This window comes from Peromyscus maniculatus, chromosome 1 (genome assembly GCF_049852395.1).
Source record: "Peromyscus maniculatus bairdii isolate BWxNUB_F1_BW_parent chromosome 1, HU_Pman_BW_mat_3.1, whole genome shotgun sequence".
NCBI classification, from domain to species: domain Eukaryota; kingdom Metazoa; phylum Chordata; class Mammalia; order Rodentia; family Cricetidae; genus Peromyscus; species Peromyscus maniculatus.
The window spans coordinates 191662046-191734134 of NC_134852.1; the positions used below are offsets into that span (position 1 = coordinate 191662046).

The window sequence follows — 72089 nt, forward strand, 5'->3', positions numbered from 1 at the left end:
TAACTTTCATTGTGGCAAATGTTAGCCACTGGACAACAAAGTATCCTCGAATCAATTGTTGACAAACAGGACAGACAGGACATGAAACAAAGGACTACTGATTGTTGCCCAAACAAGTGTGGTTATGGCTTTATCAAAAGGCATCTTCTGAGGCCAGGACAATATGTCACCATCCCTGAAGTGTGGCCTTAGCAATCTGGAAATAGTATAGTGCCCTTATCTTTGAAGGCAGATGAACAGGCAGTGGGCTGATGGCTTCTGATGTGCAGTGGAACGACAGCTAAAACAGTTATTCTTGAAAAGTAACTAAACTCACACCTCTCAATAGTAGACTGGCATTTAATAGAGATTTGTGGAGAAGAACAGGATGCTGAGATGAAGCCACACACACACATAGCCAAGAAGAATGGACAGGTGAATTAAAAAAAAAACCATCAACAATTTCCAGAATTTAAAATCCTGAATCATGACAGGACACTAGTGGAATTCAGGTGTTTCTGGTACATGGACTGCTCTTACCCAATGTGAGGTTGAACTATTGACCTTGTGTACATCCTACTTCACAAATGAGTCTGTCAGATACGCTAAGCCTATAGGCTGAAGATGATGCCCCAACACTGCAGAGAAACCTCAGGTGACTGTCCAGGCAGCTGGCTGTTTCTGTCAACTCACATTTTTTTTTGGAGGCTGCTTGCATGCACTTCCTGTTTTTATTTTTTATTAGATAATATTATTTTCCTTCTTGGATCTCTGAGGGAGTTGAAGATTAGTTAGTTATAGTTGAAGATTAGTTAGGATAGAAAGTGAATTAGGTACATTTTGGACTTACCAAAATAGAATAGAATTTGTCAAATACAATCGAACTAGACATTGCTTAGGTACTTATTACTTGTATATATGGTATATAGTTATTGTACTTTTGTATATAGTTTTTCTTATGTTAGTTATAACCTTTTTCCTTTTTTCTTTTTATTAAAATAAAAAAGGGGAAATATGGTGATATTTTATTTGTACTGAAATGTGATTTTATTTGTATGTTAATAAAGTTGCCCGGGGGTCAGAGCTATTAGAGCCATAGCAAAAGCTGGGTGGTGGTGGTGCATGCCTTTAATCCCAGCACTTGGTAGGCAGAGCTAGGTAGATCTCCGTGTGTTCAAGGATACAGCCAGCATTGGAGACACATGCCTTTAATCTCAATACCAACCATAGAAGACCTGGAGGTCTGTACAGACAGGCAGTGACAAGGCAGTCATGTGGTTGAGTTTACAACCAATGAGAAGGCAGAACAGAAAGTCTATATAATGACAAAAACACAGGAAGTAGATCTCTTGGCTGAAGAGGCTAGCTGCAGCAGGAAGGGTAAGGCTCTTAGCTCTGACCTCTTGGGCTTTCATCTTTACGTTGGCTCTGTGTTTCTTATTTAATAAGACGGTTACTTCTATAGGCACCCGAGTCTCCCCATTAGCTTAGCCGGGCTAAGCTGGAACCCCATTGAGTTGGGTAAGGACCCTTGGAATGGTTTGGTCCCTGGCCAGTCCTACCTGAGTTAGGGGATGCCTGTGACTACAGGCTGCAGTGACTATTTCCCTCCCCTCTCATACATAGGAACCCTGCACTCGATACCGTCCCATACCTGCTTGGGATGCCTCCTAGAAAATCTCAAGCCTTTATACCTGGAACCTGATTTGAAAGGCCCTAAACTTGTTCATTTGTCCAATAAAGTTTGGCCTCATTATCCTTTAGATAATCAGTCTAAATGGCCATATAACAGCACACTAGATCCCAATATTATACAGGACATTTACAACTACTGTGAGTGATTGGGGAAATGGAAAGAGACCCTATGTGTAAAAGCCTTCTCTTACCTTTGTTTCAAGCCTTCTTTCTGTGCCTCCTGTTTCCCCACCCAGCTATTGCTAGCTATGAAGTCAGAACAGGATAAAATAATTTCTTTTGATCCACCTAATGAGCCTCCATCATATAAACCAAAGTCAAAGTCCACAGCTTCCTTTCTTCCAGTCCCTTCAGTTTCCCTTTCTTCCTCCTCAGAAACAGGTTATCCACCAGATCAACTCTCCCTGGCACCCATTTTCAATTCATCAACAGCCCCTAGTCCTCCTGCTATTCATTCCTGCTCTACCTTGGGACCTCTTATACGTTCCCGATCTAAACCAGCCCCAGTTCTCCCTTTGGGAGAGGTTGCTGGGTTGGATGGTTTAGTCAGAGTAAATGTCTCCTTCTCATGATCCAAGCTCTTCCAAATAGAAAGAAGGTTAGGGTCCTATATTGCCAATTCTTCCACTTTTTATTAAAGAATTCCAGTACATTACCCAATCCTATGACCTTACCTTTCATGATGTCTATATGATCCTTACCAACAATCTCCTCCCAGAAGAATGTAGTTGAATATGGGATCAGGCTAGGGTCCATGCAGACGAACTCCATTAAACAGATAACCCCTCCCAGTGGGGGCTAGGGCAGTCCCAGACCAGGAGCCTGAATGGGATTACAATAACCCAGGAGACATCCTACCTAGGAATAGGTTTGTAACCTGTTTCCTAGCTGGTCTACACAAGGTTGCCCTTAAGGCAGCAAATTATGAAAAAGTCCAAGAGGTCATACGGGAGAAAAATGAAAATCCATCTCAATTCCTAAAATGCCTTACAAAGGCCCTCTTACAATATACCAACTTGGATCCTGAGACCCCTGATGGAAAACAACTTCCAATGACTTATTTATTCTCTCAGAGTTTCCCAGATATTAAGGCAAAACTTAAACATCTAGAGAAAGGACCTCTGACTCCACAAGCAGAATCCTTAGCAGTTGCCTTTAAGGTATATCATGGAAGGGATGAAAAGACCCGTAAACAAAAATACCTGATGATGGCTAAAGCCTCTCAGTGGGCAAAAGCAGAAACCCAAGCTCCCTGGCCTCTAAAATCCCACCAATCTTCACGTTTTTGTTACAGATGTGGCCAGAAAGGCCACTGGGCATGGGCCTGTCCAAACCTTCATAAACCATCAGGACCATGTCCAAGGTGCCATCAAGAAAGACATTGGAGTGTAGACTTCCTCTATACTAGGGACACACGTATATGAAGCCCAGACTGCCCTCCAGCCAGCCTCCTGGGTCTGGCAATGGATGACTGATGGGGCCTGGTGTCCCTTGGCCAGACCACTGCCATTTCTGATAGGGAGTCTTGGGTATTCATCACAGTATCAGGGAGATCTATCTCCTTCCTCCTGGATACCAGGGCCACCTTTTCAGTCCTGACAAAATTTTGGGGGCCCACTTTACCCTCTTGTTTCTCTATTGTTGGAGTAGGGGGACAACCTTACCAAGTTCAGCAAACCCCACCACTTAGCTATATTTTTAGGGGTATTCCCCTCACCCATTCTTTCCTAGTGATACCAACCTGTCCTGTCCTCTTGCTAGGAAGGGACTTTCTCACCAAAATGGGAGTCTCTATTTTTTTTTTTTGCTCCCACGATCAAACAGCCCAGGTGCATCAGGCATTCCTCTCCCTCTTCTTCTTCAAACCACATCTGATACCCCTTTTCCTCCACCATCCTCACAGGTAGATCCCAAAGTGTGGGACACCCAAAACCCTTCTATAGCCAAACATCAATCCCCTGTCATCATCCAACTGCAAAGTCCAACCAAATATATATCGAGGGCCTAATACTCACTCTCTCTCCAAAGCCATAGGGGACTTAAGCCCCTTATTTCTGACCTGCTAAGAAAAACCTTTTGTGTCCCATCTCCTCTCATTTTAACACTCGTATGCTGGCAGTAAAAATACCCAATGGATCCTACTGCTTGGTTCAGGACCTCCAACATATTAACTCAGCAGTAGTTCCCTTTCACTCTATAGTACCCAATCCCTATACTCTCCTCTCCACTATCCCCTCAGAAACCTCCCATTTCTCAGCTCTAGACCTCAAGGATGCCTTTTTTCTATTCCCCTGTACCCCAAGTCACAAAATATCTTTGCCTTCACATGGACTGACCCAGATACCTACATCTTTACCCAAATCGCTTGAACTGTTCTGCCCCAAGGATTCTGTGACAGCCCACATTTATTTGGCCAGGCTTTATCTTCTGACTTACTCTTCTTGTCTCTTCCTAAATCAAAAATCATACAATATGTAGATGATCTTCTCCTTTGTAGTTCATCCCTGCAGATCAGCCAGGCAGACACCTCTACCTTATTAAACTTTTTGCCCAGTCGAGGATACAGGTTTTCACCCTCTAAAGTTCAGCTGTCCACTCCTCAGGTTACATATCTAGGATTAGCCATTACTCCAACTCATAAGGCCATAACCCTAGATAGAAAGCACTTACTCCATTCACTCACAGTCCCTATGACAAAGGACAAAATTCTATCTTTTCTAGGAATGGCAGGTTTCCTATGCTCTTGGATTCCTTCCTTCTCTCTTCTTGCTCATCCCTTATATAAAGCATCCCTTGCCCCCTCACATGAACCTCTTCTAGCCCCTGTTACCAAGCCATTTCATAAGCTTCAACAAGCCCTTCTCCAGGCTCCAGCCCTTCACCTTCCAGACTTAACCCGCCCCTTCTCCCTCTATGTTATGGAGAAAGAAGGATATGCCATTGGGGTCCTGGGTCATCACCTGGGAACTTCCTTTGCACCTGCTGCATACCTGTCAAAAAAAAACTTCTTATATGCGAGTCAAAGAAGTTAACATGTGGGTCACCCATTACTGTCCTTTCTCCTCATCACCTGTCACACCTTTTCTCATACAAGGGCCTTAAAACATTACCTCCCTTCTGAGTTCTCTCTCTTCAAGTAGCATTGGTAGAGAACACAACACTGACTTTTCAACCAATGTTCACCTCTTCACATTTCAAATCTTCTTCCCCAACCAGTCCTGGAATACTCCCCATCACACTCATGCATTGAAACTCTAGAAGAGTTACTACATTATCCAATACATATATAGGAAGGAGCATTACCTCAAGCCACCTATACATAGTATACATATGGCAGTTCCTTCCTATATGAAGGAGTACATAAAGCAGGATGTGAAATCATTTCAGACACTATAGTTATTGAAGCACAGCCTCTTCCAGCTCACACCACAAATCAGTAGGCTGAATTAATAGCTCTAACCCATGCTTGTCAATTAGCAAAGGGACAATCCCTAATTATATACAGATTCCAAATAATGCTTTCCATATTCTCTTGTCACATGCAGCTATTCGAAAGAGCAGGGGCTATTAATGACAAAAGGAGGTTCCATAACCAGTTCAGACAAAATCATGGCCATATTAGAGGCTTCTCATTTTCCCACAGCCATAGGAATTGTCCACTGTTGATCACACCAAACAAACAATCCCATTATTTCCAAGGGAAATAACCGAGCTGATGAGGCAGCTAGAGCAACAGCTCTTGGAAGCTTGGATTCCTCTCACCCACCACAATATACTCTCATCTTACAACCCACCTCTTCATTAACATCCCCAGATACTTAACAAATTTTGTCCTATATCCACCAGATCTTTCACCCCAATACCCAGGCTCTGTCTCACTTTATCAAAACTTATCTACAACTTACTTCTGAGGATCTGTCCTTTATAAAGAATATCACAGCTTCATGTAAAAATTGTCAAACCTCTAATCCTACCTCTGGGCATTGGAGTTCCCCTTTCCCCACTCACCAAGCCAGAGGATCCTTCCCTGGATCAGACTGGCAGCTCGATTTTACTCATATGCCCACAATTAGATGGTTCAGATACCTTTTAGTCCTAGTAGACTCATTCTCAAGATGGATAGAAGCTTTTACTACCACTAATAAAAGGTTACAGACAGTTTCAGATCTCCTTTTCAAGGAAATTATTCCTCACTTTGGAGGTCCTACCTCCCTTCAATCAGATAATGGCCCTGCATTCACTTCTCAAGTCTCTCAAACTCTAGCCAAAGCCCTGAATATCCCATGGCATTTCCATATCCCTTACCATCCCCAGTCTTCAGGGAAAGTTGAATGAACTAATTGTTCCCTCAAAAACATTTTTACCAAACTCTCCCAAGAGCTTCATACTGATTGGATAAAGCTCCTACCATTGACTCTCTTGCAATTAAAGGTCCTTCCAAAAAAAAAAAACCTCTCTTCATCTCCCCCTTTGAGCTCATGTATGGATGGCCAGTTATGTCACCTGGTCTCATGTTTCAACCATCACCTTTCCCTGATCATTTCCTTACTCCTTTGTTTTACTATCTCTGCACCTTTCTTTGGAATTTCACCCAGCATCATTTGCCTCAGTCTCTCCCTCTTCCCTCTCCAATTAACATTAGGGACCTAGTTCTCCTCTCTCCTTTGGGACACAATTCCCTTGCTCTTGCTCCAAAATGGACAGGCCCCTTCAAGGTAATCCTTACTACCCCAATTGCTGCTAAGATTAAGAGTATCCCTCATTGGATTCACCTTTCCCATCTCAAGCCATTTATACCACCAACTCAAGATGATCTTTTGATCCCAACAGGACCTAGCCCTCTTAAGTTTCAGGGGATATCAAATTCGAACAGCCTGTCTCTGATCTTAGAAGAATGAAGCCACATTCATCTGTGAAGATTCAAGCCCAATTCTATCAGGTCATGCCCCACCTCTTATTATTCTATTTCTTTCTACCCACCCCTACCACTAGTGAACTCTACATTTGGAGATTTGAGGCTCAGGAAAATATGCCCAGACGTTTAACCAGACCACTCATGTGGTAGGGTTTGGGGACTGCTCACCTGCAGGTTGTCAAAAAGAGGTATTTGTCCCTATAACACCAAAATCGATTGCTGGAACTCCTGTCCCCTGTGCTTGTTCCCTCGATGATCAAACTAGAGAGTACTGTAAACACTGGTCAGGAAACTATGGAAGTTGCCCTTATTGGTCTTGTAAAAGACATTATGCACATTCAAGAAAACACCCCTCTTCTTATGAAGAATGGGGAATCTTTTACATCTGGATTAAGGACCCATGGCACCACAGTTGGGACATGGGAGTCTTAGGTAATTCTCTTTGGCAAATAGTTTTATAGGACTGGTGGATTTTGTAGAGGAAATACTGCCTTTATCTTTCATATTGTTTGCATTTTTGCAGTATGATCTGAGCATGTTGATTTCTTTTGTTAGTTCTATGTCTGATATGGACAGAACAGGTTTGGATTGAACACAGGACATGTTGGGTAGGGTGGGCCTAAAGGTTGGAAATGACTTAGATGCTATAAAGTAAGATGGAAACATAAAGATCAGCTGATGTAAGCCTGGCAATGGTGGTACATGCCTTTAATCCCAGCACTTGGGAGGCAGAGACAGGCAGATCTCTGTGAGTTCGAGGCCAGGCTGGACTAAAGAGTGAGTTCCAGGAAAGGCACCAAAGCTATACAGAGAAATCCTGTCTCAAAAAAACAAAAAACAAAATAAACAAACAAAAAAAGATCAGCTGATATGAAGAAAATCTGTCCTTGTCCAAGTTCAGTGTTAAGGTGTAGATCCGGGGTTCTAGAGTGTGTATGCAGAAGATGATCAGGCTGAAGTACCCTGTTCAACACTGGAGCAAGATATGCAGGATATGGTTGAACATGGAGCCTGGAAAGGCTCAAGGGGCCTCTAGGTTGAGGGCAGGTGAAGAGTGTGTTTTGGCCAGTGCCTGAAAGTTTGGATTCACACATAAGGAGTGTCTATACTAAATCAGGATACATGGTTTCAGACATGCCCAGCTTTCATGTGGATGCTGGGAATCTGAACTCAGGTCTTCATTCTTGTGCAATAAGTGCTTTCAGTGAATTGTCTTCCTAGTTCAGTAATAAAATATCAAAGAATTCATAAAAGTTAAGAATATAATGATATATGAAAATGGGTATATTAACCAAAGACACATTATAACTATGACAAAATTTATGATTTTTTATATGCATATATACATAAATATACATGTGATATAAAAGGAATAGAAAGGGTAAACAATGTGAAAGCCAGTCAAGAAGTACCACATATGCATAATAAAACACAGATATAAAGATCAGAGACAAAATGGGGAATAATAGTTGAGGCCTACAAAACGTTCAGGCATGATTGTTTTATATATTTTTTAATTTTAAAAATTTATTTTATAATTTAATTTAATTTTACATATTAGCCACAGATTCCCCTGTCCTCCCTCCTCCAGCTTCCCCCCCCAACCTCTCCCTAGCTCACCCCTCCTTGTTCCCATCTCCTCCAGGGCAAGGACTCCCCTGGGGATTCAGCTCAGCCTGATAGATTCAGTCGAGGCAGGTCCAGTACCTTCCTCCCTGGAACCCCAGGTTCCAAAAAGCCAACTCATATACTAAGGACAAGTCCCAGTCCCATTGCCTGGGGGCCTCCCAAACCATTCAAGTTAATCAACTGTCTCACTTATCCAGAGGGCCTGATCCAGTTGGGGGCTCCTTAGCTATTGGCTCATAGTTCATGTGTTTCCACTAGTTTGGCTATTTGTCCCTGTGCTTTTTCCAATCATGGTCTCAACAATTCTCACTCATACAATCCCTCCTCTTTCTCGCCAATTGGACTCCTGGAGCTCCACCTGTGGCATGGCCGTGGATCTCTGTATCTACTTCCATCAGTCACTGGATGAGAGTTCTAGCACGACAGTTAGGGTGTTTGGCCATCGGATCACCAGAGTAGTTTAGTTCGGGCTTTTTCTCAACCATTACCAGTAGTCAATTGTGGAGGTATATTTGTGAATTTCTGGGGACCTCTCTAGCACTTTGCTTCTTCCTATTCCCATGGGGTCTTCATTTATCATGGTCTCTTTTTCCTTGTTCTTGATCCAGCTGGGAACTCCCTCTCCAGGACCTCTTGAAACTGAGAAGCTTTGGTAGAGCAAATGACATGGTCAACAAGACAAAGAAACAGCCTACAGAATGGGAAAAGATCTTTACCAACCCCACATATGACAGAGGGCTGATATCCAGAATATATAAAGAACTCAAGAAACTAGACATCAAAATGCCCAACACTCCAATTAAGAACTATAGAACTAAACAGAGAATACTCAACAGAGGAAGTTCAAATGGCTGAAAGACATTTAAAGAATTACTCAACATCCCTAATCATCACAGAAATGCAAAGCAAAATGACTCTGAGATGATACGTTACACGTGTCAGAATAGCTAAGATAAAAAACACTGAAGGAACCTTATGCTGGAGGGGATGTGGAGCAAGGGGAACTCTCCTCCACTGCTGGTGGAAATGCAAGCCTGTACAACCACTTTGAAAATCAATATGGCACTTTCTTAGGAAATTGGGAATCAATCTCCCCCAAGACCCACCTAAACCACTCTTGGGCATATTCCCAAGGAATGCTCAATCATACCACAAGGGCACATGCTCAGCTATTTTCATAGCAGCATTATTTGTAATAGCCAGAACCTGGAAACAACCTAGATGCCCTTCAACTGAAGAATGGATAAAGAAAATGTGGTGCATATACACAATGGAGTACTACTCAGCACAGAAAAACAATGACATCAGGAGGTTTGCTGGCAAATGGATGGAACTAGAAAATATCATCCTGGGTGAGGTAACCCAGACTTAGAAGGACAAATATGGTATGTACTCACTCATAAGTGAATAACAGATATAAAGCAAAGGATAATGAGACAACAACCTACAACTCCAGAGAAGCTAACTAATAGGGAAGACCCAAAGAAGGATACATGGATCACCCTGGGAAGGGGAAATAGATGATATCTCCATGAGTAAAGTGGGGATGAGGGGTTGGCAATGGAGTATAGGGGACAGGGGATGAGAACATAAAAGAATGGGATTGAACTGGAACAGGGATGGAGGGGGAAAGCAATGAAAGAGATAACATTATAGAGGGAGACATCACGGGAATAGAGAGAAACCCAGGGCTAGGGAAATTGTCAGGAATCCCCAAGCATGATACTAGCTTGGGCTACTAGAAATAGTGGAGAGTTTGCCTGAACTGAACTGGCTTACCACAGTGATCAGACTGGTGAATACCCTAACTGTCATCACAGAGTTTTTCTCCCAAGACTGATGGAGGCAGATACAGAGATCCATAGCCAAACACTAGACAGAGCTCTAGGAGTCAAGTCAAAGAGAGAGAAGAGGGATTCTATGAGCAAGTGCATCAGGATCATGATGGGGAAACCTGCAGAGACGACCAAACCAACCAAACTAGAGAGCACTCATGAAAGTTGGATCAATGGCTGTGGAGCCTACATGGGACTGGACTAGGCCCTCTGCATGGTGAGACAGTTGTGTAGCTTGATCTGCTTGGGCCCTCCCTGGCAGTAGGATCAGAATCCATCACTGGTGCATGAGGGGGCTTTTTGGAGTCCACTACCTATGATAGGACACCTCGTGCAGCCTTCAGGCAGGGGGAAGGCTTGGACTTGCCTCTACTAGATGTGCCTCCCCATGGGAGGCCTTGCCTTCTTGTGGGTGGAAGTGGAGGGTGGTTTGGGAGGGGGAGGCAGAGGGAGTAGCAGGAGGGAAGAGGGGGATCTTTGATTGGTGTGTAAAATAAATGAAAAATTTTACTAAATAAAAAAATTAAAAATGCCTAAAAATAGCAAAATAAATTATTTGCACTCTAGAAAGATATGCTCAGCAAACTTCCAGATAAATAATAAAAACAATGTCAAGAAAATCACTTCTTTAATTGCTAATTTTCTTAAGAGACAGAACTAATATGATAGATAGGTAGAAGCATAGGTTGATAGACAGGCGTAGGAAAGAGAGACAATTACATAGATATATAAGAGAGAGATAATAGATAGATGTATAAATGATAGATAGATGAGAGATAATTTATCAAAGCAATTGTTTCACATGTTCTTAGAACTAAGAATTTCCTCTGTAATCTGACTGCAATAAGAATACTCAGGAAAGGGGCTGAAGAGATGGTTCAGTGGCTAAGAGCACTGACTGCTCTTCCAGAGGACCTGAGTTCAATTCCCAGTACCCACATGGCAGCTCACAACTGTCTGTAATTCCAGTTCCAGAGGACCCAATATCCATGGCAAAACACCAATGTACATAAAATAAAAATAAATAAATTAAAAAAAAGAATACTCAGGAAAATATGTAGCAAGTTTGAATCCAAGTTTAGAGGCCTGAGAATAATGGAGTAAAGTGTGTAGCATATCTTTACTAGAAAATATATAACTTTATAGAGTATTAGTATTTTTGCTCATTTTAAAGAGCCACATTTTGTATACCACATGAATCTGTATATAGATTGAATAGCATGTCTGAATGTATTCTTATGCACTAATGCATGTGCAAACATATCTCTGCAGTAGGCCCCAAGGTAAGAACTTAGCAATGCCAAAGTAGCTCCTTTGAGACTAAGATAGACAGAGATAATCAGTAATGTCATTTCTCAGTTGATTATTTGTAATGCAGTGGGAAGGGAATGTAGCATCTAGAAATTATAGAAATGTGATTCTTCCTGGCACCATTATTCTTTTGGGAAGAGAAAAGACACATATAGAGCATATGGTTAGCAATAGAAAATCAAAATGCATGCTCAGGTCTAACCTGGAAACATCAAGTCAAAAGCATGTTTAAAATTTTATCTTTTATTTACAATAGCCGCAAAGCAGGGCTTGACCTGACCCTGCACGTGTATTTGTCCCTGTGACTTGTCCTCTACAGGGTGGAACTATTCCTAAACACTGTTTATTTGTTTCAAATACAAATACTTCCAGTGACTTTAAGTGATGCTCAGCCAAAGAGCTTTGGTACCACCTTCCTCTTCACCTTCTGTTATACATATATGAATGTGGGTGTGTAAATGTATGTGCATAATCAGATGCATAGATGTGAGAGAATGTATATACATATACATACACATATGTGGAAGTCAGATGTGAACCTTGGGTATTATTTCTCAGGAGATGACAAGCTTGTTTCCTGAAATAGTGTATCCCACCAGGACACAAGTCTCACTATGTAGGCTAGGCTGGCTGTCCACTAAGCTCCTAGGATCTCTTGTTCTGTCTTTCCAGTGTTGGGATAAAAAGCGGACACCATAATGCCTGGTCATTATATATATGCCACAGACTGGATTTAGATCTTCAGGTTTGTGTGGCAAGTACTTTATCAAATGAAGTATCTCTCTAGCACCCTAGTTTGAATTCTCTATGCTTCACTATATGTGTACCAGTGTGATGTGTTGGGAACTCTGTTTTCTTTCATTTTTTTTTACCTGAATTGTAAGCAAGTCTAATAACAGGTATGTGAATCAAATATATTTATTATTGAAAACATTTAGAAGAAAAATGACCATGAATTATCTTACTATATTAGTTATTTTACAGGGAAGTTCCTTTTTAACTCAAGACCAGATACACATTAGCACAAGGGATAATAACACTGTTGCAGAGAAGAGAAAATAGGAATATATTTGTGCAGTGACTCCAGAAATTGCAAAGTGATTGACAGGTGTATCTTATGTCTTGACAGAATGGGAATACATGAAAGGGAAGGAAAGACTCCTTGTCCCTGATCAGAAGGAGGTGGATGAAGGTCTAGAGGTGATTGCAGATGGCCTGGACCAGAAAATATGATCTTATTTATACAGGAATGAAGCAGATCTTGTAAGGGGGTGGCAGAGAGGTTAATCCATTGGCCACTGGGGTTGTATCAATGTCTTTAGGGTGAACCAGTGATTTCAGCTTAAAGTTCTGTAAAATGGTGGTCAGGAATAGAAACAGCTCCATGCGTGCCAGGCCCTCTCCTGCACAAATCCGTTTTCCTAGGGGGAAAAAAAGTCAAAGAAGATTACTATTCTCATTCATAAATGTGAGAATCATTGTACTTGTACCTTACACAGGAGACTATGAATGAAGGATAAGTTATTGGATGGGTGTGTAGATGGATGGCTGCATGAATGGACAACTAATTAGGCAAAAATTAGTTGTGGTTATTCACATCTGTAATCAGACTGCCTAGGAGACTGAGGAAGAGGGATTCTGTGTTCATTATCATGAATAACAAAGCCAAAGACAGAAACTGCATATCCAAAAGCAGCATACATACTGCAGGTGTGAACTCAATATCCATTGTTCTCATCATGAATAAGAAGAAACAGGGTTCCCGATAATCTTTGCAGAATGTCCTGCCACATAAACATTGTCTTTATAATCTCATGATGATCTTGAAGTTCCTAGAATTCTGAACTGAGTAAAAATGCTCTGATCTAATGGTTCATTAACTTCTTTTAAGGGTATATGATTTCTTCTAATTCTTCATTACTAATGCCTTTTGAGGTAGCTAGGAAGCCATTTATTAGAATGTTGCTCCATTTTTGCCTTAATATATATGGTTTGAGAGATATATTTCCTGATTTATCCCCAAAACCCAGAGATCTGGGGGTCTTTCTCATTGCCCTAGTTCAACTGAAATATAAGTATTGTTCATTCATGTGTTTACCAAATACACTTGAGGCTCTTTGGTAATTTTCTATATTTTTTGAGACTTGTAATTGCATCCTTGAGCATGGAGGTGAGTGACACAGCAAAAAAAAGAGACATGTTTAAAAATTTAAAATGATATAAATTATGATGTCTTCATTTTCATGGTGAGTGAAGTGTAAATGAAGTTTGCTTTCTTTGGTATTTCTGTAATGTAGGTAAAGGAAGATTAAACACACTCTACCCTTAAGCTTTCTCAGTTTTGAACAATGGATGAACAATCAAAGACTCAGTTTCATAGCCTGACAGGGAAGAAATATCTTTATCACGACAGTGCATGGACACTGAGAGTCATACTCCGGATCATTACAAGTCTACTGGCCCTTAGGTTGCCACTTGTAGTTGGAAGGTTTCCTGTGTCCTGCCTGGTCTCAAAGCTGCTCAGACCCAAATATACACACAGAGGCTTATGTTATTTTCAAACTAGGGCCACAGCAGACTTCTTGTAGCTAGCTCTTATATCTTAAATTAACCCATAATTCTTATCTGTGTTTAGCCATGTGGCTTGGTCCCTTTTCTCAGTTCTGCCTTGTCATCTTGATTCCTCTGTGTGTAGCTAGAGACTTTTGACTCAGCTTTCCTCTTCCCAGAATTCTCCTTGTCTGCTTATACTTCCTGCCTGGCTACTGGATAATCAGCATCTTATTTATCAACCATTCAGAGCAGCACACATTCACAGCATACAGAAAGACATTCCACAGCAGCCACTGTGTGAGTCTCCTCAGATTGTTATGCCACTGGAGCCATGGAAATGAGTTTCTATTACCTGTTGAGAAAGGCATGAAGTAGTCACTTTTCTTAAAGTTTCCGTTCCCATCCAGAAAGTGTCCAGGGTCAAATACCTCTGGGTTGGGGAATTCCTTGCTGTCATGCAGCACTGATGACAGTGATGTTATCACCGTTGTTCCCTATAACAACCCACAGAGAGAAATTGAGTTACAAAGAAATCATAGAGCTAAAACACATTAAGAAAATAACCTAGTTAATTCTCTGCTTCATAGTGAAGTTTACATACAAAGATCATCAGGGATATTTCAACACACAGAGCACATAATCAGCAGGGAGGAGGTTGAGGCAAGGCACAGTGGTGTGGCTAAAGTTTCATCCAGTGGTAGTTCACATGAGTATTTGGACTAAACCTTCCTAGTCTCTCCTTCCTTTCCTTCAGATTGGACTTGTGCTTCTCTGTCCACCAGCTGCTCTAGCTTATCACATCTATCTACATACCACTCATATGAATCAGGTTCCAGATGGATTAACTCATTGAGTTCTTTATAGAATGGGAGACGGTTCATTGAGTACAATAGGGAAGATTTGGAAATACAAATGGCACTCTTTTTTTCCATTTACAGAATCTATCTCTGTATTTATATAAGGAAGTAAACACAGGGCTGTGTGCCAGAGTAGAGGTGTGTAGTCTTGTATGTAATCTATCTATCTATACGAATGCACAGACACAAACACAGAAATACATATACGTATATGTATCAGAAAAGTAGGATGAGGACTCTTTGGGAGAAGGAAAGAAAGGAATGGAATCTGGAGGAGAGGGAAAAACATAAAATTAAACAAATTAAGATTAAAGTAAGATGATCTGTTGGCAGCTAAATCAACAAATCTTCTGAAGATTCACAGAAACTGCTGGGAGCTAGTGCTGGCAAGTTCTCTTTAACTAGTACACAAACTAACCTCATATCCTTTCAAAGTTTTTAGGAATGTGCTTTACAAAGCTCTTACAAGGATGACCACATATTATAATGTAGCTTAACTAAATATATTTAAAGTTTTTAAGCTAAGAAGAATATTATTGACATATGTAAATTGTGTGAAAATTAAGTGTTAGTGCCAATAGGTATTAAAGGTATTATATTCTTAACCAATTGTTTACATGTTGCCCATGATTGCTTCTCTGCTACAATGACATAGTTTCTGAAGGCACAGTGCAATTCCCTTGGCCTAGAAAGTCTTAAATCTACCAGAACAATAATGGCAAATATCATTGGTTCCTTCTTATCCTATCAGTGGCTCCAGTCTGTTCAAAGAAATCACTTACCCTACTTGTCAGAAGGGAGAATCACCTGTGAAGTCATGCTTATTTCTCTACCAAGTTATTTCATAAGGGGAAAAATGGAATATTCTACTTGAGTAGATTCAAAAGAGACCAGTCATATCATGATACACCAGCAGAGGGATAAAGGGAAATAAATTTAGCTGATACAACACTTGCCTCAAACTAGGCTCTAAACCCAAGGAAGCTAATAGAAGATATGTGCTGTGGGATGTCTGTATTCTGTAAGTATGTATGGCTCTAAATAAAGCTGTTTTGGCCTATGGCAAGAAAGTTTACCGCCAGCTGGGAAATCCAAGCAAAGATGAGAGAGTAGAGGCAGAGTTGAGGAGACACCAGCCATGGAAAAAGGAGCAACAAAATGCCAGCAGACTGGTAACACCATGGCCATATGGCAACACATAGATTAATAGGAATTGATTAATTTAAGATGAAAGAGTTAGCTAGCCGGAAGCTTAAGCCATAGCCACACAGTTTGTAATTAATATAAATCTCTGAGTAATTATTTTATAAGTGGCTACTGGATCACTGGTGGGAGAGATTCGTCCAGACTATGGGGCTGGGCAGGACCAGAGAAACTTCCGGCTACAGATATGTTACTATTTCCTTGTCCTTTGTTTTATTTTCCATTTAGGTGGGTCTAAGGACATAAATATAAACAAGTTATGTATATTAGCCATTGACCTCAACATTCTTACCTCAGGAGTGTCCTGCAGCCAGAGCAGACTGGCAACATAATCCATATACTAAGTCTGTTATCACACAGCAAAACCCACTGCCACTGGCAAAGTTAGTTCTGTCATCTCCACATGATAATAGTAACAGAACCTAACTAATATATTTTTGCCTCCACCCCAACCACCCCCTCCAATACAGGACTGTCCAGTAGAGAGCAACTTCATCTGAAGTTATCACTACAAAAAGTCTTAATTTTTCATCTGTAATATCTGGTAACCAATGAGCAGTTTTTAATGTCTTTAAAGTAGCTGGCCACTGAAATGAACTAAGTACATACAAATCCACATCTGGGAACATTTTTAACTTTGTTTTATGCAAACATCTCTGCTTTAATATAAAAAAATTTAAAAATTTTAAGGAAGAAAACTTGTGAGCCGAAATTTTTTTACATAGAAGTATAACACAACTCTTAAAAGGTCTTATTAATAAAAAAAAACCACCAGAGCCAGAGATTGGGGGTAAATTCTGAAAGATCAGAGAAACAGAGCAAGCCACAGTTAATCCTGTTTTCACAAATCCTCAGTCTGAAAGCCTCTGAGTCATCACCCTGGAGAGTCTCAGTTGAACTGCTCTTAGTTCCTGTCTCCTCTCACCTTATATACCCTTCCCTACCAAGCCATGTCACTTCCTGATTAAAGGTATATGTGCTTTCCAAGAAAAGGCAGAAGATATCAAATACTGGGATTAAAGGAATTTGCCACTGCTGCCTGACTCTGTTCCCAGTGTGGCCTTGAACTCACAGAGATCCAGATGGATCTCTGCCTCCCAAGTGATTGGACTAAGGGTGTGTGCCACCACTGTCTGGCCTCTATGTCTAATCTAGTGGATGTCTCTGTCCTCTGATCCCCAGATAAGTTTATTAGGGTACACAATATATTGGGGTATACAATATATCACAACACTTCCCATTTTCTGTCTAAAATAATAAAAGGTTATAACTAATATAAGAAAAACTATATACAATAAGTAAAAGTATATACAATATATACAGTCAAGAATTATATTAACAATGTCCAGTCCATAAACATTTGACAAATTCAAACAAAAAAAATCCATTATTCATCCTATTTTGGTGAGTCTAAAATGTTGTACCTATTTCACTTTCTATCCTACCATGTATTACCAACACAAAACTGTCTTTTGATGTCTTTCAAACTTCTATACTTTACACTTCTTAGTGAGTTTCTTTTCTGAATTTGTTAACAAGGAAAACTATAACTATCTAATCTACAACTCCTTCAGAGACCCAAGAAGGCAATAATATTACCTAAGTAAACAGAAAGTGCAAACAAATGACTTCCAAAAAAATTGAGAAATGACAGAAATAGCCGTCACTCACCCAAGATTTCTCTGCAATGTTGGGGCATGCATCTTCAGCCTACAGGCCTAGCATATCTGACAGACTCATCTGTGAAGTAGGTTTTCTAAATAGCCTTCCTACCTTGTCTTGGCAAGGATTGACAGTCTTTTCTTTTGTGTCCTGCTTGTCTATTTTGGATAGCATACTGTCAGCAGTTAAGGTAAGGGCACTTTATTGCCCAGTAGCTAACTTTTGCCACAAATCAAGTAAACTTCATGGGGAGTTTCTTCAGTGCTCATTATCTTCTCTGAAGTAGATTGGTGCTGCCTGGAGCAGACATTTCTCATAAAACGAGTCTATGTTATTAAAATATCTTAAATGCTATATTCTGTAAATCTATGTAGTATTGGAAGATGACCTATCTATCTAAAATATATTGCTGTCTGACCTTGAAAACATACCTAACATGACTACAAGGTTGATTGTAATGACTAAACACTAGCTTTCATTTCTTTATATCCTAATTAGTTTGTGATAATAACTTTCAAGGACTAGCAATTTGCATTACATTGTTAAATAAACTGTATAGGTACAATACCTTGAACAAGATTAAAATATATGTACACTATTTTCTAACAAAATCAATCTCAAATTTGTATTAATATACATAATTTGCATACAATATACCAAAATCTAATCGAATGTAAACTATTTAAAACTAGTAGTTGCTTTCTAAAAGTAGATTCAATAATCTACTTTTTTATCTTATCATATCCATATTCTCTCTTTTTTTGAAGTAGATTCAATAATCTACCCTTTATTCTATCATTTCTACATCTATTTTTGAGAGTAGATTCAATAATCTATCTTTTATCTTATCATATCTATATTCTCTTTTTTTCTCTCCAGAGTACTAGATTCAATACTCTAATCTTTATTCATCATTTCTATAACATTTTTAGAGTAGACTGAATAATCTACCTCTTATCTATATCCCCTTTTTTCCTTTTCTAACAAGAACCTTGAATCTAATTTCCTTTGTTTATCTTTTTTCCTGACCATTAACAATTAACAACTTTTAACTATGTTAACAATTAACATTAACAAATAGTCAACCATCTTAAACAATGACAATTATCCATAACCCATTGAATGACCAAAAACCATCTGCCCCACCTCTTGGGAATGTGGGTGTCCTGTTCTTAAAATTACTTCCTGCTGTCTGGGGTGAAGGCATCTTTTAGCAATCCTGAAAAAATTATTTTTGGGTTAGTTGCCAAGTCCTTGGAGAGTTAGCTGTATTATTTGTCCAGTCTCGGCATAATGGAAAAGTGCAGGGCTTGTCTCAAGCTCTTGCTCATGTAGTCTGTGAGGCTGGTTCATTTCAGCTAGCCATTTCGAAATTGTTTTGAAGAGTTGTAGTCCAAAGCAGATCTTTGAGTGGTGTTTGTCAGCATAGTGGTTTTATCATCATCCTGATGGAATCGTCATTGCAGGGATCTCAGCTAGCCATTGAAATTGTCTTGAGCAGTTTGTAGTTCAAAGCTGATCTGCAGGTAGTGTTTACTCTGTGATTTGGAGCAATATCAATTGTATCTGTGGCAATATCGTGTCTCACAGTCAGTCCTTAGTTTGCAATACAATAGGTTCCATTCACCTTCATCTTCACCAAGATATTCTTTGATTTCCAATCTCTGTGAGCAATAGCTGGCTTCCCTTGGGTACTAATAATCTGCACATGAAGATGGGCAAGACATCTTGCTGTCGACAGAGTGAGTTTGATCATCCCTTGCACTGTAACTGTGTATTTATTCAAGTAATCAAAAAGGGGTCCATGCTCATGGTAATCAGACACCAGTCACAGCTGAGTCCATGTACCATTGTCTTTGTTGTCTGCTGCTATAAATCCTAGGATGTTTTCATGGTGTGACATCACAGTCTGATAAATTTCTGCCTCTCAGAAACACAAATGCTCTTCCCTAGAAGAGAATATCTTCACAGCAACTTCTTCTTCCCGACACTTGCTTCACCAAACTTCTCCAAACTGACCTTTGCCAATGCTTTCTTGTAATACATTGGTCCTGGCAATTGTTCTTCGAACAAGCAGAGGTAAACCCTTCATCCCTGGTAGCAGCATCCCTGCTGCCACCAACACTATAAGAAGCAGCTGGCAATGCAGAGCAGCAGCTACAGCCTCCATGATCCTGCTGCCACTGTTTGTGGCCCAGCCTGGTCCCAGCTGCAGCTTCTCCTCAAAAAACCTCCCAGGCTGGCCTTGAACTTGGCATCCTCCTACCTCCACCTCCTTCAGCAAATCCTACCTGAGTGTACCACCACAACCAGCTGTGTGCAGCTTGGGCCTGAGCTAGGCCACAGGCAAGCGGCTTTTTTGTGAATTCGTGCCACAAAGCAATGTGAGATAGAGAAAATAGAATGTACATATGTGTTTATAACACATACAGTCAGTGATCAAAGGGTAAACAATACATAAAACCATTTAATGGGTGCACAGAACAATCTTGAAAATAATGTACAGATTTTTGTGAATAAAAGTCATCTCAAAGGAAATTTCTGTGTTCCTGTGTCATGCTCACACATAATTGACTCTACAATAAAGTACCTCTTATACCATTAAGACAATCAGGCCAAAAATTTTCATCTGAGTTACACAACTATCAGTGTATTCCAAAAACATCTAACTTGATAGGGAAATATTAAAGTTACAATCCTTCATCCTAATCAGAAATGAGATGTGATGCCCATTGCACCTGGGTCTATTCATCATTATGCTGCAATTCATCAAAATGAAGAGAAACTATGACCACAGGAATATGAAGAGTACATAGAAAAGTATTAGCCCACACAACAACTTCAAATTCCAATACATTAAAAGATAACTCATTAGAAATAATAAAATTCACATGTCTAGATAAAACTAAGACCAATGAAATGATTGCATCAATTGTTTCCATTAAGCAGATGGAAAGAATAGTAGAGGCACTAGAGAAATAATAACAAAGATATTCACCCAGAAATTTCTGTACCTGCAGAAGATTTGTCTTCCTGATAGTGAACCAGTATAAGCCACCAGCAACACCAGGTGACACAGAGGACTGGAACTGCACTGTGATCTGGGAATATCAGGAGCACAGAGGTGCAGCAGAGAGGAGACAAGCTTACCTTGGGGATAAGGTAGTTCCTGAACTTAGTGTCACAGGTCACCGCATGGGGCAGGTTGTTGGGGATGAGGTCAATGAATCTCTGGACCTCATGAATCATGGCATCTGTGTAGGGCATGTGGCTCCTGTCCTGCATGCAGGGGCTGCGGTGTCTGCCAACCACACGATCAATCTCATCCTGCACTTTAGCTGGTTGGTCACAGTGAGAAATGGGGGAATAGGACAAAAGTGACATGTTTGGCACAATGCCAGGCCATACACAGCAGAATATAAGTGTTCCAAAAGTGTTATAAATGTTCATTTTTCATTCAGGAATAAAAGTAGTTATTCATGTATTTATAAAGAAATGCTGTGTTGTGGATTCATATCATTATTCTATATAGATATTATAAATAAGCATATACTTATTATTTAGTAGACATAACAGTATATAAGATATAAGTAATCAAAAGTATCAAATAAAACAGAATATAATTAGTCAACATGCTTTAGTCTGTGGTAAAGAACATTAGAAGTCAGATGTTAGATCTGTATCCAAATACAATATTTTATTATACTCACATTCTAATGTATGTGTATTTATGAATATGTGTGTGTTGCATGTGTATAATTTGAAAGGTTCTTCTTTTTTGTTCCCACACCCAGTAATGAACTAGTTCAACCTCTTTAGCTATTTCTGAAATATATTCATATTTGTATAATTTTCTTATATGTTCCTATATGCTCAACATTTATGACTTTTCCATATAGGAGATGAAAATTTCAGTTACATCTACATCATTTACATAAACAAATACATACTAAAAATACACACACACACATTCACACTCACACATGCACACTTCCTCTTCCCCCTCACTTCATTAACAATATCATATTAGAACCTCATGAAACTGAAAAACTGTACGGCAAAAGATACCATCATTAGGACAAAACAACAGGCTACAGAAAAAGACTTTTACCAACTACACATCCAATAGATGGATATGATCCAAAATATATAAAGAATTCAAAAAATGGGATATCAAGAAAACCAATAACTCAACTAATAAGTGGGTTACAGATCTAAGCAGAGAATTCTCAAAAGATTAAACTCAATTTGCTGAGCAAAACTTAAAGAAACTTAGAAAAATGTTAAAAAACCTTAGTCATCAGGGAAATGCAAATCAAAACTACTTTGAGATTTCATCCTTTACCCCTCAGAATGGTGAAGATCAATTTTTAAAAAGTGACAGCTCAGGCTGAAAAGAAGTGATGCCAGAAGCTACTTATGCATTGTTGGTGGGAGTGCAAACCTGTACAGCATGACAGTGCATCAGGAAGAAGAGAATCTACCTCAAGACACAGCTGCACCACTCTTGGGCTTACACCTGACAGTTGCTTCAGCCTGTCACAGAAACACTTGCTCAACCATGTTCATTGCTGCTTTATTCATAATAGCCAGAAATTGGAAACAAAATAGATGTCTCTAAATAGAAAAATAGATTTTTTAAAATATGGTACATTTATAAAATGGAGTGTTACTCAGCCATTAAAATATCATGAAATTCTCAGGTAAATGGATGGGACTAGGAAAAAAATCACCCTGAATGACGTAATCCAGACTCAGAAAGACAAATATGGTACACATTCACTTACATGTGAATATTATCTGTTAAATCAATGATAACCAAGCTACAATCTGTAGAACCACAGTGGTTAGATGGTTAGATGTAAAGTAAGGGACTATGGAGGACAGATAGATCTAGTTAGGAAAGGGAAATAGAATAGTTATGGATATATTGGGATGACACTTGAGTGGGGAGAGGAGATAGGGACAAGGGAGGGAATACAGGAAAAGACAGATAAAATTCAAGGCCATTTGAGGGATAGTATGGAATCTTAATACAAAAAAAACTTCATATATATATATATATATATATATATATATATATATATATATATATATGAAACATATATGAAGGCGATCTAAATAAAATCATCAAGAGCCCCAACTGAACATCCCTTGTCACCAAAATGAATCTTCCAGTACCAGGCTTAAGTTACATCTAATTGAATTGTTGTTCAAAGGAGTTCCATAGAAATCTCAACAAACACAGGCTGTTGCCAAGATAATAAGTTACTCTCCACACGCTGATGGCAAAGTCCCATTGCTGAAGCAGCACTTATACAACACTGTGAACATGGAGAAGTCAAACTGATGCCTACATTAGAACCTTCACTTCTATGTCCCAGCATCTTTGGTACAGGAATATACTATGCATACTGTCAAAAGAGAAACATAAACCCCAACCCAACAACAAATCCTTTGATCAAAAATGGTGTCTTGCCTGCAAGATATGCTAGGGTAATGGTGGCATAAAACTTGTTGGAGTAACCAACCAAGACCTGATTTAACTTAAGGCCCAGTCCATGATATAAAACCCATTCCTAAAACTGCTTGTGGGCCAATAATGGGGCCCAGGGACCTATGTTAAAATCAAATACTCTGTTTTAAAACAAAACATTAACAATGGGACACAAAACAAAAAACAGCAATAAAATGACTCCGAACAACATTCTGCTATACTCGTAGATCACTGATTGCTCAGCCATCTTTAGAGAAGCTTCATTTTGCAGCACATAGCAACAAATATAGAAACCCTCAACTAGACATTATGCAGAGAGTGAGAGACCTTGGAATACTTAACACTAAATGCAATGTCTCCATCAAATCCCTCCCCTCAGGGATCAGGGAACCCTGTGGAATAGGAGGCAGAATGAGTATGAGAACCAGAGGGGATGGAGGATATTAAGAAAACAAGGCCCCATGAAATCAAAATAATCAAAGGACATGTGAACTCACAGAGACTGAGGCAGCATGCACATGTCCTGCACTGGTCTGCACTAGGTCCTTTGCATATATATTATGGCTTCCAGTTTAGTGTTTTTATGAGATTCCTTGATGTGCAATTGAATGGTTCTCTGTTTTTTGTGCCTTTTCTTGTGTTCTTTTCCTTTGTTTATTTTGTCCAATTCTGGTGTTACTTTTTGGTTGTGTCATGTTATATTTATTATATTATATTATATCATATATTATTTTTAGAAGCATGCTTGTTTTCTAATGAGAGGCAGAAAATGATATCTGGAGTGAGAGGAGATTGGGAGGAATAGGAAGGAGTAAAGTGAGGGGAAACTGCAATCATGACATACTACATGAAAAAAATCCATTTTCAATAAAAGGGAAAAGCAGCAGATTAGATTATAATACTTTGTTATACCAATAGTGATTGTTAGATTAACTGTAATTACATAAATATTATTCATTAACATGAAATTATGATTATTTTCCATTATTAGCATCTTCTTGATAAATGGATACCCTTTTATTTGTTTGTAATTTTCATTTCTTGACTTAGATTTATACTGGAAATTTAGGTAGATATTTTTAATAGCTAGGAATATATACTCAATTAAAAGGGGCATTAGACTACAGATTGTTTCTCTTTCATCCCTTATTTTTTGATAAACACCTACAGCACCCACAAGGTAAATGTTGAATTGGAAACTTCCCAGACCTGGTACCCAGCAACCTCTCTGATACTCTTGCCCTCCCACAAGAGCTATTCAGGCTCCTGGATCCCATGACTAACTGTGACTTTACTTTAGATAATAGGGTGAAAAACATTCTCATAAATTTTATGAAAAGATGGAAAATTGGACAAAAACTATGGCAAACCTTGAGCTCTCATCTTCCTTTTATTTTAGAAACTTATAAGAAACCAGCTGATCCACCTTAAACCTGAGAATATTTAATAACCAATTCTAAACAGAGCCCAAACCAGGTTCCTGCTTCTTGACTCATACGGGCAGCTAGACACCGCAAGACGCAGGTTTGAACACTGGTGGGTTTCTGGCGTGTGCGTTTGACCAGCAGTATGGCAGAAATGAGGCGTCTGCCAGCAGCACATTAAGCTGTGTGGTAGATTTAGTCTTTACTATTATTTAAAAAAAAATTTAAAATAGGTTTCTGGGATACACGCTGCTTTGATAAAACCTTAGACCCACAATTTCTGAGACTTGATGACTCACAGAACTGGCAGAAAATGCCATGTTTGTAAGCTGAAATGGGCAGAGCCAGCAGCCACAGCGCCATTTAAGTCGATCACACGTTTAAGTAAAGGTGTCTGTGAAAGGGTGATGGATTTTTGTTCATGGTTGTTTTTTAATATTTAACATTCATAGTTGTATTTTTAATATTTAATATTCACAAATGTGCTTGAAATCTTTGTTATCTAGCCTGGCTTGAATGTCAGTAATGAGAGTGGGATACATTAGAATTCATGATCATTGTGTGTCAGTCTCTTGAGTACAATTCTAAGGGTAGAAGATGTACTATCATTGACTGTTGTTTTGTCATAACTATAGGGGAATGGGGCTAGCTAAAGAAACCCACCATGGGCCCTGGAGCTCAGAACTAGGAAAAGATGGCTCAAATATGGCCAGTGAAAAAAACCGTTTGGTTCAAATCTGAGCCATCTCTGCCTCTGGTGAACTGACTTGTGAAACCAACCAATTATAGAGCAGGACAGTAGAATTTTTGCACTAGGGCCCAGGACCAGGGAAAGAAACACAGCCTATGTTTGGGACCTGAGCCAGAGAAATCAACCAAAGAAATAAGTCCTGACTCTGAATCTAGTGCCAAAATAACACTCTTGGTCCCTAAAATCAGAGTCAGTAAAAGAAATGAGCCCTGATCTTAGAGGTAGTGTCAAAAAGCCAAGAAAGGCCAGTGAAAAAAATACAGTTTGGCCCTGCAATCAGGGCCATCTCTGTCCCTAGCCCACATAACTGGCCAATCTCTGGGCAAGAAAAAAAAAACCTAGCCAATCACAGGTTATCTCTGCCCCCTGGATTTCCTATATAAACTGCCCCGCCTGATCAGTTGTGAGCTGTTCTCTCCATTCTGGTAGAGGCAGATACTCTCCTGTACTCTTCCTTCCCAAATAAATCTCAAAAGAGTTAAAAAAAAAAAAAAGAAACCAGCTGATCCTGAGAATTCTGATGTAGTCTCAATGAGAATAGTTTATATGAGATTCAGGCATCTCCCTGGAGAGTTCTATGATTGCATTCAATCCTAAAACTCCATGTGTGTGTTTTGGGTGAATGTTTTGAATCTATTCTGAATAATACAAGAAAAATATTTCCTATTGATGTGGTGAAATAAGGAGTTATAATTTATTTCTTTTGTCTGGAAATAGACTCTGCTGCTCACATTCATGGAATAAGGCAGAGAAAGGGCTCTGAGAACCAGAATTCTGGGACTCAAATGCCCCTGGGCTACTCTTTCATCCCTCCACACTTTTCATTACCTATCAGTCATCAATGTCTCAGGTTAAGGGCTTCTTGGACTCAGTTTCTTTTAAGAATTTTATTTTTCTGGAAGGGGGTCAGTTGCTGAATGGGAATAGGAAGAGAACCTCAGCAAGGTCAGCATGCTGTACACAACTTTATTCTCTACATAAACTTCTATTCCTTTGGAACAGGAGTCTTTACTGGTCTGTAGCTGTAGATCCACAACTTGTTTGTCTTACTACATGCATGTTGATCTAACATTAATGTTTCAACATCATCTTTCTTGCTCTATACTTTTTTCATTCCTCACACTATTTTTTTTCAGTAATTGCTGAGGCCTCCTTGTCTGCATACTGTTATCTTTTCCTATCTTAAAAATATAAATTTTGATTGACTTTTGTGCTTTTATCATGTAGTATATATTGGGCACAGGAGGGAAGGTGTGTTTCATATATGCTGGAACACTGGATCTGTTTTAGAGTACAGTGTGAAAAATACTATTGGTACAGTTGAAAAAATCATTGTTCAACAGAAGATTAAGGAAATGGACGTATGAAGTGAAAAAATTCCTTAATATACATTTTCTGCATTAATGGAAAATTTTTGTAGAGCATCTAAATATTTTGAACACTTCTCAGAATGAACATTATATCAGCCAGACTCAGTACATTCTAGGCTTTCTGCTTATGCTTCTGTGAGGTGAGTTTTCTTTTCTCCACCCCACAGTTAGTTGCATCAGAATGAGGAAAGGAAGATGAAAGGTTTTAGCTGATCTGAAGACATGATTTTTGAGAATAAAAGAACATGTATCCACAGGACAATGTATGCTGACCACTCCCATCGTAACTTACCTTCCAGAGAACTCACACATTGATCCAAATTTGATCGCTTTTCCTACAGTTTGAGTCTGTTTCTCTTAGTCATGCTGTTCCTTATAGCCAGTGAATGGCACAAAAGGTGAAGGACTGAGACTTCTCTAAGAATGACACACAGGACACTAGCAGAGACTTCCCAGTATCTTATAGGAACTCTGTGCATTATTATCTGAGTCCTCACCTGTGACATGTGGGTGCTTCAGCAGGAGCAGGAGAGCATATCTCAGCGTTGTGCTTGTTGTCTCTGTTCCAGCAGCAAACAGATTACCCACAGTTGTTGCCAGATGTTCAAGTGTAAATTCTGATTGTTGATTGTGGTTTTCCTAAGAATAATTTGATGTAATAATGTGATAAATTCTTTATCAGTACATCTGATTACAATGGCTCTGCAGTTTACACAAGTTTATATATTTGTTACCGAAAGTGTAAAAGTTAAAGTAAAACTCTGTAGCTCCCATTCCTTATGGTTTTTATAACTCTATAGAAATTCACTGAGCTGCATAGACTGGTGGTCTTGTTAACTTGACATGAACATTTATTTATATGCAATTATTTTATATTATGACTTCTACAAAATGTTTGTTTTATGTTGTTGCCACCAAAAATTCTGGAATGTAGAGTAGAGGAAAAATTAACATACAATTTCAAAGACTATGGCACAGATTTTTATAATTTTTGATTTCACCCTAATTTCTTACAAGCCTAACTTTTGTATTGATGTGATTATCTGCACATAAGTGTGTACATTTTTGTACTTTTATGCCCTAAAAACATAAATAAAACATTTTATTTATTAATTATTTTCTCCCATCAAAATCATATGAAGAACAGTGGAGGACATTTGATTCTATGTCTGGGAATTCTCTATTAAACTAAGATGGGTCATTAATGAGATTCTTTGTCCTTAAGTTAAGTAAACCCATTTTTTAGCACATTAGTAACTAGATTTCCTCTTAGTTTTAAAAATTATCAATCTTGACATTGTATCCCACATTTTTTATCCATCCATCCATCCATCCATCCATCCATCCATCCATCCATCCATCCATCGAAGACTTCTAGACTGATTTTCTCATTGATTTGAGAAATACAGTCAGAAACACACATGAAAGTGGAGGTGCCTTTTCCATGTGCTGATGTACTTTGGATGTAAGCTCAGCAGTAAGCACTTGAGTCCCATTATAGACACAGAGATAGAGAGAGTCTAGAAGACCCCTTACAATGTTTTCCACAATTTGCTGTAACAACTGACACTCTTATCAACATCATATTTAGTGTCCTTCTCATTCCATTATCACCAGCAGTTTTTTTTTCTTTGAAAAAGTTCCGCAATTACTACTAGAGTCAAATCTCATTGTGATATTATTTGTCCTTTCAGTTGGAAAATGGCATCCATAATTTTATTGGTCATTTGAACTTATTCTTTGAAGGATAATATCTAAAACTATGGGGGAACTTAAAATGAAAATCAAAAAGATATGAAAATGGCACAGTGTAAAATACTTTAAGGACTATAAACTATGGCCGAGTGGTAATTATCCCCAAATTCTATGGTTACTGAAAAAAATCAGTCACCAAACTATTACTCTGTGATGATATATTATGTACTCTAATATAGCTTGCCTGATGATCACAGGACAGAGCCAGCCACTAGATTAGAAACAGAGTCAGGCAGAGGTGGCACACACCTTTAATACCTTCACTTGAGATGTCATGCCTTTCCTTGGGAAGCACATGCACCTTTAATCCCAGGAAGTGATATGGCAGGCCAGAGAAAGGTATATAAGTTGTGACAAAGCAGAAACTCATTCTCTTTAGACTGAGGATTTCATAGTGATAAGGATAAGTGACTGGTTGTTCAGCCTCTATCTTTCAGCTTACATCCTCATCTGGCTTTGGGTTTTGTTATTAAAAGACAATCTAAGTTTTGAACAATATCAGGCATCCAACTTGTAGAGCATGAATTCACAAAAGCTGCTTGCCTGTGGCCTTGCAGGCCCTGGATTTGGACAAAATTGAAGAAGTAGGAAAGAAAATTGAGTCATTTCCCAAATTTATATAGGACCCAGAAGAAACCTACACTGATTTCTTATAAAGACTGACTTCATAAGTGAATAGAATGATACCAAATTCAGAAGCTAGACAGAGAGTAATTGAATCTCTGACTTTTGAAAATGCTAAAACAAAATACAAAAGATTGTTAGGCCATTAACAGCAAGATCAACACCCTTGGAGGAATGGATCCAAGATCCAGTTACTATTGAATCTCATGACCATGATAATACTTGGATAGGAGAGGTGATTTCCAGAGATTTGAAGAAAACTAGTAATGTCAGATGTTTTAATTGCATTAAACAAGATCACCTAAAAAGGAACTCTAAACAGGGCATTCCGAGAAATAATGTTTTCTCAAGGAATAATCCCAATAGAGCATCCCTCCCTTCTGGGATGTGGGAAAAGGAGATGCTGGACTAACAAATGTAGATCAACAAGGGACAAAAAAGTAATCATTGCCTTTGCAATTGGAAAATTCTCTGAGGAGCCTCTCTCTTGCCCCCACATCAAATCCCATTCAATCCTTTCCTGTAATTGTGGAGAAAATTCCTTCCCAAAGCAATTGACAAACCTAATGCCTATTGTGTAAAAAAAATTCAATAGATGATAGAACATCTATAGAAAATAAATAAAAAATTCAGGAAAAACCATAAATCAAAATTGATACAGATTAGATTGGAAACTCCCCAAAGTTAGGCTTGGGGAAGGGTGTTGTTTTTTTGTCATTTCAGGATAACAAAAACAACCATCTTGAGGAATTAAAAGACTTTTGGACAAATAAGCATCCAAAGAAAAGGGAGAAATACCTGGAAAAAATTACCAAGAAAAGGAGTAATCTGACCTAATGCAATCTCTGAAGTATGGATGATAGGACCCCAAAACAATGATTCCACATGGACTATGATAATGACATTAAGCTGACAAACACTACCCAAAGATCAACTACAAACTGCTCAGGGCAATTTCGAGATGGCTAGTTGAGATGATCTAACCTCACAGACTACATGAGCAAGGACTTGAGACAAGCCCTGTACTTTCCCATTATCCAGAGAATGGACAACAAATGATAGAGCTACCTCTCCCAGGACTTGACAATTAACTCAAATTTTTTGTTCAGGATTCCCTAAAGATGCCTTTGCATGACCCCAAAAACACCCAAACAGCAGGAAGTACTTTTAAAAATATGATGTGCACATTTTCAGGAGGTGGGATGGGTGGTTTTTGGACACTCAATGTGTTATGTATAGTTGTCATTGTTTATTATGGTTGGTTACAAGTTGTTAATTGTTAACAGTCAGAAAAGAAAGCTAAACAGAAGAAAATTAGATTCAGGGTTCTTGTTTAAAAAAAAGGAAAGAGCCGGGCGGTGGTGGCGCACGCCTTTAATCCCAGCACTCGGGAGGCAGAGCCAGGCGGATCTCTGTGAGTTCGAGGCCAGCCTGGGCTACCAAGTGAGCTCCAGGAAAGGCGCAAAGCTACACAGAGAAACCCTGTCTCGAAAAACCAAAAAAAAAAAAAAAAAGGAAAGAAAAAAAGAAGATATAGATATGATAAGATAAAAGGTAGATTATTGAATCTACTCTCAAAAAAGATGTAAAAATGATGGATGAAGGGTATATTATTGAATCTACTCTGAAAAAAAAGGACAGGGACATGATAAGATAAAAAGACAGATTATTGAATCTACTTTTAAAAAGCAACTTGTTTTAAATATTTTAGTTTGGATTGGATTTTTGTATATTGTATACAAATTATGTATACTGATACAAATTTGAGATTGATTTTGTTATAAAATACTGTACATGGCCGGGCGGTGGTGGCGCACGCCTTTAATCCCAGCACTCGGGAGGCAGAGACAGGCGGATCTCTGTGAGTTTGAGGCCAGCCTGGGCTACCAAGTGAGCTCCAGGAAAGGCGCAAAGCTACACAGAGAAACCCTGTCTCGAAAAACCAAAAAAAAAAAAAAAATACTGTACATACCATATTTGTCTTTCTGAGTCTGGGTTACCTCACTCAGGATGATTTTTTCTAGATCCATCCATTTGCCTGCAAACCTCATGATGTCATTGTTTTTCTCTGCTGAGTAGTATTCCATTGTGTATATGTGCCACAATTTATTTATCCATTCTTCAGTTGAAGGGCATCTAGGTTGTTTCCAGGTTTTGGCTATTACAAACAATGCTGGTATGAACATAGCTGAGCAAGTGCTCTTGTGGGCTGATTGAGCATTTCTTGGTATAGTGGTATAGCTGGATCTTGGGGGAGATTGATTCCCAATTTTCTAAGAAAGTGCCACATTGATTTCCAAAGTGGTTGTACAAGCTTGCATTCCCACCAGCAGTGGAGGAGAGTTCCCCTAGTTCCACATCCTCTCCAGCATAAAGTGTCCTCAGTGTTTTTGATCTTAGCCATTCTGACAGGCATAAAGTGGTAGGAGGATACTAGATGTGGAACAAGGATCACTGGACTGCTACTCACATCACCAGTGAGACTACCTGGAAAACAGGACCCCAAGAAAGACAGGAGGATCACCCAATGACGGAGAAATGGCTGAGATCTACATAAACAACCTGGACATGAGTGGGAGCAATGAAGGGCGAGGGTCGAGGGAAAGAGAGCGGGAGATCCCAGCTGGATCAAGAACAGAGAGGGAGAACAAGGAATAGGAGACCATGGCAAATGAAGACCACATGAGAAAAGGAAGAAACAAAGTGCTAAAGAGGCCCACAGAAATCCACAAAGATACCCCCACAAAAGACTGCTGGCAATGGTCCAGAGACAGCCGGGACTGACCTACTCTGGTGATGGGATGGCCAAACACCCCCTAATAGTTGTGCCAGAAACCCCTTCCAAGAACTGAGGAATCTGGATGCAGACATCCATGGCTAGGCCCTGGGTGGAGCTCTGGGAGTCTAATTAGCGAGAAAGATGAGGGTTTATATGAGTGAGAATTGTTGGAACCAAGGTTGGATAAAGCACAGGGACAAATAGCCAGATGAATGGAAACACATGAACTATGAACCAAAGGCTGAGGGGCCCCCAACTGGATCAGGCCCTCTGAATAGGTGAGACAGTTAATTGGCTTGATCTGTTTGGGAGGCATCTAGGCAGTGGTACCGGGTCCTGGGCTTGTTGCATGAGTTAGCTGTTTGAAACCTGGGACTTATGCAGGGACGCTTGGCTCAATCTGGGAGGAGGGGACTGGACCTGCCTGGATTGAGCCTACCAGGTCGATCTCAATCCTTGGGGGAGGCTTTGCCCTGGAGGAGGTGGGAATGGGGAGTGGGCTGGGGGGAAGGGGAGGGGGGCAGGAAGGGGGAGAACAAGGGAATCTGTGGCTGTTATGTAGAACTGAATGGTATTGTAAAATAAAAGGAAAAAATTTAGAATATTAAAAAAAATACTGTACATGTATTTCTAAGCTTGTTCAAGATATTGTACCTATACAGCTCATTTAACTATGTAATATAAATTTTTAGTCCTTGAAAGTTATAATTACCAACTAATGGGGATATAAAGAAATGCAAGTTAGTAGTTAGTCATTACAATCAAACTTGTAAGTCATATTAGGTATGTTTCCAAGGTCAACCCGAGATATAGCTTAGATATACAGGTCATCTTCAAACACTTCAGATTTCTATAGAATATGATATTTAAGATATTTTAATAACATAGATTTTTGTTATGATTAAGAGACATGTCTCCTCCTGGCAGCACTAATTTACTTCAGAGAAGATTGTGTGTATTGAAGAAGATCCAATGGAGTTTACATTCTTTGTGGCAAAAGTTAGCCACTGGGCAAAAAAAAAATGCCTTTGCCTCAACAGCTGACAGTATGCTATCCAAAATAGACAAGCAGGACACAATAGGAAGGACTGTCAAATCTTGCCAAGAAAAGGTAGGAAGTACCTTCAGAAAATTCTGCTTCACAAATAAGTGTGTCATACATGCCAGGACTGTAGGCCAAAGATGGATGCCCGAACGTTGCAGAGAAATCTTGGGTGACTGTCCACACAGCCAGCTGTTTCTGTCACTTCTCAAATTTTTTGGAAGTTGCTTGTTTGTACTTCCTGCTTACTCAGTTAATATTATTTCCTTCTCAGGTCTCTGAGGTGGTTGAAGGTTAGTTATAGTTTTCCTTGTTAATAAACTCAGAACAGAAACTCAGGTATAAAGTGTGTAAGTTTGAAAGACATCGAAAGATAGTTTTCAGTTGGTAATACATGTTAGGATAGAAAGTGAATTAGGTACAACTGAGTTCCAAGACTGCTCCATTCAAAGGAAGAGTCTTCACCATGATGACGGAACAGCAGGATAACTACATGAAAATAAGGATTCTGGAAGAGTAAATTAGGCATAAGCCTCATTCCTTATGATTTGGACTCATAGATTTCAGAACAAGGTACCAAAAACCCAGATGAACCAGACTTCATCCATTAAAAATGCTAATGTGTTTTGGACATAATTAAGAATGTGAGAGAACTGGACACAGCCAGTCCCCAGGAACCCCCACTCAACTCTGCCCAAGTTGGTAGCCTGCAAGGAAAACTCCCATGATCAGGCTCCTCCACCAAAACTCCCCATTGGACCCTGAGATCTACAAGACCCACACCCTACCCCAAATACCCATCTGCCTCTGACCCCAGTAACTTCCTGAAACAAGGAATTTTCCAGATCCCATTTTTAGGGAAAGGGGGCTTACTAAAGAAACCCACCGTGACCCTGGAGCCCAGAATTAGGGAATGATGGATCAGATAAGGCCAATGACAGAAACACAGTTTAGCTCAGATCAGAGCCATCTCTGCCCCTGTCCAACTGACTTGTGAAACCAACCAATCACAGAGCAGGATAGTAGAACCCTTGGCCCCGGGGTTGAATCCATGCCGTAGACTTCCTGTGAAAACCGCCCTGCCTAGTCAGTTAAAAAGGAAGGCTGTTCTCTCCACCCTGGTAGAGACAGCTAGTCTCCTGGACTCCTCCTCCCCAAATAAACCTTTTCCTCAAAAGTTTTTTGGGTGTGAATATCTTAATTCACTGGTGTAGAGATCCTTGCTGAGACGGCCCCAGTGGAAAGAACAAGAGAAAGAGAGCTGAAATAGCAGGCCAAGGAGGAGCTGAACAGATCTTTGCTAAGATGTCCCTCAGTGGACAGAATTATAACTAACACTTTTCGCCAGAGCTGGAGATTGCTACATTTCTTCAGGGGTTTCCTGTTTTGCAGAGTGAAGCATAAGAAGCAACATTTTAGGCCAGAGAAGCAGAGGTCTGCTAGGAAGTCCATTTAAGTGGGGGCTGAGCAAAGCTCAGCTGTAGAGGCTCTCCAGGATAGGAGCAGGATTGCTATATCCTGTGGGTAGACCATCCCCCATAACACCAGGTATACCTTGACTTTCTGGAAGAATCAGGGTATCCTTCCCTGCTGAAGCAGTTTCAGGCTTGACTCTCCTGAGAAGTCAGAAAAATCGCCCTCCAGGGCTGTCTCCTTGCAGTTTCAGCCTTTACAGCTCTGCTACACAGATCCAGGTGTCCAGGACACTTTCAGGGCAGAGCTCTTGTTCTTAGCAGCTTGAGGTGTCTGGGATACCTTGTCCTCCAGGGTTGAACTATCTTCAGTTCAGCCATTAGAGCTGTGCTACAAGCTCTAGGTGTCTGGGACACCTTCAGGGTAGATCTATTGTTCTGAGCAGCTTGAGGTGTTTGGGATACCTTGCTCTCCAGAGCTGAACTGTCTCCTTGCAGTTTCAGCCATCAATTTGCTAACATTTTGGTGCCGAAACCTGGACACCAAACCCACAGAATTGCAAAACGTGCAATTTACTAACACCATTGGACTAAGAGTAACTTCCTGAGACAAGGAATCCACCAGTTCTCATTGGACCATGAGTAGCTTCCTGAGACACAGAATCTGCCAGCTCTCAATGGACCAAGAGAGGCTTGCTGAGACACAGAATCCACCAGCTCTGACTGAATTAAGAGCCCTGATAAGACTAAGAATATTTTCCTGAGTCACAGAATCAACTAGCATGGATTGCACCCAGAGCAGCTCCCTGAGACACAGAATCTGCCAGCTCCAATTAAACCAAGAGCTCAGATTGGACCCAAAGGGACCCCCTGAGACACAGACACAACAAGCACAGAGTAGACCAACAGCAGCTCGTTCAGACACAGGGACCTCTTGCAATGATTAGAGGAAGACATAGGCACACATCAGTGCAAAAATACATACAACAACATAAAGAGCAATATGGCATCACCAGAACCTAGCCCTCCTCCAACAGTAAGACCTGAACATCACAATGTAGAAGAAACAGAAGAAAGTGACCTTAAAAATAGCTTCATGAGAATGCTAGAGGCCTTTAAAGAAAAAAATGAAAAATTCCTTTAAAGAAATTGAGAAACAGACAAACAAAAAAATTGGAAGAAATCAATAAACAAATTGAGGAAAAGACAAACAAAAAATTGGAAGAAATCAATAAATCCCTTAAAGAAAGCCTAGAAAACCATGAAAAAGCAATTAAACATGTGAAGGAAACAGTTCAACATCTGAAAATTGAAATAGAAACAATGAAAAAGACACAAACAAAGGAAATGCTGGAAATAGAACATCTAAATAACTGAATAGGAGACACAGATGCAAGCATAACAAATAGAATGCAAGAGATGGAAGACAGAATCTCTAGTGTAGAGTATACAATAGAGCAAATAGATTCATCAGTCAAAGAAAACACCAAACCAAAAAAGTCATAACACAAAAGGTTCAGGAAATCTGGGACACCACCAAAGCTAAGAATAATAAGGATAGAAGAAGGAGAAGAATGCCAACTCAAAGGTACAGAAAATATATTCAACAAAATCATGGAAGAAAACTTTCCCAACTTAAAGAAGAAAATAACTATAAAAATACAAAAAGCTTATAGAACACCAAATAGACTAGACCCCCATGCCAAAAGTCCCCTCACCACATAATAATCAAACCATTAAACATACAGAATAAAGAAAGAATATTAAAAGCAGCAAAGGAAAAAGGCCAAGTGACTTATAAAGGCAAACCTATTAGAATAGCAGCTGACTTCACACTGGAGACTTTGAAAACCAGAAGGTCCTGGACAGATGTAGTGGTAAGAGACCATGGATGCCAGCCTAGACTAATATAACCAGCAAAACTTTCAATCACCATAGACAGAGTGAACAAGACATTCCAAGATAAAAACCAGATTTAAACAATACCTATCCACAAATCCAACCCTACAGAAAGTACTAGAAGGGAAATTCCAAACTAAGGAAGTCAGATACACCCATGAAAACATAGGCAATAGATAACCTCACAATAGTAAATCCCAAAGAAGAGAAATTCACACAGTACCACCAAAGATAATAGGAACTAAGAATCACTGGTCATTAATATCCCCTAATATCAATGGACTTAATTCACCTATTAAACGACACAGGCTAACAGAATGGATACAAAAGCAGGACCCATCTTTCTGCTGCATACAAGAATCACACTTCAACTTCAAAGACAGACACTACCTCAGAGTGAAAGCCTGGGAAAAGTCTTTCCAGTCAAATGGTCTTAAAAAGCAAGCTGAGGTAGCTATCCTAATATCTAACAAAACAGACTTCAAACTAAAGTCAATCAAGAGAGACTGAGAAGGACATTACATACTCATCACAGGAAAGATCCACCAAGATGAAGTTTCAGTTCTGAGCATTTATGCCCCAAATATAAGGGCACCCACATTTGTAAAAGAAACATTACTAAAGCTTATATCACACATCAAACCCCACACATTAATAGTGGGAGACTTCAACAACCCTCTCTCATCACTGAACAGATCTGTCAGATAGAAACTTAGAAATAAGGGACATAATTGATGTTATGACTCAAATGGACTTAATTGATATCCACAGAACATTCTACCTAACAAAAAAGAATATACCTTCTTCTCAGCACCCCATGGAACTTTCTCTAAAATCAACCACATGCTTGGTTATTGGTAAAATTATTAAGGCCACTCCACATAGTTAAATGGGAGGTTTATTTTGTGGTGTAACTTACAAGTGAATGGATTGTTTACAGAGTCTGGGAAAGGTGTAGTGCAGTCCAGCAGTGTTCTCTGGAAAACTCTGCTCGTTCTACCTCCTGCGTCCAGGGTCCAAGAACTAAGAGAGACAGCACATCTGGATCTCATGTCTTCAGGGTCCTCCCTTGGCCCCGCCTTGTAGGTGTGACAGTTACCAAAACCTCAATGGTGGTTGGAACTATCAGATCAAAGCTGGAATGGCTACCCACTACATCTCCCCCTTTTGTCTAAATAAGAAGGTTTTAACCTAATGCAAGACTATGTACAAAGGAATGGTTATCAAATATTGTCCAGGAATAATAAGGGATAATGACCTAGATAAGATGGAACTACAACCAATGTGAACAATATCAAGCAAGAAACACATACTAAAATCCAGAGAAGTCTAGAGAATAGGTAAATGGCATGTTACAAAGATCATTCCAAAAGGTGTCCTATCCTAAAGAACCATAATCTAATACTTAATATGTTCTATCTAAGATTATATATATACATATATATATATATATAATATGTATATTAAGTTGTAACTATAACTGATAGTCTTCAATCCCATCAAAGACCTGAGAAGGAGTATAATGGTACCTGAGAAATGATAGATGGACAGAGCACTTGTTGTGTATTAATGAATATGAGACTTGTGCTTTCCATCTGAGGAGTAAAAATCACCAATGACTTTATTTTCAATAAGATACAACCTCAAAGTTACACTAAACATCTACACAAAACCAAGCCTTCCTCAAAACCAATTCTATATGAAAGTATCAATAGTACAGACTCATCATTTGTTGAGTGAAAATGGTGACTCATAACAGTGTAGACTCAGCTCTAGATTTTAATCCACAAATATATATATATATATATATATATATATATATATATATATATATATATATATATATATATGTTCCTTGTGTATGACAACTGTATGAAAATAGTCTCAAAGATAAAGACAATACTTGAGAAATGAAGCAACCTATTTTCCCTGATTTTGCATCCTATTATAGGGAAAGTATGTCTCTGATGCTTCATAAGTACTTCCTAAGTTCAGGATGGCATTAACCATGTATAGTCTCCACAAGTCCTTTGAAGCTTCCAACAGTTCAGGCTGAACAATTCACCCCTGAAAAGTTGCACCCTGTGGTCAGGAATGCTTATTGATATCCTGACTTTTCTAAATCTAGGAGTTTTCTGACCAGAGCTTGGTGGTTCATTTTGATGTTAGCAAGGAGTCCCCCTTAAATACCATCAGACCCAGTATAACTGATCTCTTCACCACTCAGAGTCGTCATATGCCCTCCAAGGGCTTTTAGGATGGCATTACCAGCACATATATCCCACTTTTTGATGAACATCACATGAATATATAGATCTGCTTTTTCTTGACTCATATCAGGCACATGCAAGAGTGCTAAAACTTTATAACCAGCACCACCAGCTGGGATGATTGATGTCTGGTTTCCAAAGGTCTGCAGAGTAACCTGTTTGACCATCCCTGCATGAGAGCGAGACACAATGATCTTTGGTGTCTTCTCATTGTAGGAAGAATGGGCTTTCACATTTGAACCACCATCTACCATTGCCCAAGCTGTATATTCAGAAAATGGCTTATGAATAACTTCTAGCACAGGTTTGCCATTCACAGCTACACACACCATGGTAGTGACATACTTTTGAAGATCCTCTGTGTATTACTGTGCAGCATCAAGAGGGTCAATCCAGACAGTCACACTTTCTGCGGGTACCTCCTTAGGAGCAGCTATTTCCTTCAGGATGTCCTCAGGAATCTTATGATTCCATACAATGACCTCCTTGTCAGATGAATCCACATGTTCCTCAGTATTTATCTGCACATTAGGGAAGGCCGTCTTGAGCAGGTAAAACACCTTGCTGTTAGACAGCATGTTGCGGTTGGTCTTCTTGTCTTCAGCACCCTCCCGTGTCTTCCCCTTGGACTTCTCATGAAGGATGTTGCTCTCACGGACCCACCTCACCTCATCGCCACCTGTGCTTGGCCAGAATCTTGGTGCAAGTCCACAGTGCCCCCATTGGCTGCGCCATGCTTGCTAGCTTGCTGCCCATGCTGAAGAGGCTGAAGAAGCTGGCCAAAGAAGCCCAAGTAGAGATGGTAGAGCACCCTGAGCCCCTGCCAGACATTCTACAGGACACAGAGAAAAATGACCAAGAGACTCTAGCCCTGTGGGCTGAAAACAGATGCCCCAACTTTACAAAGGAACATTAGGTGATTGTCTAGGCTGCCAGCTGTCTCTGTCTATTCTGCAAGACTCCTGAAAGTTGCTTGCATCCTTCTCCATTTTCTCAGGTAATACTATATCCTTCTGAGGTTTTTGATGTGATTAAAGCTAGATAGTTACAATTTTCCTTAGTTATGGCAAAAGACAAGTTAGATATAAAACCTTAGACTCACAAATATAAGATAGATAGGATATCTTCTTTAATTTTGCCAAATAAACTAGTTATTATAAATAGACTAGATATTTTAACTATAATTCTTGATTGATAATTGTTTTGTTATCTGTAATTTTACTATGCAAAAGTTAAAACTTTCCTTTTAGAAAAAAAGAAAAGGGGAAGTGCTGTGGGATGTTCTGTATGTTACGTGTTGCTTGATTGGGTAATAAATAAAACACTGATTGGCCAGTAGCCAGGCAGGAAGTATAGGCGGGACAAAGAGAAGAGAATTGGGGGAAGTAGAAGGCTGAGGCTGAGAGACCTGCCAGCCGCCACCATGACAAGCAAGATGTAAGGTTCCAGTAAGCCACAAGCCACGTGGCAACATATAGATTAATAGAAATGGGTTAATTTAAGATAGAAGAAATAGATAACAAGAAGCCTGTCATGGCCATACAGTTTATAAGTAATATAATTGTCTGTGTGTTTATTTTATAAATGAGCTGTCAGACTGCTGGGGCTTGGTGGGACCCAGAGTGAAAACTCTCCAGCTACACTTGGTCATAAAGCAAATCTCAATAGATACAAAAAAATTGGAATAACCTCCTGTAGTCTATAAGAGCACCATGGTTTAAAGTTAGATTTCAACAACAATAAAAATTACAGAAAGCCTACAATCTCATGGAAACTGAATACTGCTCAACTGAATCACCAATGAGTCAAGGAAGAAATAAAGAAATTAAAACTTCCTAGATTTCAATGAAAATATAATTGTCTGTGTGTTTATTTTATAAATGAGCTGTCAGACTGCCGGGGCTTCGTGGGACCCAGAGAGAAAACTCTCCAGCTACACTTGGTCACAAAGCAAATATCAACAGATACAAAAAAAAAATTGGAAAATGAATGTACTACATATCCATACTTCTAGAACTATGAAAGCAGTGCTAAGAGGGAAATTCATAGCACTAAACACCCACATAAAGAAGTTGGAGAAATCTCACACTAGTGACTTAACAGCACACCTGAAAACTGTAGAACAAGAAGAAACAAAGTCACCCAGGAGGCATAGACACCAGGAAATAATAAAATTGAGAGCTGAAATCAATAAAATAGAAACAAAGAGAACAATACAAAGAATCAATGAAACAAGGAGTTGGTTCTTTGAGAAAATCAACAAGATAGACAAGCACTTATCCAGACTAACCAAAAGTCAGAGAGAGAGCTTTCAAATTAATAAATAAGAAATAAAAGGGGATATATAACAACTGACAATGAGGAAATCCAGAGAATCATCAGATCATACTTCAAAAACCTGTACTCCACAAAATTGGAAAATCTAAAAGAAATGGATAATTTTTTGGATAGGTACTACATAGCAAAGTTAATCAAAACCAGATAAACTATTTAAATAGACCAATAACCCCTAATAGTCTCCCAACCCCGCCCCCAAATCCCAGGACCAGATGGTTTCAATGCAGAATTCTACCAGATTTTCAAAGAAGAGTTAATACCAATACTCTTCAAATTGTTCTACACAATAGAAACAGAAGGAATGTTGCCAAACTCCTTTTATGAGGCTACAGTTGATCTGATTCCCAAGCCAAACAAAGATGCAACAAAGAAAGAGAATTACACACCAATCTCCCTCATGAACATTGTTGTAAAAATACTTAATAAAAATATTAGCAAACAGACTCCAAGAACACATCAAAAACATTATCACATTATCCACCATGATCAAGTAGGCTTCATCCCAGAGATGCAAGAATGGTTCAACATATGAAAGTCTGTCAATGTAATACACCATATAAACAAACTGAAAGAAGAAAACCCACATGATCATTTCATTAGATGCTGAAAAAGCCTTTGACAAAATTTAACACCCCTTCATGATAAAGGCCTTGGAGAGATCAGGAATATAGGGAACATACCTAAACATAATAAAGGCAATTTATAGCAAGCCAATAGCCAACATCAAAGTAATTGGAGAGAAACTCAGGAACAAGACAAGGCTGTCTACTCTCCCCATATTTATTCAATATAGTACTTGAAGTTCTAGCTAGAGCAATAAGACAAGAAAAGGAGATTAAGGGGATACAAACTGGAAAGGAAGGAATCAAACGTTCACTATTTGCAGATGATATGATAGTATACCTAAGTGACCCCAAAAATTCAACAAAGGAACTCCTAGAGCTGATAAACTCCTTCAGTTATGTGGCAAGATACAAGGTTAACTAAAAAAAATCAGTAGCCCTCCTATATACACATGATAAACAGGCTGAGAAAGAAATAAGAGAAACATCACCCTTTGCAACAGCTACAAATAATATAAAATACCTTGGGGTAACTCTAACTAAGCAAGTGAAAGACCTGTATGACAAGAACTTTAAGTCTTTGAAGAAAGAAATTGATGAAGATATCAGAAAATGGAAAGATCTCCCATGCTCATGGATAGGCAAGATTAACACAGTAAAAATGGCAATCTTACCAAAAGCAATCTACAATTCAATGCAATCCCCATCAAAATCCCAACACAATTCTTCACAGACCTTGAAAGAACAATACTCAACTTCATTTGTAAAAACAAAAAACCCAGGATAGATAAAATAATCCTGTACAACAAAGCCACCTCCTAGGCATCACCATCTCTGACATGAAGCTCTACTATAGAGGTCTAGTGCAGCATGAATCTTAAAATGTCTCATTAATAAAATCAAACCTGGTACCAGTTATTGGGGTGAATGCTGGAAGACCAGAGAAGCAGAATAAGCCACAGCTACCTCACCTCACCAATTCCTCAGCTGATCCTGTTTCCTCAGACTGGAAGTCTCTGTGTCCTCATCTGAATGAATCTCAGTTGAACTGCTGCTAAAAGCCTAAAAGCTTAACCAGGCTCTAGTTCCTGGTCCTCACATTTTTAATACCTTCTTGTAGCTAGAGTTTTCCTGCCTTGCCCACAGTCAGGACAAATCTCTGTCACCCACCAGTCCCACAGTTTCTCAGACCCAACCAAGTAAACACTGAGACTTATATTGCTTACAAACTGTACGGCCATGGCAGGCTTCTTGCTAACTGTTCTTATATCTTAAATTAATCCATTTCTATAAATCTATACCTTGCCACATGGCTCGTGGCTTACCAGCATCTTCACATGCTGCTTGTCATGGCGGCGGCTGGCAGTGTCTCTCCACTCAGCCTTCCACTTCCCAGAATTCTCCTCTCTCCTTGTCCCGCCTATACTTCCTGCCTGGCCACTGGCCAATCAGTGTTTTATTTATACAGAACAATATCCACAGCACCTTCTGCTTCCTGCCATCACTTCCTGGGATTAAAGGCCTGTGTCACCATAGCTGGCTATTTACAGTGTGGTTTTGAACTCAGAGAACCAGACTGATCCCTGACTTTGGAATGCTAGGATTAAAGGTGTGTGCCACAATTTTCTGGCCTCTATATCTAGTGGCTGTTCTGTTCTCTGACCCCAGATAAGTTTTTTAGGGTGCACACTATTTTGGGGAAGACAATCAAGATAGATTATTGAATCTACTTTTAAAAGAGAATTACTAGTTTTAAATATTTTACATTGGATTGAATTTTTGTATATTGTATACAAATTACATATATTGAGATTGATATTGTTAGAAAATGCTATACATATATTTCTAATATTGTTCAAGATATTGTACTTATACAGTTCATTTAACAATGTAATGCATTTTGCTAATCTGTGAATGTTATTATTACCAACGATTAGGATATAAAGAAATGAAAGTTAGTAGTTAGACATTACAATCAAACTTGTAGCAGTCATATTAGGTACGTTTTTAAGGTCTAGCAGAGATATATTAGAAAAATAGGTCATCTTCAAACCTTTCAGAGATCTACAGAATGTGACATTTAAAATGTTTCAAGAAAAGAGGGAGAACAAGGAATAGGAGACCATGGTAAATGAAGACCACATGAAAAAAGGAAGAAACAAAGAGCTAAAGAGGCCCACAGAAATCCACAAAGATACCCCCACAAAAGACTGCTGGCAATGGTTAAGAGACAGCTGGGACTGACCTACTATGGTGATGGGATGGCCAAACACCCTAATAGTTGTGCCAGAAACCCCATCCAAGGACTGAGGAATCTTAATGCAGACATCCATGGCTAGGCCCTGGGTGGAGCACTGGGAGTCTAATTAGTGAGAAAGAGGAGGGTTTATATGAGCAAGAATGGTTGAAACCAAGGTTGGATAAAGCACAGGGACAAATAACCAAACGAATGGAAACACATGAACTATGAACCAAAGGCTGAGGGGCCCCCAATTGGATCAGGCCCTCTGAATAGGTGAGACAGTTGATTGGCTTGATCTGTTTGGGAGGCATCTAGGCAGTGGTACCAGGTCCTGGGCTCATTGCATGAGTTAGCTGTTTGAAACCTGGGACTTATGCAGCGATGCTTGGCTCAATCTGGGAGGAGGGGACTGGACCTGCCTGGACTGAGTCTATCAGGTCGATCCCAGTCCTCGGGGGAGACCTTGACCTGGAGGTGGTGGGAATGGGGGTGGGCTGGGGGGAAGGGGAGGGGAACAGGAAGGGAGAGAACAAGGGAATCTGTGGCTATTATGTAGAACTGAATAGTATTGTTAAAAAAAGTAAAGAGTAAAAAAATGTTTTAATAACTTATTTTTTTTTCTTTTTTTTAATGACTATGAGACATGTTGGCTCCTGGCAGCACCAATCTACTTCAGAGAAAATATGGGCATTGAAGAAACTGCATATTGAATTAATTTTCATTGTGGCAAAAGTTAGCCACTGGACAAGAAAGTGTCCTCAATTTGACTGCTGACAAACAGGACAAAATGGACAGACAGGACATGAAACAAAGGACTATTGATCCTTGCCAAGACAAGTGTGGTTGTGGCTTCAGCAACAGGCATCCTGTGAGGCCAGGACAATATGGCCCCATCCCTGAAGTGAGCTTGCAATCCAGAGAAGTTACAGGGCCCCTTCCTCTGAAGGAAGCTGAACAGGCAGTGGACTGATGGCTTCTGATGTGCAGTGGAATGGCAGCTGAAACAGTTATTTTTGAAAGAGTAACTAGGCTAAGAGAGTTTAACCTCTCAATGGTAGACTGGCATTTAATAAAAGAGATGAAGCCACCCACAAGCTGAGAAGAATGGATAGCTGAATTCTAAAAACACCAAGAATTTCCAGAATTTAAATCCTGAATCATGGACAGGACACTGGTGGAATTCAGGTGTTTCTGGTGTGTGCACTCCACCTGCAGTTTGGCAGGAATGAGGCCTCTGCAAATGGCACATTAAGCCGTGTTGTGGATTTAGGCTTTGCTAGTACAAAACAAAAAAGAGGTTTCTGGGCTACATGCTGCTTTGATAGAAGCATCGACTCACTATTTCTGAGAGTTGATGGCTCCCAGAGCTGGCAGAAAACGTACCACCGCTATGTTGGGATGCTGAAGTAGGTGGAGCCAGCAGCCACAGCACCAGAGCTGTTTCAGGCTTAGAAGGCTACAGTTTAAAGCAATAGGCTCACACTCGGGGGGCAGAGGCAGGCAGATCTCTGTGAGTTCAAGGCCAGCCTGGTCTACAGAGCTAGTCCAGGACAAACTCCAAAGCTACAGAAAAACCCTGTCTCAAAAAACCAAAAAAAAAAAAAAAAAAAAAAGCCACGTAAAGATGGCTACCACACTGAGAATCTGGATTATGTTCTCTTTGATATTCATAACTGAAGAAAAACATTTGTTTGCAAAAGCTGTTGAGTTATGCCAAAATGTATATTTTAAAGGTACCTTGACTTCAAAATTTGGATGGAAGGATATGTTGCTTTGGATAGGAGGCTCTGCTTTTGTCTCCACAGAAAGCCAGAGGCTATGGATTTGTTCCAGATTAAGATACATCAGGTTTGACCAGCCAAGACCCCCTGAAAGGTCTCTGATGACACGAAGGCCCAGATGATCCAACATCCAGAATCGTTTCAAGGCAACTGGCTCAGACGATACACCCTCATGGACTACCCCATAGGCCTAAAATTTTCTTTGTGTCCCCATAAGATACAGTGCCCCCCTCCAGCAGGAAGTAGTAAGAGAAACTACGCCCAAATTCCCAAGCTGGCTTTGGAGATGTGTAAAAGTTAAAACCTTCCTCTTTAAAAGAAAAAAAAAAAGGGGGGGGGGAAGTGCTGTGGGATGGTCTGTATGTCAAATTACTCTAATTGGTCAATAAATAAAACACTGATTGGCCAGTGGCCAGGCAGGAAGTATAGGAAAGACTAACAGAGAGGAGAAAAGAAAGAACAGGAAGGAGGAAGGAGTCACTGCCAGCCTCCACCATGACAAGGAGCATGTGAAGATGCTGGTAAGCCACAAGCCACATGGCAAGGTATAGATTTATGGAAATGGATTAATTTAAGCTATAAGAACAGTTAGCACATTAGCTGCCACGGCCATACAGTTTGAAAGCAATATAAGTCTCTGTGTTTACTTGGTTGGGTCTGAGCGGCTGTGGGACTGGTGGGTGACAGAGATTTGTCCTGACTGTGGGCAAGGCAGGAAAACTCTAGTTACACAAACCCAAACATCTATAGTCAGCTCATTTTTACTGAGTCCCAAGGAAATCCAATGGAAAATTGTCTTTTGAATAAATTACACAATGCCATTGCAGATCATGCTGACAGGATACCCAGTAGATACCAATCCTTAACCCCTTTTGGTGAAAATTAGCTTGAACTTACACTCAAAGCCTTACTCTTCCATACACCTACTTCTTTCCACCATGTACCTCTCCATACACCACTCAGTGCTTCTGAAATTAACTCCTCTATTTATCATTTTAAAATAAACACTATGGCCAGATCAATTTTAATCCACTAGATACACAGTCAATCTAGCCATACTATGTGCATTCATGGCGCCAATTTTCACACTGCCATGATAGTTGGTTATTTTCTACCTGATTAGAATTTTTTCCCATCTTACCTGCCCTTTGTATTGTTTTTCCCCTCAGCTACACTTTTTAAAGAACAGAGGGAATGTGCTCCAGTTAGCAAATTCCATTTATTTTTATCAGTATCCATATGGTGCATCCCAATACATAATAAATACTAAAACTGTTTTTCAAATGCTACTGACTTTAAATCATCTCTGACAAACATTTCAGTGTTCAACAAACCACAAAATCCTGAAGCAATAAAATGAATTAATATTAATATTTTACCTGCTCTTGTTTAATCAGGTAATAATCAATAAAGTCCCGAGGGTTTGCAACATTAAATGATTCCTGATGATCTTTTATTTTCTCCAAAAGATAACTTTTGATATAATCAGTATTTTTCATTACTGTGTGATGACTTCCTGGACAATAGTCAAATAGCCAAGGGAAATTATTGCAGACCTACAAAATCAGACCAAGAATTTTTTTGTTAAAATGAATTGTTTTACTTTTAGTCATGTGTGTGGTATGTGTATGCATGCATAACTGTGTGTGCCATCTATGTGTGGGTGTCTTGGAGGCCAAAGATATCAGATCTCCTGAAGCTAGTAGTTTTGAGACACCTAACATGGATGCTGAAAATTGGACTTAGATCCTTTGGAAGATCAATGCACACTCTTAATCACTGATCTCTCTCTCCAGCCCTTGCCAAAGAACTTTTTAAATGAATAGATATGAAGAAATACACATATCTATAATATATATCAAGACCAATTTGGGTTTATAGATTCAGACATGAATGAAAAATGGTATTTAGCATAAAGAAAATATGTTTTATTTCATGTATGTGCCATTTCTATGTGATAGTAGAGAGATTTGGGGGAGAAATTACTGCACAAATGATCGAGAATCATAATCAAGTTCCGACATTCATGAATCCTTTTTAGTGTAAAGCATATTTGTGAAAATTCACTGATGGCTTATACCATTTATTCCCAACTATTCTGAACTATATGGTACAAATTGTTGTCACTTACATTTTTTTTTATATATTGGCACAAGTGAAGAAAGTTGGACGAATTATTTATAGTAGAAAAGTAGCACATACATATTTAACTCCTGTAAACCAGCTTATGACATGAAATGAGTATTTAGAAGTGGGTAAGGCTCCAAGAGGCTTTGAAAGCAAAACTGTACCACAGCCTTTAGTGATTTCTCTATGATCACAATCATTCTTTCTTTAACTTGCTTTTTATTTATTTATTGTTCGTGTCTCTCACATCATGCCTCTCGATCCCACCCACCTCTTCAGCCCCTCTAGCCCACCTTCTGCTCTTACAACAACCTCCCAAATAAAATAAATAAAATTTAAGAGAAAAAAGAAAAATCACTCGTCCAAGCTGTAGTGTGACACAGTGAGTTATGCAGTACCCCCGATTATCCACACATCTTTACTTTACTAGTGTTCACTGCTAACAGTCATTGATCTGGCTCAAGACCTGTGTTTTCTGTTACACTATGAATATCGGGTGTTCAAAGGGAGTCTTTTTGATATCCTGCCACTGCCCTGCACTGTGAAGATCTTCAAGCCTGAGGTCTGCAGGACTAGCCCCTTCACATGCTCCAGCAGATCACAGATGGGGTGGATGTTGGGGTGGGCTCACTCATAACATTGTTCTGAGCCTGGGAAGTTGAAGTGTTGGCCAGCCCTCCAGCTCTCTCCCATCATCAGACCTAAGGTGAGTTCTCTGACATTGCCCTGGCTAGTTCACCCCTTATAGAAATGAGCTGCTTTCATGCCCTCAGAGTTGTCTCTCCCACACCTACACTATCAGTGCCAGTTCTACTGTGTTACACAGGCAAGGTGTAGGGGCCACGCTCCCCAGTGCTACAGCTGGTGAAGGGCAGGGACGGCTCTCCCACTATTATGACCTCAAAGCTAGCACTCCCACCTGCCACAGGATGTGAGGGAATCTCTCTCCCACTCATAACACCATAAGGCAGATGAGGGGAGGGGCCAGATCTCTCACTCACATTCTCTGGGCTGGCTCACACATAGCACCCCTGCCCCTACATCAATATGTTCATACAGGTCAGCTCTGCTGTGCTGCTCAGGCAAGGTGCACAGCACACTTTTCCAGGTGCTGAAGCTGTTAAGTGGGAGGGTCAGCTCCCTCACCCACCACAGACAGCAGGGGGAGGTCATCTTTCCCTTTCCCTCACAACCACATGGCATATGATGGAGGTATGGTCAGCTATCCCATTCTCACCCACTCAGGGCCAACTCACTCATGCCTCTGCCAACAGGGTCAGCTCTACTGTGCAACCCAGGCTAGGAGCACGGCCTGCTTAACAGAGTGCTGTACCTGGTAAGGGTGTGGGTCACCTCCCTATTCTGCCGTAGTCTTCAAGGAGTGAAGACTAAAGGTGGCCTCTACCCAACCACACCACCACAAGACAGATAATTAGTGGGACCAGCTCTCCCACACTCACAACTTCTGGGCTGACTCACCTACACCCATGCCAAGTGTTGGCTCTACTCCACTGCCTAGGCAAAGTGCAGTCTGAACTCCTGAGTACTGCAGCTGGTGCGGGCAAGGGCAGCTCTCCCACCTGCAGTTGGTGGAGCATCTCTCCCCTGCCCATGCTACCATATGTCAGATGAGGGACAGGGTCAGATTGCCCAAGCTCACATCCTTGGGTCTGACCTACCCTACCCCTGTAAACAGGATCAACTCCACTGTGCTGCCCATAGGAGGTAGAGGCCCTGATCTCCCTAGTGATGCAGTGAATACATGGGCAGGGCCAACTGTACTGTTCTTTCCTCTTGGCCTTCAGTGATATCAAGAGCCACAGACATCAATATAGACCATGACTGCAATAGGGCCATGAATTCAGACATGGACCCTGGCAGCAGCAAAAGCCCAGATATCACTATGGCCCTGGGTAGCAATCAAGTAACCCATCTCACCCCACTGCTTACTGCTCCACTTCTTTGGATGTGCCTCTGTCCACAGGACATGGACCATTCTCTCTTTCTCTTTCCCATACCACACTACACATTTGCTCACCATAGTACAGCCCAACTGCCTGAAGCCCTATTGCACTAGACAACCCTGATCACAGGCATTCTTTGTGGATTGTTCAGTAGATGCCAGTTCAGCCTAAGACAATGCTGAGAACATGTGTGTGGGCCACACAACATTAAATTACTCGTCTTCTCATTTCTACTTGTCATCTTGTTAACTAGGATACCAGCTGACACATCAAACCACTGAAACTACTCATTGTTTCCTAGCAGATTTCATTGCCATTAATATTCTTATTCCTTTAAGAGAATATTCTTTATAAACTAAAATATTCCTGCCTAGTAATATGATGAGGATGTGTTTAATCTTTGAAAAGAGGGTAAGAATTATGCTTAGAAGAATGTCCTGTGAAGAACTGACCAAACTTCTAGATGTGAATGCTCATCAATAATACATTATGCAGACAGTTCTGTGGACATCAGATGGATAGGGATCTAGCCGGCTTTAGCCAATCTGGCATTTGCCTTTCAGTTTTGCTATTTGTGTAGCAAAGTGTTTAGGCCTGACTTCCAGATATTCTTTCCATATTCAGAACCATGGTATCTGGGCACCTCATTTCTTGGTCTATATTGAATTTGAACTATGAGAATGAAAGATTATATGTATGTTCTAAAAAGGAAAAGATCTTGACTTCACCTGCAACCAAGGGGAGCTCAGAATCTTGAAATTCTCATCCAGTCTTTTCATCAAGTTAAGAAAATCCTGATCTTTATAATCAAAACGATTCTGGAAAATAATGGAGCAGATGACATTGCATGGAGCACAGCTCAGGATGAAGGTGGGATCACAGGGTGAGCCTGGGTAATTAGAAACAATTAGAAAAATACTGTTAAAATATACAAAGAAGATATTTTGTTTTTGTTAACAGATAAAGAGTCTTTAGAAGTTTTCAACCATATCTTTTCTACTATTCTCCTAACAGCTAAGTATTCCTTATATATAGAATGTGCATATCACTTTTACCTTAACCTCGAGGTGGCCTCAACATTACTACTTAAATAAGAACAGATCGTATCTGTTATACCAATTTTTACACTTAACTATCTGGTACTTGAAAGAAAACAAAAGATTTTATAAACCTCAAATTTCTAGTATTCAGAACAGAATTGTTTCTCACTGGAATTCCTAATTGTCATATAACACTGGGATTTAAATAGAGGAGTGTACACCTGGAAGATCTGCAGCTACAATGAATAAGCAAGGAAGCAAGTATTAATCCAAGGAAGGAGGAAATGGCAACACTGCAGGAGAGTTCTGGTATGAGAAGAAAAATGAGGAGAATTCCTCCTCATGGTTACAGGACAATAATGTATAATCTCAAGAGGGATCCACTCCTATGTGGATTTGTTTACATTACTAAATAAACTGAAAACTTTTATTGTACAGTTAAATTCCAATAGGAGGAAACAACATGAATGTGGGAATAGAGACTTCCTTTTTCTCATTTCATCATTTAAAACAATGCATTTTGCTTCATAGGAAGTAAATACAGTATTTGAAATATAGACACAAAATATAACAAGGTCAGTGCTAGACAGATAGCTCTGCACTCAGATTACTTGCTGCTGTTTTAGAGGAACAAAGTTCAGTTCTCAGCACCCTCCTGGTGGCTCATAACAGTCTGCAACCCCCAGTTCCAGGGGAGTCTGACACAATTTTCTGACTTCTGTGACACCTGGCACACAAGTGTTACACACATGAATGTGAAAGCCAACATTTAAAATAAAATCTTTTCATTTAATTTTTTTTATTTTTACATACCAATCACAGTTCCTCTTCCCTCACCTTCCCCTGCCCCAGGAATTTATAATGTATACCAAGGCTGACCTCAAACTCATAGATATCTACCTGTCTCTGACTCCTGAGTGCTAGAATTGAAAACATGTACTACCACACCCATCCTTCTTATCTAATTTCTTACGGTATTACTTGTTCATTTTTGTGAAGATTTTTTTTGGTGTGTCACCAAGTTATTAATTTTAGATTTCTAAAATTTTTGATATAGGATAGCTCTCATAGTGCTGGAAGGTGCTATGTGAGCTACCAGAAGAGAAAAGTAATGATCAATATCACTCAGCTATAAACTCTGCAAGTAACAACAGCAACTTGCCTGGCAAGACATATCGACTGGTGCCACAGTGAGCGTGAACAATGTATAAATTGCAAACAACATTCTTTTTTCGTTTAAGCCTGTTCCATGAGATAAATCCCATATCACATCAAGACTCTATGCCTAGATATATCAACGACCTTGGGGGAAAATCTACTATCATCTCCTGAATTGGCATAGTATTAATCAATTCCAAATAAATTACAGTGATATCTATTGATTCATGCATTTCTCAACCCATATCATTCAACTCCTATTTGCAGTAGATGATAATTAACACAGAGACCCACAGCCACTCAAGGCACAGAGCAAAACGAGACTATGGTATGCTCAGCCATAAATTGGACATCTGTAACTCACTGCTTCTTCCTAAGGCTTAGGGATTTTCATGGAAGAAGGGACAGAAAAAAGACAGAGGTGTTGTGTAACATAAAGTAAAAAGTGTATCCCTAACACATCAAGGCAGCTGCACATGTAAATATAAAACAATCGTGACAACATTCACAAGACCCATGTAAGTTTAAGAAAGATTGAATCACAGTATGGAGAGAAGTGGCAACAAAGTCCCACCAATAGTCAAGAAGCTAGTGGCAGTATTTAGCTCTTGAGAGAAGGTGACTTGGTTTTCATGAAGAGTGTAGCCCCTAGTAAGTCAAACATAATCCAGAAGAAAACCACACATACAAGATATTTCTTAACCATGATCAGAGAAACTTCTGTTTACAGATTATGATGAACACAGAGGCTACAAAGGGCAAAGTTGCAAAGAAAAAGAGATTGCAAGTGTTTATCCCCAAAAGTAAATTATGTACTGCATCCTTTCCTCAAAAGACTTAGCTATTCTGGAAGAAGATGGGGCAGAACGAGCATAAGAGCCAGAGGTGGAAATGATGTCTTCTAGGCACAGCAGGGCAGATGCACATATGAACTCACAGAAAATGTGACAGTATGCACAAGACCTGTGCAAGCCAAAGATAGAAAAAAACCCTAGCATGAAGATGGAAGTTAGGCACGATGTTCTACTCCTAATGGAGATGTTATTGGCAAATATTAGCTTGGAAGAGGAAGGGTCAATTTTCTCTAAGAGTACAGACCCTGATAAATCCACCCTGATACTTTGGTGGAAAGTCACACATACAAGAATATTTGAACAGCACAAATTGGCCTTTGTGGGAAAAAATAGAAAAGAAATGGTCATGAACAAAAAGGTGAGTAGATGTAGGAAGAAGAGGAGGAGGGAGGTTGAATATGATAAAAAATGAGACAACTTTGTGGGGCTAGTGAAGTGATGGACCTTATAAAAGAACCCACTACTGGGTTTGCTTGACCTGCATAATTCTTTACTACATTCTAAGTCATATCCTTATATGCATAGGTAAGTGTAGCTACCACCCCTTACTAAAGAGATCTCTTTTTACAGCAAATGGAATTTATTCTAGAAAGTCACAGTTGGATATAATGCAGACACCAACAGATTGTGGAGATCACAACCTCAACAGACACAAATACATCACAACTCCTACATCTGTGACTCAGGAAACATCACAGACAAGGCAGAAAGATTATAAGAACAAGAATATCAAGAAGTCTTCTATAAAACAGTTTGTGCTAAAAATGACTGCAAAACAAAAAGGAAAAATGGCAAAATCAATAGATGTGCTAATAATGTGCAAAGGAAAAATTTTCACCTAGTCCTTCCCCTAGACAGGGAACTCCACACAACTAATGACTCCTGGGATAAGGATAATTATCCTCTCCAAAGCTTAAGCTCTTTTGTTGGTGGTCCAAGTGCAGAGTGGTCAGCCCTGAAATCATGTATTTGATATCCAACAACAAAGAGTACTCAAGAGATTTTACATGTATGTGTGCATGTACATACATATATACAACAATAAAGAAAAAGAGACGCCAGGTGGTGGTGGCACACATGTTTAATCCCAGCACTCGGGAGGCAGAGGCAGGCAGATCTTTGTGAGTTCGAGGCCAGCCTGGTCTACAGAGCGAGATACAGGAAAGGTGCAAAGCTAAACAGAGAAACCCTGTCTCAAAAAAAAAAAAAAAAAACCAAAAAAAAAACAAAAAAGAAAAAAAAAGCGAAAAGAAAAAGAAAGACTATCAACTTGAGAGTGTAAAAGGCATGGGAAGGGACAATGGAGGGCATTTGGGAGACAGAGGGAGGAATTATGTAATTCTATTTCAATTAAAACATATTTTTAAACAAGTACTAAATTCTGAAAGTACTAACAAAAATTTTCTTAATCATACATATCAAGCACAAAGGAGGTTTGGTGGATATTAAATAAAGAGAAACACAAAGTAAGGTAGAGAAAAGTGGAAGTGTATCTCAGAGGAGTTGATAGGTGATCATGATCAAAACACATTGTATAAGATTCACAATATAATAAAAATTTAAACAATTAGCAATACAATTTTGATAACATAGTATTACAGACACAATAATTGATGCATATTTTATTAACTCAGCTAAGAAATGAAATCCATAAATCACATCATTGCTACCCCAGACTGTAAAAATTGGCCTAAAAGAATCCCTGGACTGCCCAGTTAATTTGCTTAAACCTCTGTAGTCCAAGAAAATGAAAACGAATATCCTCTGTCACCTTTATCAATAGCACTTATTAGGTGGTGAAATAATACACAAAGAGAAATTACACTTGTGCTAATGGAAATCCATAGTTCTGCAGCTCAGCAGAAAATTAACATGAAACATATATTCTTTGTTTCTGATGTAAAAACAAAGAAATATTTACAATAGGATATTATCAACATGACCTATACACATACTTAGACTAAGATGTTAATGCATAAACCTACACTTACCATTGGTTTTTCTCAGTTCTTCCACAAGACACTGTGCTTCCTCTTGAACACGGTCCTCAATGGTCCTTTTCCCCATGCCCAAATTACGCAGAGTCATGAGTGAGAAGCGCCTTATCTCTTTCCATCTGCTTCCATTGCTAAAAACAATGCCTAAAAATGATAAAACACTAGACATAGATTCTAGGAACAGATGAGAGATCTGATGGGTGGAAACCACAGAGAGGTCCAAAGTGTACCTAAGGAAGAAGTCCACCCCTCTTTTTATCTTCACTTTCACTGTAAACACTGTGCAGCACACACATGAACACGCACACTTACTTACCAAGGCCTTTAGTAATTCTTTCCGCCACTGGGAAGCTTCCTCTTCCAGCAAACTCCTCCCCATGATCAATCAGAGCTTCCTTCACTGCTTCATACCCATGCAACACCACAGCAGGCTTCCTGCCCAAGTACAGGGTGAACACAGGGCCATAGACATTTGAAAGCTGGAAATTGGAAAGAAAAATGTAAATACTAACAAAAAAGTCACTTTAATCTCCATGGAGTCAACCTCATTCACACTGGTATTATCAGTGTTTTATCGGTATTTTAATATTTTTAATTCAGACAAAACTCAGCTTCAAATGGTTCTGAAGCCCATTTTTATTTATCAGACTGTGATTGTTCCAAACCACAGAGGAGGTACAAAAAACAAAAAACAAACAAACAAAAAAGACAAAAACAAAAAACCACAAAAACCAAAAAACAAACAAACAAACAACAACAACAAAAAAAAAATAAATAAATGTGCAGGGCACCATGACCATGCCTAACAGTGACTTTGCAATCTTCAAAAAGATGACAGGACTCCAAAATGATGATTCCACAAGAACTATAATAAAGCCATTAAGCTGATTCACACCATAGAAAGACTGACTTTGAACTACAAACTGGTCAGGACAATTTCGAGATGACTACCTGAGATGATCCAGCCTGACAGACTACTCAAACAAGGACTTGTGACAAGCCCTGAACTTTCCTATTATACAGAGACTGGACAAATGATACAGGACTTGACAATTAACCTAATTTTTTTCTTTTCCAGATTCTCTAAAGATATCTTCACCCCTAGAAAGCAAAAAGAAAAAGAGAATATAAATATCAGATAGATCATCTATTCTACTCTGAGAAAAATGATAAAGAAATAATAGGATAAATAGGTAGATCACTGAATCTACACTGAAAAGAAAAAGGGGAAGATATTAAAATGACAAAAGGGAGATTACTGAATCTATTATGAAAAGAAAACAATACTTTAAAAAAGGAGCTACTTGTTTTAAATAGGATAAGTAATGAAACTTTTTGAGTTTTTCAATGTTACTGGACTGGACATTGTTAATATGTATAATGGAGTTTTTTAACTGAATCTGTCAAGTGTTAATGGACTAGACATCATTAATGTAATCTTGATGGTGCATATTGTATATACTTACTGGGTATAATTTTTATTGTATTAGTTATAAACTTTTTAAAATTTTAGACAAAAAGAGAGGAAATGTGGTATTGTATCAACCCAAATATTGTGCATGCTAATAAACTTACCTGGGATCAGTGACAGAACAGCCACAATATTAAACATAAAACATAGGCAATGGTAGCACACCTTTAATCCTAGCATTAAAAAGGCAGAAATCCATGTGTTCAAGGATACAGCCAGGTATGGTGATTCATCACACCTTTAATCCCAGAAAGCAAGCCTTTAATACCAGGGAGTGGTGGTAGAAAGCAGAAAGGTATATAAGGAGTGAGGACCAGAAACTAGAAGCATATAGCTGGTTAAGAATTTGGCCAGGCCGGGCGGTGGTGGCGCACGCCTTTAATCCCAGCACTCGGGAGGCAGAGCCAGGCGGATCTCTGTGAGTTCGAGGCCAGCCTGGGCTACCAAGTGAGCTCCAGGAAAGGCGCAAAGCTACGCAGAGAAACCCTGTCTCGAAAAACCAAAAAAAAAAAAAAAAAAAAAAAAAAAAAAGAATTTGGCTGGTTGGCCGGCGGTGGTGGCGCACGCCTTTAATCCCAGCACTCGGGAGGCAGAGCCAGGTGGATCTCTGTGAGTTCGAGGCCAGCCTGGGCTACCAAGTGAGCTCCAGGAAAGGCGCAAAGCTACACAGAGAAACCCTGTCTCGAAAAACCAAAAAAAAAAAAAAAAAAAAAAAAAGAATTTGGCTGGTTAAGCAATTGGCTGGTTAAACATTCAGGCTTTCCAGCAGTAATTTAGCTGAGTCCAATTCTGGATGAGGACTCAGAGGTCTCCAGTCTGAGGAAACAAGATCAGCTGAGGATCCGATGAGATGAGGTAGCTGTGGCTTGTTCTGTCTCTCTGATCTTCCAGTGTTCTCCCCAATACCTGGCCTCAGGTTTGATTTTTTTAATAAGAACTTTTAAGATTCTTGCTACAAATCTCCATGGAGTCAACCTCATTCACACTGATATTATTAGTGTTTTATTGGTATTTTAATATTTTTATTCAGACAAAACTCAGCTTCAAATGGTTCTGAAGCCCATTTTTATCACATTATGATGATGATCAGTTCTTGATCACCTACAGTGAACCTTGTAATGCCTCAGAGCTCAGGTAGTTGTTATATAAGGATTACAATGAATTTTCACATCAAAATATTCAGCAGGATGTTAGCCACCAGAACTCCATGTAGGCCACCCACCTGCCTACTGACTGCCCCCACTCTCTCAGTGCCTATCCACTTTACCACAATCATCCCTCCCATCCTACCTACCCATCCTCCAACTTCAGCATAAATGCCCTGTTTGAACAGAGGCCACTCCACTCTGACATACAGAAGTCCAGCTTACAGGTGTCAAGACCTTCTCCTCAAACACAGGCCTCTCCAGCCAGGAGACCAGAGAAGAGACAGAAACCAAGGACCAAAACACCCATACTACTAAACACATATTTCTTTATTTACAGATTTAATGCTATACATCAAACTTCTGATGCCATATTTAGAAAAACAACAGAAGACTGCATATGGGACCACAAAGAACCAAGAATAAATAGTCAAGGCACTCCTAAGGAGTAAAAACACAGTTGGAGATGTATCAATATCAGGTCTCAAATTATATTTTAGAGCTATAGTGATATACACAGTCTGATAATTACAAAAAATAGACTCACAAGTAGACCAATGGAACAGATGAAATGATGCAGAAATATAGCAGCAAAGCTTGGCCCACTTAGTTTTGAAATGTAAACTTGTAAGTCATCACAAATGATTCTGTTGAGCAGACCAGATTTGTCAACTGCCACTACAAAGACACAGAGAGAGGGAACCACCAAAGCTGCACCACAGGCATGCAATATTTCCTGGAAAAACAGGTCCTTCTCTGGCAGCATTCTTAGCCCTAGACCTAGGTTTTACAAAAATTAAAACTGGATACAAATATCACCAGATATGCTCAAAGTAGCCTCCTTCCTTACATGTCTTGTTTTATTCCATGTCTATTGGTATTTAGTTAAATTAGGCATCCGTTTGTACTTTAGAGTCCAGCATCAAATACAAAACCTCAGTAAAAATGTTTGTCTGAAATTCTACCTGAGTTACTGAATAAAACATTACTCACTATTGGCCTTCAACCAAAAATATTGGAAAGGGCTGCTTTTTGGGTGTTTTTTTCTAAGATAGGAAATATTCACAAATTTTGCAATTTTGTGGGATCTTTTTCATTTTTATTAAATACAATGAAATGAATATCTTTTCACCTGAATTCTTGTTCATTACTGAATTCCTGACAAGATACAGCTGTAAATGTCATGAAGTACACAATACACTGCAAGAGTTTTGACTGTAGGATTATTTATAGCAATATTTCTTCTTCTACTAGACTTTCATTTAAAGTAACTTTCAATTTATCTTCTTTATCAAGGTATTGGAGGAGCACAAAGAATACTTACATTGGTCAAGGATTGGCTGATGTTCTTTGCATCTATCTGGAGGAAATTGCCAATAATTGGGAGAGGGGTGGGGCCAGGAGGGAGCTTTCTTCTCTCAGAGCTCTGTCTCCAGAGTGAGAGGAGAAGCAGACAGGAGAGACTGAGCACCAGGACTATGACTGGATCCATGGAGACCCTTCTTACTGACACAGCTGTGATCAGCCAGCATGGAGCTTTTATAACACTACCTGCTGAATCAACATGTTTCTCACTGAAACGTCATTGACTGATTAATCAGATAACCTTTGATCTCTTTCTCAAGCGCACTTTGTGCTTTTGATAGAGAAAAATAGGGTTCCTTTACCTTTGTCCTTCTTTACAGAGTACCCATCTGAATTCCTGGTTTAATGTTACTGATTGGTGTCCAAATAGTGTTAAAAAAATAAACAAAAAACTATAACGTGCAACTGTTTTTGCGAAGCAATAGATAAATGTTGAGATGGAAGAAAACTCCTCAACTTTTATATTCTCAGATTAGTGACCATTGACCAGCTAGGAATTTATGATTTATGGATAGTTTGTATATTCTATTAAATATATTTTTTAACAAAGTCTTACTATGTAGCTTATGTTGATCTCAAACTGACAATTCTTCTGCAACATTGTACCAGTGGCTAGAAATATATTTATGCACTACCATCGTCATGCATATCTAAAATATTTCTTTGCTATATTAAACATTTGGACATATTTTTCTCAACAGTGTAAGCCTTACAGCTCCTTTTTTTACTCTTGGCCATTTATAAAACTAAGATAACAAAAAAAATATCACTCACACATTTGGAATCAGAAAATGTATGTTAAGCTTTTAGCTGAAGAAAGTTTTTTGTTTTTCAGTGTTGTGTAGTTCAATTGTGAAAGACATTCTTTTTTTAAGTAATGGGATAGAAAGAACTGTCAGTGTCTCACTGCTCATAGGTGGAAGAATTTAGGAATCAAGGTGACTATGTAATGGGCATATTTACTCCCCCAGCTTCACCATACATTCTGAAAGAAGAGTATTAGAATTCCCCCTGTCTCACCAGTGCAGATGTAAACCTAGATGAGCACAATAGTCTATAGAGACAATAACAATAATTGGTATGAACAAAACATCACCAAACATCACAACCAAGTGGGTACCAAGTTTTCAAATGCCTGAGCTGAAGAGGACGTTTCTAACTCAACCCACCTCTTGCATTTGACAGCCTTCCTTTCCCAAAAGCTTTCAGTTCAGTTATATCCATCACAATTTCTTGACTGTGCACAATGACACTATACTGACTGATTATAATCACTAACATTCACAGTAAACATGAATCTAGTTAATAATTATATCATTATTGTATTAACATAGAAATAAGAAAAGTTTGCTCAAGTTTTGTAATCTGGCCCAAAGATTACAAAAATAGCTACAAGGGGAGTGAAGATAAACTTTGATAACCTAAAATCATGGTTATCCTTATTATTTACAATGACACAAGCAATAATTTGCTGCCCAAATCTTATTGCTCTAGAATCTCAAAGAATGGATTTGAATAAAACAGTCCCAGTGGATTTCATTTCATGCCTGGAGTAATGCTTGTTCTGGCACATTTATAAGTCACCATGATGCTTTGCATGAACGTTTCCTTTTATAGAATATGAGAATCAAAGAAAACTTAAGGAGAGATGGGCCTCTGTGCTCAACTGGTCTACATTTTGCTTTGCTTTTTAAGAAAAGAGCTGTTGGTGATGAATGGAGTATAACTAATCACTGTAACTCAATCAAGATGAATTGACACTTAGGAAACATTTTACTGACCCTTCATTACATTTTGTTTGTTAGCTTGTCTTGTCTTTCATCAACATCACATAATTAAAAAATGTTTTGATATTTTTAAGAAAAGTTACTAGTACATATTCATTACATGATTGAGTATATTTCACAATGCCATTTTTTTCTATTATGTCATGACTGTGACAGTATAAACACCCCTTTTTTGCCATGGTGGTGCCTCCTCATTCTAACTCCTAGTCATATTTCTTTTCTAAAATAGTCCCTCTTCTATGTCTAAGAAATAGCTCTCACTCAAAGGAATAAAAAGAAACAGTTTATTTTGGAGCCTAATGTGAGGGACCATGGCTGGGAAAACTAGATGTTTCCCCCAATCCCTTTTTCTAACATGGGAACAATTTCAAAGAAAACCATAATGGAATACATTTGTCAAATTTGCCTTTGGAAGAATTAGGTAAGGTGATTATAAAATATGGAGAAATCTCAGGTTCAGGCCTCATATGCTTTCTGTCATTCTTAGTATTTTAGTGGGTAGAAGCTAGGGAGCTATTTATATATTCAAAAAGATAGCCTAATAGTCCCAAAGATGAAGTCCATATAAAGTGTTGGGAAAAATGGCTACAAAGGAAGTTGAAAGGCTGGAGGTCATTTGATTATAGACTTGCAACATTCTAGACTCTTCACAACACTGAGGTTCTTTTTTTCTGCAAACATACATTTATTAAACAAACTTGGACTCAATATTATTATTTTATTATTCTGACAGCAGAAATTTTTCCTAGGGCCAACTGTAGAGATATAAATAGCTATAAACAAGAATCACAGTGATTTTTTTCAGTTGTGCAACAGGATTAGAAAATAAGAAGAGAAAAACAGACTTTTTCATTGCACATGATAATTTCAGGTGAGCTAGCAGGTGCTCTGCAGTGTGGGGAGGGGAACACACTTGCATAGTTCATATGGCACCTGTTACCACTGGACATCCTATGGTGAGGCCCCACAATCTAGGAAGAGCTGATGTCACCAAGGAGGTTTGAGCCTGACCACAAAGGCTCCTGCTCACTTCCCCTCAGTCACATAGGTAATGGCATATATTACATAACCAACCAGAGCAAACCTCCCTGCCACCCTGAAATGACAGCGTTGTAGTGGGATGCAAGGCTGTGAGGTTTGCAAGGCAGATTTGATGGGAATATGTCAGTTCTGATCAGTCAGCCTTCATGATTACCTCTACCTTCAAGGAAGTAGCATTAATGAGGAGAATCCTCTAGAGAGATACCTTTGTGGTATGCTGGGCTCTGAGGACTAAAATAAAGAAAATAGTTGTATTACCACTATCATAAGTATCTACCTTGCTTTAACCCATAGAGAAATTTGAATCCAAAATTTTAAAAATGAGAAGAATGTAGAAGAGTAGAAGGAATGCAAAGACTTGATTAAATATTTCCGAGGTATGTTCTGAATTAAGTGTGTTTTGTGTTTGTGATTAATTCTTTTAACATTTATGAATCTTTGCTACAGTGGTTGGTAATTCTTGTAACTTATTAAGACAACTTTTCAAAGAGTGATAAAAAAAAATGTTCCCCAGTGGTCATATTCCCACAGACACACTATTTGATTAGGCATCCTTAGATCATGTTCAAGAACTAAAGGAGCCAAGTGAGAATCCATAATGTCCAACTGAGGTATGAGGTGGTTTATGTTCCCCACAATATTGTGCACCCTAATAAACTTACCTGGGGTCAGAGACAGAACAGCCACAATATTAAACATAGAGGATAGGCAGTAGTAGCACATGCTTTTAATCTTAACATACCATAGGCAGAAATCCATGTGTTCAAGAATACAGCCAAGCATGGTGACTCACACCTTTAATCCAAGAAAGTGAGCCTTTAAACCCAGGGAGTGGTGGTAGAAAGCAGAAACGTATATAAGAATGGAAGACCAGAAACTATAAGCATTTGACCTGTAAGCATTTGCCCCAGTATATCTGTGGCCTGGCTCAAAGGCATTCATGCTTTTGAGCAGCAATTGAGCTGAGACTTGTGGTGGTAATCTAATTGTACTGAAATGGGATTTTGATTGTATGTTAATAAATAAAGTTGTCCGGGGGTCAGAGCTATTAGAGCCATAGCAAGAGTGTGGTGGTGGTGGCACACGCCTTTAATCCCATAGATCTCTGTGTGTTCAGGGATACAGCCAGCATTGGAGACATATACCTTTAAGACCTAGGGGGCTGTACATACAGACAGTGACGAGGCAGTTACGTGTTTGGGTTTATAACCAATGAGAAGGCAGAATGCCTGGAAAATCGATTTACAGACAGGAAGTAGCTCTCTTTCGGGAAGCTGGGACACCGCAGGCGGAAGGGTGAGATTTTAGCTCTGAGCTCTGACCTCTCGGCTTTCTCCTTTACATTGTTTCTGTGTTTCTTATTTAATAAGACGTTTAGTTACATCAATAGAGATTCATTCTGGATGAGGACTCAGAGGCCTCCAGTCTGAGGAAACAATACAACCTGAGTATCCAGCGAGGTGAGGTAGCTGTGTATGGTGATACTTTATTTGTACTGAAATGTGACTTTATTTGTATGTTAATAAAGTTGCCCGGTGGTCGGATCTAATAGTAATCCATAGCAGAACTGAGCTTTCCTGGTGCACACCTTTAATCCCAGCACATGGTAGGCAGAGCTAGGTAGGTCTCTGTGTGGTCAAGGATACAGCCGGCATTGGATACACATGCCTTAATCTCAATACCAACCATAGAAGACCTGGATGGAGGTCTGTACCGACAAGCAGTGACGAGGAGGTTGTGTGGTTGGGTTTACAACCAATGAGAAGGCAGAACAGAAAGTCTATATAATGACAAACACACAGGAAGTAGGTCTCTCTTGGCTGAAGAGGCTAGCTGGAGCAGACAGGTAAGGCTCTTAGCTTTGATCTCTTGGCTTTCTTCTTTGCATTTATTCTGTGTTTCTTATTTAATAAGATGGTTATTTCTACAGCTGTGTCTTGTTCTCTCTCTCTGATCTTCCAGTTCACTCCAATACCTGGCTCAGGTTTGATTTTATTAATAAGAACTTTTAAGATGCCTGCTACATTTGGCGCCCAACTTTCATGGTAGGAATTCATGAATAAGCTGCCTGTCTGTGTCCTTGTGGGCCCCAGCTCAGGCCCAAGTTACACTCAGCCAGGTGTTGTGGAGCATGCTGGTAGGTTTTACTGAAGGAGGGAGAGGCAGGAGGATCCCGAGTTTGAGGCTGGCCTAGGAGGCTTGCTAAGGAGAAGCTGTGGCCGGGATCCAGCCAAAAACAGTGGTGGGACCATGGAGGCAAAAGCTGTTGCTCAGAGTTGCTGGCTCCTTCTCATGATGTTGGTGACTGCGGTGATGCTGCTACCTGGGGCAAAGGGTTTACTACTGCTTGTTCAGAGAAGAATTGCCAGGACCATTGTGTTACAAGAAAACATCAACAAAGGTCAGTTTGGAAAAGTTTGGCAAGACAAATGGTGGAGAGAAATTGCTGTGAAGATATTCTCTTCTATGGAAGAACATTCATGGTTCTAAGAGACAGACATTTATCAGACTGTGATTGTTCCAAACCACAGAGGAGGCACACACACACACACACAAAACACACACACACACACACACACACACACACACACACACACACACACACAACCAAAAAACAACAAACAAAAAAACAAAAGTGCAGGGCACCATGACCATGCCTAACAGTGACTTTCAAATCTTCAAAAAGATGACAGGACTCCAAAATGATGATTCCACAAGAACTATGACAAAGACATTAAGCTGATTTACTCCACAGAAATATTGACTTTGGACTACAAACTGGTCAGGACAATTTCGAGATGACTAGCTGAGATGATCCAGCCTGACAGACTACTCAAACAAGGACTTGTGACAAGCCCTGAACTTTCCTATTATACAGAGACTGGACAAATGATACAGGACTTGACAATTAACCTAATTTTTTTCTTTTCCAGATTCTCTAAAGATATCTTCACCCCTAGAAAGCAAAAAGAAAAAGAGAATATAGATATCAGATAGATCATCTATTCTACTCTGAGAAAAATGATAAAGAAATAATAGGATAAATAGGTAGATCACTGAATCTACACTGAAAAGAAAAAGGGGAAGATATAAAAATGACAAAAGGGAGATTACTGAATCTATTATGAAAAGAAAACAATACTTTAAAAAAGGAGCTACTTGTTTTAAATAGGATAAGTAATGAAATTTTTTGAGTTTATCAATGTTACTGGACTGGACATTGTTAATATGTATAATGGAGTTTTTTAACTGAATCTGTCAAATGTTAATGGACTAGACATCATTAATGTAATCTTGACTGTGTATATTGTATATACTTACTGGATATAATGTTTATTGTATTAGTTATAAGCTTTTTAAAATTTTAGACAAAAAGAGAGGAAATGTGGTATTGTATCAACCCAAATATTGTGCATGCTAATAAACTTACCTGGGGTCAGTGACAGAACAGCCACAATATTAAACATAAAGGGTAGGCAATGGTAGCACATGCCCTTAATCCTAGCATTCCAGAGGCAGAAATAAATGTGTTCAAGGATACAGCCAGGCATGGTGAGTCATCACGCCTTTAATCCCAGAAAGCAAGCCTTTAATACCAGGGAGTGGTGGTAGAAAGCAGAAAGGTATATAAGGAGTGATGACCAGAAACTAGAGGCATTTGCCTGGTTAAGCATTCAGGCTTTTGAGCAGCAACTCAGCTGAGACCAATACTGGATAAGGACTCAGAGGCCTCCAGTATGAGGAATCAAGACCAGCTGAGGATCCGGTGAGATGAGGTAGCTGTGGCTTGTTCCGTCTCTCTGATATTCCAGTGTTCTCCCCAATAACTGGCCTCAGGTTTGATTTTAGTAATAAGGACTTTTAAGATCCTTGCTACAAATCTTCATGGAGTAAACCTCATTCACACATATATTTTCAGTGTTTTATCGATATTTTAATATTTTTTATTCAGACAAAACTCAGCTTCAAATAGTTCTGAAGCCCCTTTTTCTCACATTATGATGATGATCAGTTCTTGATCACCTACAGTGAACCTTGTAATGCCTCAGAGCTCAGGTAGTTGTTATATAAGGATTACAATGAATTTTCACACCAAAAGTTTCAGCAAGACTCTGGCCACCAGACTCCATGTAGGCCACCCACCTGCCTACTGACTGCCCCCACTCTCTCAGTGACTATCCACCCTACCACAATCACCCCTCCCATCCTACCTACCCATCCTCCAACTCCAGCATAAATGCCCTGTTTGAACAGAGGCCACTCCACTCTGACATACAGAAGTCCAGCTTACAGGTGTCAAGACCTTCTCCTCAAACACAGGCCTCTCCAGCCAGGAGACCAGAGAAGAGACAGAAACCAAGGACCAAAACACCCATACTACTAAACACATATTTCTTTATTTACAGATTTAATGCTATACATCAAACTTCTGATGCCATATTTAGAAAAACAACAGAAGACTGCATATGGGACCACAAAGAAACAAGAATAAATAGTCCTAAGGCACTCCTAAGGAGTAAAAACACAGTTGGAGATGTATCAATATCAGGTCTCAAATTATATTTTAGAGCTATAGTGATATACACAGTCTGATAATTACAAAAAATAGACTCACAAGTAGACCAATGGAACAGATGAAATGATGCAGAAATACAGCAGCAAAGCTTGGCCCACTTAGTTTTGAAATGTAAACTTGTAAGTCATCACAAATGATTCTGTTGAGCAGACCAGATTTGTCAACTGCCACTACAAAGACACAGAGAGAGGGAACCACCAAAGCTGCACCACAGGCATGCAATATTTCCTGGAAAAACAGGTCCTTCCTTCTCTGGCAGCATTCTTAGCCCTAGACCTAGGTTTTACAAAAATTAAAACTGGGTACAAATATCACCAGATATGCTCAAAGTTGCCTCCTTCCTTACATGTCTTGTTTTATTCCATGTCTATTGGTATTTACTTAAATTAGGCATCCGTTTGTTCTTTAGAGTCCAGCATCAAATACAAAACCTCAGTAAAAATGTTTGAAGTTTTACCTGAGTTATTGAATAAAACATTACTCACTATTGGCCTTCAACCAAAAATATTGGAAAGGGCTGCTTTTTGGGTGTTTTTTTCTAAGATAGGAAATATTCACAAATTTTGCAATTTTGTGGGATCTTTTTCATTTTTATTAAATACAATGAAATGAATATCTTTTCACCTGAATTCTTGTTCATTACTGAATTCCTGACAAGATACAGCTGTAAATGTCATGAAGTACACAATACACTGCAAGAGTTTTGACTGTAGGATTATTTATAGCAATATTTCTTCTTCTACTAGACTTTCATTTAAAGTAACTTTCAATTTATCTTCTTTATCAAGGTATTGGAGGAGCACAAAGAATACTTACATTGGTCAAGGATTGGCTGATGTTCTTTGCATCTATCTGGAGGAAATTGCCAATAATTGGGAGAGGGGTGGGGCCAGGTGGGAGCTTTCTTCTCTCAGAGCTCTGTCTCCAGAGTGAGAGGAGAAGTAGACAGGAGAGACTGAGCACCAGGACCAGGACTGGCTCCATGGAGACCCTTCTCACTGACACAGCTGTGATCAGCCAGCATGGAGCTTTTATAACACTACCTGCTGAATCAACATGTTTCTCACTGAAACGTCATTGACTGATCAATCAGATAACCTTTAATCTCTCTCTCAAGAGCACTTTGTGCTTTTGATAGAGAAAAATAGGGTTCCTTTACCTTTGTCCTTCTTTTTTTTTTTTTTTTTTAATTTTTTTTTTTCATCACAGGCAATTTATTTTGTTCTATTCATTCACAGTTAATACAGAAAATACTTGGAAACATTTCCATATAATGTTTGACACAGAAATCATCAAATAGGAGTATACAATGTTGACAGCAGGCAGTACATTTATAATTTATAACCCCAAATGTATTTATAAATTAGAAACGGAAAGATCTACAAATGAAATTATGAAGGTTCACCAAAGTCATTTAATCTGTCAGTTTCTCACTCATTTTTATGTCTTAATAATATTCTATTGTATGAATAAGCCACATTTTATTTCTCTCCAGTATTTGATAGCTATTTGAGTTGTTTTAACTTTTTTACTATTAGCAACACACTGCTGTAAACCTTCATGTACATGTTTCATAGGTGCACTTTTTCAGTAGTTTGAGGATATATTCCTAAGGGTAGAATTGTTGAGTAACAGAGTAACAATGTTTTGCATTTTGACCAACCACCAAACTGTTTTGCCAAAGTGGCACACCATTTTACAATCTCACCAAACCCTTGTTTTTAAGGCTCTGATTTTTGTACAAAAGCATTCAATCATTCTGTCAGACCAAACCAGGAAAAGTAAGCTATAGTTCAGAACTGGTCTATTCCATTTACTATGCAAAGCCATTCTTGGCTTTTGCAACTCTCAGCCCTTTTGAGTATTCTTGCAGTGTTCACCTTTTCCTCCACCACTTTTTTTTCTTCTTTTTTTCTGGTTTATTTCTATCTATTACAAATGTATAAAGAATCCTCCATCAACGCTGCTGATAGCAGCAGAACCTTGAGAAATATACTTTGGTTTGCCTCAGAAAAGGAACACATATTGCACTGTAACGTTTATAAAATTGGTGCAAAACATTGTGATAATGTTACAATACCAGTTTTAAGAGTTCAGTGACTAATGGGGAGCCAATGGGATACATGAAGAACTGTGAAAGCGATCTCACTTAGCCAGCTGTACACGTAGACTATAAATCTACATTCAGATCATTTCTGAACTAAGACTATCATCTCAGTTTATCTGTTGAGATCAACCAGGAAACCCTAGAATATACCTTGATTTGTCCTTCTTTACAGAGTGCCCATCTGAATTCCTGGTTTAATGGTACTGATTGGTGTCCAAATAGTGTTAAAAAAATAAACAAACATACTATAACGTGCAACTATTTTTGAGAAGCAATAGATAAATGTTGAGATGGAAGAAAACTCCTCAACCTTTATATTCTCAGATTAGTGATCAGTGACCAGCTAGGAATTTATGACTTATAGATAGTTTGTATATTCTTTTAAATATATTTTTAACAAGGTCTTACTATGTAGCTTATGTTGATCTCAAACTGACAATTCTTCTGCAACATTGTACCAATGGCTAGAAATATATTTATGCACTACCATCGTCATGCATATCTAAAGTATTTCTTTGCTATATTAAACATTTGGACATATTTTTCTCAACAGTGTAAGCCTTACAGCTCCTTTTTTTACTCTTGGCCATTTATAAAACTAAGATAAAAAGAACTATCACTCACACATTTGGAATCAGAAAACGTATATTAACCTTTTAGCTGAAGAAAGTTATTTGTTTTTCAGTGTTGTGTAGTTCAATTGTGAAAGACATTCTTTTTTTAAGTAATGGGATAGAAAGAACTGTCAGTGTCTCACTGCTCATAGGTGGAAGAATTTAGGAATCAAGGTGACTATGTAATGGGCATATTTACTCCCCCAGCTTCACCATACATTCTGAAAGAAGAGTATTAGAATTCCCCCTGTCTCACCAGTGCAGATGTAAACCTAGATGAGCACAATAGTCTATAGAGACAATAACAATAATTGGTATGAACAAAACATCACCAAACATCACAACCAAGTGGGTACCAAGTTTTCAAATGCCTGAGCTGAAGAGGACGTTTTTAACTTAACCCACCTCTTGCATTTGACAGCCTTTCTTTCCCAAAAGCTTTCAGTTCAGTTATATCCATCACAATTTCTTGACTGTGCACAATGACACTATACTGACTGATTATAATCACTAACATTCACAGTAAACATGAATCTAGTTAATAATTATATCATTATTGTATTAACATAGAAATAAGAAAAGTTTGCTCAAGTTTTGTAATCTGGCCCAAAGATTACAAAAATAGCTACAAGGGGAGTGAAGATAAACTTTGATAACCTAAAATCATGGTTATCCTTATTATTTACAATGACACAAGCAATAATTTGCTGCCCAAATCTTATTGCTCTAGAATCCCAAAGAATGGATTTGAATAAAACAGTCCCAGTGGATTTCATTTCATGCCTGGAGTAATACTTGTTCTGGCACATTTATAAGTCACCATGATGCTTTGCATGAACGTTTCCTTTTATAGAATATGAGAATCAAAGAAAACTTAAGGAGAGATGGGCCTCTGTGCTCAAGTGGTCTACATTTTGCTTTGCTTTTTAAGAAAAGAGCTGTTGGTGATGAATTGAGTATAATTAATCACTATAACTCAATCAAGATGAATTGACACTTAGGAAACATTTTACTGACCCTTCATTACATTTTGTTTGTTAGCTTGTCTCTTCTTTCATCAACATCACATAATTAAAAAATATTTTGTGCCCGGCGGTGGTGGTGCACGCCTTTAATCCCAGCACTCGGGAGGCAGAGGCAGAAGGATCTCTGTGAGTTCGAGGCCAGCCTGGGCTACCAAGTGAGTTCCAGGAAAAGGCGCAAAGCTACACAGAGAAACCCTGTTTCGAAAAACCAAAAAAAAAAAATATTTTGATATATTTAAGAAAAAGTTACTAGTACATATTCATTACATGATTGAATATATTTCACAATGCCATTTTTATTCTAGTCTGTCATGACTCTGACAGTGTAAACACCCCTTTTTTCCATAGTGGTCCCTCCTCATTCTAACTCCTAGTCATATTTCTCTTCTAAAATAGTCCCTCTTCTATGTCTAAGAAATAGCTCTCACTCAAAGGAATAAAAAAGAAACAGTTTATTCTGGAGCCAAATATGAGGGACCATGGCTGGGAAAACTAGATGTTTCCCCCAATCCCTTATTCTAACATGGGAACAATTTCAAAGAAAACCATATGGAATACATTTGTCAAATTTGCCTTTGGAAGAATTAGGTAAGGTGATTATAAAATATGGTGAAATCTCAGGTTCAGGCCTCAAATGCTTTCTGTCATTCTTAGTATTTTAGTTGGTAGAAGCTAGGGAGCTATTCATATATTCAAAAAGATAGCCTAATAGTCCCAAAGATGAAGGCCATAATGAGTTGGGAAAAATGGCTACAAAGGAAGTTGAAAGGCTGGAGGTCATTTGATTATAGACTTGCAACATTCTAGACTCTTCACAACACTGAGGTTCTTTTTTTCTGAAAACATACATTTAATAAACAAACTTGGACTCAAACTTGGACTTAATATTATTATTTTATTATTCTGACAGCAGAAATTTTTTCCTAGGGCCAACTGTAGAGATATAAATAGCTATAAGCAAAATTCACAGTGATTTTTTTCAGTTGTGCAACAGGATTAGAAAATAAGAAGAGAAAAACAGACTTTTTCATTGCACATGATAATTTCAGGTGAGCTAGCAGGTGCTCGGCAGTGTGGGGAGGGGAACACACCTGCATAGTTCATATGGCACCTGTTACCACAGGACGTCCTATGGTGAGGCCCCACACTCTGAGAAGAGCTGAGGTCACCAAGGAGGTTTGAGCCTGACCACAAAGGCTCCTGCTCACTTCCCCTCAGTCACATAGGTAATGGCATATATTACATAACCAACCAGAGCAAACCTCCCTGCCACCCTGAAATGACAGTGTGTAGTGGGATGCAAGGCTGTGAGGTTTGCAAGGCAGATTTGGTGGGAGTGTGTCAGTTCTGATCAGTCAGCCTTCATGATTACCTCTACCTTCAAGGAAGTAGCATTAATGAGGAGAATCCTCTAGAGAGATACCTTTGTGGCTTGCTGGGCTCTGATGTCTAAAATAAAGAAAATAGTTGTATTAACGCTATCATAAGTATCTACCTTGTTTTAACCCATAGAGAAATTTGAATCCAAAATTTTAAAAATGAAGAAGATAGAAGAGTAGAAGGAATGCAAAGACTTGATTTAATATTTCCGAGGTATGTTCTGAATTAAGTATGTTTTGTGTTTGTAATTAATTCTTTTAACATTTATGAATCTTTGCTACAATGGTTGGTAATTCTTGTGACTTATTAAGACAACTTTTCAAAGAGTGATAAAAAAAAGTTCTCCAGTGGTCATATTCTTACAGACACTCTAATTGATTAACCATCCTCAGATCATGTTCAAGAACTAAATGAGCTAAGTAAGAATCCATAATGTCCAACTGAGGTATGAGGTGGTTTGTGTTCCCCAAAATATTGTGCACCCTAATAAACTTATCTGGGGTTAGAGACAGAACAGCCACAATATTAAACATAGAGGATAGGCAGACACGCTTTTAATCCTAGCATTCCATAGGCAGAAATCCATGTGTTCAAGGATACAGCCAAGCATGGTGACTCACACCTTTAATCCCAGAAAGCAAGCCTTTAATCTCAGGGAGTGGTGGTAGAAAGAAGAAAGGTATATAAGAAGTGAGGACCAGAAGCCAGAAGCATTTGCCCTGGTTAAGCATTTAGCCTGGTTAAGCATTTGGCCTGGTTAAGCATTTGGCCTTGTTACACATTCAGGCTTTTTTTGCAGCAATTGAGCTGAGACCCATTCTGGATGAGGACTCAGAAGCCTCTAGTCTAAGGAAACAAGACCAGCTGAGGATTCAGCGAGGTGAGGTATCCGTGGCTTGTTCTGTCTCTCTGTTCTTCCAGTTCACTCCAATACCTGGCTCAGGTTTGATTTTATTAATAAGAACTTTTAAGATGCCTGCTACATTTGGCGCCCAACGTTCATGGTAGGAATTCATGAAAAAACTGCCTGCCTGTGGCCTTGTGGGCCCCAGC

The 72089-nt window shown here is 39.2% G+C and overlaps 1 protein-coding gene and 2 pseudogenes across 2 annotated transcripts; all 3 read right to left on the reverse strand.

The window, feature by feature from the left end:
- Positions 1-12266: 12266 nt before the first annotated feature.
- LOC143266748 (cytochrome P450 2C27-like) lies at positions 12267-58697 on the reverse strand. 2 transcript variants are annotated; one of them, XM_076563014.1, is made up of 9 exons: positions 58466-58697; positions 54842-55004; positions 54520-54669; positions 50205-50365; positions 46765-46941; positions 27179-27320; positions 20790-20977; positions 14270-14411; positions 12267-12785 (listed from the first exon to the last, which is right to left on the reverse strand). In XM_076563014.1, the coding sequence occupies exons 1-9, from the start codon at positions 58631-58633 to the stop codon at positions 12604-12606; spliced, it is 1473 nt and encodes a 490-aa protein (XP_076419129.1). In that variant the 5' UTR covers positions 58634-58697; the 3' UTR covers positions 12267-12603. The 2 variants fall into 2 exon arrangements, with proteins under 2 accessions (XP_076419129.1, XP_076419130.1); XM_076563015.1 differs by lacking the exon at positions 46765-46941 and having other exon boundaries at positions 58466-58685.
- Positions 18974-19938, reverse strand: LOC143271132 (TGF-beta receptor type-1 pseudogene; annotated as a pseudogene).
- On the reverse strand, positions 38170-43356 carry LOC102928713 (Golgi-resident adenosine 3',5'-bisphosphate 3'-phosphatase pseudogene; annotated as a pseudogene).
- Positions 58698-72089: the final 13392 nt, after the last annotated feature.

Bases quoted from the DNA above. Each gene is read 5' to 3' on its own strand.
- LOC143266748 (XM_076563014.1), bottom strand. From the start codon at position 58,633: ATGGATCCAGTCATAGTCCTGGTGCTCAGTCTCTCCTGTCTGCTTCTC. The intron at 55,005-58,465 runs GTAAGTATTCTT...TCCAATTTCCAG, and splicing joins TCAGCCAATCCTTGACCAAT to CTTTCAAATGTCTATGGCCC. The intron at 46,942-50,204 runs GTGAAGTCAAGA...CTGATTTTGTAG, and splicing joins TGAGCTCCCCTTGGTTGCAG to GTCTGCAATAATTTCCCTTG.